The sequence below is a fragment of the Podarcis pityusensis genome, assembly GCF_964106645.2.
Source record: "Podarcis pityusensis genome assembly, chromosome: 1".
Classification (NCBI taxonomy): Eukaryota; Metazoa; Chordata; class Lepidosauria; order Squamata; family Lacertidae; genus Podarcis; species Podarcis pityusensis.
The window spans coordinates 30,001,393-30,073,481 of NC_138028.1; the positions used below are offsets into that span (position 1 = coordinate 30,001,393).

General features: G+C 45.3%; 1 protein-coding gene and 1 long non-coding RNA gene across 9 annotated transcripts; one reads left to right on the top strand and one right to left on the bottom strand.

Annotated features, from left to right (window-relative positions):
• The first annotated feature begins 539 nt into the window (after positions 1-539).
• Positions 540-15,337, top strand: ZDHHC22 (zDHHC palmitoyltransferase 22). 8 transcript variants are annotated; one of them, XM_081001208.1, is made up of 4 exons: positions 591-1,388; positions 2,427-3,008; positions 13,353-13,635; positions 14,088-15,337. In XM_081001208.1, exons 2-3 carry the CDS (start codon positions 2,441-2,443, stop codon positions 13,616-13,618), a joined length of 834 nt encoding a protein of 277 aa, XP_080857334.1. In that variant the 5' UTR covers positions 591-1,388; positions 2,427-2,440; the 3' UTR covers positions 13,619-13,635; positions 14,088-15,337. The 8 variants fall into 8 exon arrangements, with proteins under 8 accessions (XP_080857338.1, XP_080857334.1, XP_080857331.1 ...); XM_081001212.1 differs by lacking the exon at positions 591-1,388 and adding an exon at positions 540-583 and having other exon boundaries at positions 13,353-15,337; XM_081001205.1 differs by having other exon boundaries at positions 13,353-15,337.
• Positions 15,338-48,259: 32,922 nt separating this feature from the next.
• Positions 48,260-49,432, bottom strand: LOC308475603. Its single transcript, XR_013985315.1, has 2 exons — positions 49,302-49,432; positions 48,260-48,333 (listed from the first exon to the last, which is right to left on the bottom strand). It is a non-coding gene; the product is annotated as an uncharacterized lncRNA (long non-coding RNA).
• Positions 49,433-72,089: the final 22,657 nt, after the last annotated feature.

Genomic DNA, 72,089 nt, shown 5'->3' on the forward strand with positions numbered 1-72,089 from the left:
GATTGCTCCAGTGAAAGACTCTCAATTGATACTGAAGATCACTATGAGACATTCTGGATGAACGAGCCTTCCACCTATGTATTGTTTCCAGAAGCCCATGTCCAATGCACACCAAACACCTTTGGGAGGTGCTGGCTTTTACCCTAAATTATATGATAATGCCGTCTCAAACTTTCTCGTATTTCTTTTGCACCAGCAGAGGTTACCTATCCCTTGGGTTGCTAAAGAGAGGCAGCACTGGGAAGGTATTTCCGCATCTCACACCTGCAGGGAAACACAGCCTTTAGCCAGAATAGCCAACTGAAAGCTCTTGATTCAGGGGCAATAAGCCCCTGGATACCACATGCTGTGGGCAACTGTTGCCCTTATGCCTTGCTCTTAAGCATCCCACAGGCTTCTGGTTCGACACTGTGGGAAGCTCTGAACTAGCCGGACCTTTGGTGTGACCCAGCAGGGCTCCTCTTCTTAAGGCACGCCAGGAGGGAGCAGTGAGCACAACTTCCTTCTCCTTCCTTACCTTCTTTAGTTTTCAGGATCAGAGAACCGGGTCATCCGCAGGAGAGACTCTCCGGAGGGACTCCAGGTGGGAGCGCACCTCTTTCGGATTTCCTGAGAGTTCTCTTCCCGCCCCCGCCGCTCCATAGGCGGCTTGCTTGGCTGGTGGTGCTGAAGGGACAGCTCCCCGCCGAGCTCCCGAAGCGCTTCCCCGACAGGGTTGCGGAAGGGGCGGACAGCTCCCCTAGGAAAGCCGGGGAAAGGAGGGCTCCCCACGGAGCCCGGGCGGGAGGGTGGGCTGCCGGTAGTAGCGGCTGTGCTGCTAACGGGGACTCTCCGAGCGCCTTTGCTGTTCACACCGCGGCGGCTGGAGGGGGTGGAGAGAGGGAGATCAGGCGGGGAGGGGGGGAGCAGCAGCTGGCCCGGGGGCTTCGCGGCGCACAGGGCTGGCTGGTGCTGAAGGAACAGCAGCTTCCGCTCCGCTCCAGGCTTCCAGGTAAATATGGGGACGGCGGGGAAGACCTATCCAGGCAGCGAGCAAGGGGACTTCAAGGTGAATTCAACGCTCCTTGCCAGACAGATAGCCAGACGGAGCTGACTGGGGAAGTGGAGACTCCTGGCAGGTCCCTCGCCAAGTCACCCGCCCGCAGGGCTGGAGCACAGAAAAGTTCCCAGCGGCGACCATCAGATCCGGGGAGCGGACAGAGTTCCTCGCCTCTCCGCAACGAAGGCAGCGCCTAAGTTCGCCTTCACCATGGACAGAGGCAAGGGGCGGCCCCTCGAGAACAGGCTGGGGCGCCGGGGCGCCTTGTTAGCAATGTTCTCCCACATTTGAAGTACGTGTGTCGTACATGGATTTGTTTTGGAAGAGAAAGCCGTGCGTGGAGAGCTGGGTGAGGAAGGCGGGGTGGAGAGGGAAAGTGAAGGGGTGTGTGTGTGTGTGGCGAGGGGGAGGTAGACTTGTAGCAACACCTCCCTGTTTGGGTGTCTGAGCCCCCGCGTTCCTTAAGGTGGGTGGCTGCGTGGGGAGTGGATGTCGGCTTGCTTCGTTCTGCGATGCGCCTTGACGGAGCAGCGATGCCAGACAGGCTGAAAGCCACAGACAGAGTTCCTTGCTGGCGCACCGCTGGCGGCTGGTGCCCGGCAGCACTTAAGCAGCTGTTTGGAGCATTTCCTGATGATGCCCATGTCACGGCAACAGCCGCCGCGGTAATCTGCGGATTTGTGTCTTTCCAGGCGAAATTAGAGCATCGTTTTTGATCCGTATTGCAGCGGATTAGGACCGCCACCCGGATCCTCGCCTCCCCGCTATCTAATTAATAGCGCATAATAAAATAATAACGGCGCCCTGCATGGAAGAAGAGGAACTCCTGTAGGGCGAGCCTCGGCAGGTCTGCTCAGCACACACGCAAATCCTCCTCGGAGTTGAAGGGGACTCGCTCCCCGGCGAGGGTGTCTTGCAGCCTTCCAGAACAGGGGGCCACGAGGAGCAGAGAGAGCTGGGTGGCGGTGCAACCGGCAGGCAGGCAGATAGGCAGGCAGGCAAGAGGCAGGCAACCTGAGAGAGACACTCCAGGGACTGCGGCCCCTGGCATCTCAGTGGCAATGCTGCCCGCCAGGGGCAGGGCCCGGGAGCCAGACCTGAGGCTCAGCGATGGAGAGCGAACCTTTGAGTTTGTCCTCCTGTGCACCGCTGAGCAGAGCTAGGAGGCGAAATGTGTGCGGTGTGTTTGTGAGAGATTCCACTGGGGAAGGGAGCAGGTTGGGAGGGATAAAGAGCCAAGGAGACCTGTGAGGAGGTGCTTCTTTTTCTCCAGCAGCGGGGGGGGGGGGGAGAGGGGCGAATGGGGAATCCTTGTGTGCCTGGGAAACTGCAAGTCCACAGGCTAGGCTGGTGACCACTTGCTCTCTCCTCTTGCTCCCCGTTGCAGGAATGTAATCCACAATGCTAGTCCTCAGGTTCCTCAATGTGGTCGCTCCTGCCTACTTCCTGTGCATCTCCTGTGTGACCTTCGTCCTCCAGCTCTTCCTCTTCATCCCCAGCATGTTCAAAGACCCTTCCGCCACCCCGCTCTTCTGCTCCTCCGCTTTGCTGCACGGCGCCCTCTTCCTCTTCCTCTCGGCCAACGCGCTGGGCAACTACATCCTGGTGATCCAGAACACCCCCGAGGACCTGAGCAAGGGCCTGAACTGGGTCGGAGGAGCCGATGGGGTGGCCCCCGACTGGCCCGATGGGAGCTGCCCCCCTGGCTCGGCCTTACCCAACACTCACTTCTGTAGACTGTGTGCCCGGGTCACCCAAAGGCATGACCACCACTGTTTCTTCACAGGGAACTGCATTGGGAGCAGGAACATGAGGAACTTCGTCATGTTCTGCCTGTATACTGCTTTGGCTTGCCTGGATTCCTTGGTGGCAGGGCTGGCTTACATTTCCACTGTGCTCTCCACCTCCTTTGCCAACCCACTGGCATTCCTCACTCTCCTGCCTCAGTCCATCAGCCAGTTCTTCTCAGGTCAGTGTCTTCTCCTCTAGCAGAAGGGGTGATCTGTGGCTCCCTTCCCTCTCCCCCTCTCCCTGCCAACCCTTCTTTACAAGACTTCCTTTCCCACAACAGCTGTCCCTCCAGCATTGCCAGGATCCTGGGGGAGGGGGCTGTCTGTGCCTATGTGGGTTTCCTATGTTTCTTCACCCATCTTTTGCTTTAATTGCCGGGGCTCCTTATTGGAATAGCCAGCAAATAAAAAAGCCAGGGTGCTGTGCAAAGGCCACCTTGACACACAAAGGTTGGGGCCTGCTCCAGGCTACCGTCCAATGCTGTCTATGTATAATTGAATTGATTCCAAGAAAAGCACCCTGCAATGTCCTATGGGTGACTCAGTGTGGACCAGCCCAAGGCCATTGTCTGAAAGGTTTTGTACATGTTGGAAGACGGTGGAAGGAGCATTTCATTCTTGTATTATGTGACCGAGGGAAGTTAGTGTAGAGGCTTGCAAGAAAGGTTCCTTTTCCAGAGTCCTATTTTATCAGAAACTCATTGGTTATCACCTGGACTTTGGTTCCTCCTGCTCTGAACATCATGTCCGTTCCTGTGAAAAGGACAGGAACTCGTTATGGAGAAAATTAATACAGTTAATAATTTAATACTTCATTTAGGCAGCAACCCTAATTAAGCCAGTTCTTTTGAACCTTCAGATCAACATCACACATTAAAAACATATCCAGCTTGCATTGAAAGCAAATGACGTTCCCCCAAACACCCTAAGAACTGGGTGAAGGGTATTAAGAACTGTAGCTCTGTTAGCAGTAAACCACAGTTCTTGTGATTCTCTGTGGGAAGTCCTGTGCTTTAAATGGGCATTGGATGTGCTTTAAATGTGTGGTGTGGATCTGCCCTTATTAACATGCATAGGATTGCACCGCTAAGCTGCTACTCTAAACACACTTGCTAGGTGTAAGTCCCATTGCTGAATAAGCATGCATAGGATTGCACTGTCATTGTCTCCTAGTGGAGGGAGACAAAAAGCAGAATTGATGCGAGGCACCCTGCTACATCCCACTTGCAAGTGCTCTGCTGACTGAATTTGAAATGTGATTCAGATTCTGACCTTTCTGGCCAAGATCAAACAGGCCTCATCATCATGCTGTTTTTCTTTTTCTCCACACCTCCATTTGTGCCCAGTTTCTGGTTTTCCCTCCTTGTATTTGTCAATTCCCACCCCTACTGCTCTCGCTTCTGAAATTCAAGAACCACACAAAAGATCATTAAAATGAGAAGCACACACACTAAAGCCAGCCCAATACATTTTGCTGCCTGAGGCATAATAGTAAATGCCACCTCTCAAGTTATGCTGAATAGTACCCAAGGCCAGTCAAGTTATGGTGATTCCTGAAGCAGAAAATCTCACAAGTAACTTTTCTCTATCCTGGTAGAAAAAATACACTTTAAATAACAAGTTGCAGCCTTTCTTTGACACCCAAGATCTGCTGCCTGAGGTAGCTGCCTCACTTTGCCTAATGGTAGGGCTAGGGTCATGGGCACACACACACAGATGGAGTCAGTTCCGAAAGTGATTTTTCCCACCCAACAGGCTTGCTGTCTGAATGCATTGTGTTTCCAGAGTCGTTCCAGACTGAACGACTTACAAGGAAGCGTTAATATCCCTTCCTGCTGCTAACATTGTACAACCAGGGAAGGATTGGGAAAAGGTCAGGGGTGTATATATTGGCTTTGAGATTATCCACGGGCTTGTTGGCTCTAGTCTGTTCTTTATTGTTTATAATGACTGAGGCTAAATGAACCCAGTTTGTTCCTTAGATAAAAGGATAAATTTGTATGGCTGATAAGCACACAAACGCCAGTTTACTCAGATGGTAGTGTGAAAGTAGACCTTCATTGCAATATTATTTTAAGGTGGTGTCTGAGAAGAGTGGGGTTGTTGTTGTTTTTTTTAAAAAATGTTGGATCAATTTCTTAAGCTGACAGCTTGCCAAGTTCATTCTGATGTTTGGACTCTGCCCAGCTTTTATAAACTGGAAAGGGAGAAGAAGAGGAAAGGCCACTGCAGTCAGGTGCTTTGTTGCGATTCCTTGATCCCATCGCCTATTCCCTAGCAGTCCTCCCATGAGCTAAGGCATGAGTTCCAATGTGAGCTGCAAAATGGAAGAAAGGTGGGAATATATATGTAACAAATAAAATAAAACTAAATGGTGATAAAGAGTATCTCTCCTTGTTGTAGAAGTGCTGCCCCACGATAGTCCTGTTACAGGATGCCCCACCATGCATTCTCAATCTGAACAACCTACTTGCATGATTTATGGGGTTGTTTTATTTTAAGGCATTGATGTATCACCACCAAGGGCTTAATAACATGAAGGGTGAATGAAGAGAGAAAAATTATGCCATGGGCTACCATCTTCCCTTTCCCCTGTGGCGCTGTGCCCCAAATAAATATAATAATAATTAATAATAATAATAATAATAATAATAATAATATTCTTTTTACCCCACCCATCTGGCTGGGTTGCCCCATCTTCAGATAGGAAACAGCCTGAAGTGGGAAAAGATGGAATCGGTTCATGCTATATAGGTGCTTCCATCACAAAATAACCTTCCTGAAATGAGCAACTATGGCCAGAGGTGTTACACCTTAGGTGGCCTGGAATGGATTTCAAAATTGGATTGGTATGCAAAATCATCATCGTGCTTCAGCATTCATTAATTCATTCAGGCAGCCTTCCCATTTCTAGACCTCCCATTCAACTGTCCTCCGGGCAGTTTACAAAAATCAATAGAATACACAAATGCAATGCAATCAATAAAACAATCTCAATACAAATGACATAAAAACTCAGAACCCAACATAAAACAGATTCAAGATAGCATAGAAATGGAGCAGCACAGAATCATTATAAACACCAGCCTAAAAAGCCAGCAAAGGGAAAACATTTGGTTCCTAGATGCTCTAAAACCCACAACTGAATTTAAATGCTATTTCTGACATGATTAGGTTACAGCAATAGTGTTGTCATCATATCACCTCATGTCCATCTGGAAGAAAATAAAGACATTCAGGTGGTGAAATGTGGGGGAGCTGAGTTAGCCTGCCTGCTTCAAAGCTTTTGCAAACTTTGCTCAGAATGAATAATCAAAACAACAACTTCAGCTGTTTTACTGTATCTGCTTGCTTCAAGAAGGAGATTAAGAAACCATATGTGTTTTTAAGCAAGTGGCTTCCGGGAGAATTTCAATTAGAAGCGGGAACAAAGAAATTGACAATTTTCCCTCTGCAAATGTTAGAAACGCGACCCCTAAAATGAAGCTTGAAGCCTTTTCTGGGAGAAAATGTCTCAGCACATCTCCTGCTACAGCCTGAGCATTGAAAGGAGATAGCACAGGCGTTCAATTAATGTCTGCCTCCAGACCCCCTTCCCACTGTTTCAAATCCATCTCACAGAAGAGAAATTACACATGTCTGGGTTTTTTTTGTTTTTTTTTTCTTTCCAAAGGAGCCTGGTCTCTCTTTCACTATTTAGTGCTCATGATGCCTTCCTGCAACTAATGGGACCTGACAAGGATGGAAGGATGACACTGCATTTAGAAAGCAATGTTGAACAGATCCCCTTAACGTCTCTTTCAAGTTTACAGAAGACTCTTGGAATAACCAGCTGCCACCGTCTCCTTATACTGTAACAAGCTGTCATGGGGATTCACTACAATGTGGTGGCAGAGAATCTCTCTCTTTCTCCCTTGCCGCCATATTGGAGAGTTAACTGATGAAATGGATGAGCAGCAAATTCAGGGCAGATAACAGAAAGTGATGATGGCCATTAGCCTAAGTGGCTTTTAAAGTAAAGATTAGACTATATCCTAAAAGCAGGAGTGAGGAACCTGTTGCTGGGCTACAACTCCCATCATCCTTGACCATTGGTCATGGTGGCTGGGCTGATGGGCGCTGGAGTTCAACAACATCTGGAGGACTGTAGTTTCCCCACCCTTGTCACCATGGAGAATAAGTCTATCAATGGCTATTCATCATGCATTTGTGAATGGGCAGTGAGAGTCATGCAATAACCCCAACAGGAGGTCTAAATGCTGATTGCAAATGTGTTTGGCTGAACACACTTAGGATGGTATGCAACTAACTTATTCAGAGTTGTTGACATCCCTCTGCCTTGGGAGACAATGCAGGAGTGTGTCTTTGGGGGTGGTCAAGCTGCTGGAAGGTTGCACTGCCTGCTGTGGCTGTAGAGACTGATACTGGAGAGACATGTTTTGCTGCAGGTGGGGCAGATGAAGGTGTCTGGTTGTGCTGCTGCAGATGCTTCTTCTCTCTGCACTCCTCCTAGCAAGCCATTTCTCCTCCAGTCACTGCTATAGATACATGACCTGACTGTCTGTCTCCAGGCACTGTGGTTGTCTGCAAGGGATTTCCACATGGCAAGGCTGGTTGTTGCCAGCCTTCCTGTCACTGTTTGCAGCACTGGTCTGCCAATGGGCCTGGTGCCTGAAGCCGACTCCCCATAGAGCACTTAGAGTAGACCCACTGAAATTAACAAGGTTAGGTTAGGTCCATTAATTTAAATGGCCTGTTCTCAGTAAAGGTTAATTGGATTCCACTCTTACAGTTCTCCCCATGAGCATGGAGCCACTGCCTGTCCATGGATCCAGTTTAAGAACTTCTGAATAGCGGTCATGTTCAGAAGCAATATAGCCCTTAATATGAGATGTAGAAGAGAGTCAGCAGTGGAGAGCTATTGCCATCATACTCTGATTGCAAGGTTCCCATTGTTCATGTTGAGCTGGCTCCTGTTGGAAATAGGTTGATGGATTAGATGTTGCCCCTTTCTGGTGAGGTGGAGGAGAAGGAAGAAGAATGAGGGTGTGGGATGCAATTTGCTGCAGCTTCTCTGGGGTTTCTCTGAGCCCTGGCATAGCCAGCCACATGCACAGCTTAAATTCCTGGCTGCGCTACCTAGCCTGTCGTTTGTCCCTTCCTGCTTGAATTTCTCTCCCCCCACTTTTCATTTTACTGCACTTTAATAATGATTGGGGGGATTATTGGCTTGTTTTTGCTCTTATTTTTATTATGCATTTTGTGTTTTTGTGTTCTGAGATCTACAGATGAAGGGTGGTATACAAATTTTAATAATAATAATAATAATAATAATAATAATAATAATAATAATAATAATGGTCTGAGCCATCAAAGCACTAAAGGAGTTGGAGAAAAGGTGGGAATTATTATTATTATTATTATTATTATTATTATTATTATTATTATTATTTCTTATGTCAAGCTAATGTTCCATTTGACCCATCTAGGAACTCATAAGAATCTGTGGTTTATTTTGAAAGAACTGCTATGCCCATTGCTTTGATAAGGGGCCAATGGGAACTGGAGGACCCACTGAGTATCTTATACAGTGGTACCTCAGTTTACGAACTTAATCCGTTCTGGAAGTCCGTTCTTAAACCAAATCCATTCTTAAACTGAGGCACACTTTCCCTAATGAGGCCTCCTGCCGCCGGTGCCCTTCCACTGTTTGGTTTCCATTTGTAGACCGAGGTAAAGTTCGCAAACCAGAACACTACTTCTGGTTTTGTGGAGTTCATAAATTGAATCGTTCATAAACAGGACTGTTCTTAAACTGAGGTACCACTGTACCTAGAACACTAGAACAACCAAGCCATAACCCTTCTGGTCTCACCAGGAAATTACCTGTAGCTTTCCTAATGAGATCAGAAGAATTGTGACTTGGCTATGCTTTGCTTAGTATGGTTCTCCCTGTTGCTGAGATGAGAATAATTCTGATCTTTCCTACTGACCTCTTGACAATATCTCCTTCAAGCTGAGACAGTAACATTACAAATGTCTTTAACAGAACCCTGAAGGAATTACTTGCTGAGGTTTGATCATTATATAAATACCTTGATAAATGTTATAGAAAACTCTTTAAACAGCATCAAGGATTGCATAGTAGAACCCTTGGTCATGTCCGTCCATTTTATTCAATTCTCCTGATATATTTGAGTTTTGTACATGTTTTCCGAGTATCCCTGAAGCAATTTAAGTACAGGTAAATGCATTCCTGTTTAACCCACTGCCTAATTATCCAGCTGTTTGGGATGCTTCTTAGGCTATTTGGAGAAATGAGTTTGTTACATAGTTCTATGAGTCACTGAAGCTATTAAAACTAGCTAATAGTCTGGGTCCAATTTTCTTCTCCATAGACGTTATATAATATTTTAAAACAAACCATTATTTTCCTCCAATTTTCATACAATTAAAGTAAGGGGGAATACCTAGCGGTAGCACCATTATTGGTAACACACAATATGAAACTCATTAACTATCAATAATTTAATAATGATCATCCATGGCGTAAATCAAAAGAATGGGTTTTTATCCTATTACAGGCATTCAATGCCAGGATGTCTGTGTTATCACCCTGCTTTGTTACATACATTTAAGCTGCTCCACTGGCCCTTCTTTACAAGATTGTTTATTTCATTGAAATCGTTTAAATATATTTTAAACGCCTTACAATTTAACTTAAAGCATCAAATAAAGAATGACAGAGTATCAAAACATTACAGACAAAGGTCAAATAAAACACACTTTTAAAGCAGCAAGGAAAACAAAATATTGAACATAAATGTTCAAATAACATGTAGTTAAACGCCAAGTCTGGTGTTTCAGCTGGCTAAAGATCTTTTCTTAAAGTTCAGTCTGTCGCAATGTTACAATGTTCTCTGATCCTCACCATGCAAACCTTGGAAGATAAAGAGATATACTAGAGGGCCTCATTAGTGGATCTCTTAGAGCAGGCAGATTTATTGCAGGGGTGGGTTGTTGTTTTTAGGTTTGTAGTCCTAAGCCATTTTAAAGCAGGCATGGAGAATTTGTGGCCTTCCATATGTTGTTCAACTCTTAGCAACCCCAACCAGCATGGCCAATGATTGGGGTTGATGGAAGTTGCAGTTCAACCACAGCCAGAGCCAGAAGTTCCTCAGTCCTGCTTTAAAGATAAGAACTAGGATCTGGAATTATGACAAGGGGCCAATGCCCTTGCGGGTACAATGAGCGAAGGTTTCTGGTCTTGCACCAAGAGACTTCCTGTCGTACTTTTGGTTTCCTGTGGCTGTGGTCAATTTGAGAAATGTGTGTCAGCACCCTAATATAGCCCATTAAGTTCAACAGGATTGAGATGTGACTAGCTTTCTGGGGCTTCTGAATGAATTCACATGATAAATGACAAATGAAAAGATTAAACCAGCTTTTCTTTTGAGGATGGTGAATATATTTCTTGATCAAAGTAAATATATTCAAGGGTTTGGGGCGGGGGGAAAGAGAGTGACACAAATTGGCACTGTCCTGATTCTATCTATTCTAGTGAGGTATCTGTTAGTTTGTAGCTCAAAAAGAGAACATAATAAAAGCTCATGGCACCTTAAAAGACTAACAGATTTCTTGTGGCATAAATGTTTGTGGAGCCAGCCCATTTCATCCTTATAAGATATAAGGTATTAGGTACAGGGAAGGGGGGAATTGTATGTAAACTGTGAATTCAAATGATTGTGACAGGTAAAAAGTACAGTCTGAGTTAAAGCTTAGATGCATGCAGAATAAACACAGTGACTATTCATAGCCACAGTAATTGTTGACAACATAATCAACCTAGAATTGCTAAGTCAATAAACATCTCCAGCAGTGGTTTTCAGCTTGTGTGCCGTGGCACCCTGGGGTGCTTTGAATGATGGTCAGGGGTGCTGCAGGCAACATTGGCCTTTGTCTCTCTTTCTTTCCCTCCCTCCTCTGATGTGCCCTCTCGTCTCTGCCTCCCAAAGGCTTGCACTACTGTTTATTGCAGCAGCCTTGGATATAAGCTCTGAAGGTGAATGGCGCCTCTGGAAGGCACCTCTCTTTGGGGTGGGGGGCAGCTCAGAGACCAGGGATGGCAGAAGCAGCTGCCCGGAGGGAACACTCCACAAGGAAGGGTGTTCAAAAAAGGGTGAGGCAAGGGGTTACATAACTGGGCTCCTGAGTCCCACAGGGGTGCCACAGTAAGAAAGTAGTTGGTTAAGGGAGCTGCAGACTCAAAAAGACTCTACAAAAAGACAAAAAACCATAGAGCTGGAAGGGACCCTGAGAGTCACCTAGCCCAACCCTCTGCAATGTAGGAATCTCAACACATGGTCTCCCATCCAATTTGAAACCTTACTGGATCCTGCTTAGCTTTGCAAATGTGCTAGCCGATTTATTGCTGCACCACTTTCACCCCTATTCAGGTATTCCCAGACAGAATCAAAATTCTCAGTAAGTTCCAATTCAGTATTCTCCCTAGTGGGAGAATCACAACTTTCAGGACAGCAGCAGAGTGCCCCTGGAGAACTGAAAGAAGAGTTGTGTTATTAAGTGAGAAGGAAGCCTGTGTAGGCAATAAAGAAAGGTCAAGAATAAGGTTGCCTGGGTTCAGTGCAAAGTGTTAGGTTTATAATGAAGCTGTTCTGGTGAGGCTGGTTAGGAATGCAGAGAATATAAGCAGATGGGAAAGATCAGTTAACTGCTGACTTCTAGAGCCAGAGCAGGCAGCAAAGGTCCATTTCTTTTGGCTAACGTCCCAATGGTCCAATATTACATGTGCCAAATGTCTCTAGATCCAATCCTGGCAGAAGCCTCTGGTCTAGCCTACATACATAGGAGGGGTAGGATTAATATATCAACCTCAAACTGTCAATGTTTGGCACATCTGACAACATGGTTGATTCCCAAAGAGAGGAATTAAGCACAATAACTTTGAAAGCCTCCTGCTTTCTTACAGCTTCATATGGGATGAAGCTCCTGCTCTCCAAGTCATAAGACAACACATTTCCTATTCAAATTCTTCCTAGAAGGCTCATTTTGGTGCATTGTTTTATCTTATCTCCTGACATTTAGACTAATGACTGGGATGTTGTTTATATTCTGCAGAATTTTCCATTTTGACCCTGTCACTAAAAATTAGCCGCAATGTAAACTACTCTAAAGAAATGTTGGATTTTAACTCAACTCCCCCCCCCCCGCCTTGATACTGCAATTAAGGAGCTGCTGAAAAAAGACAACTGAAATATTTATTTAACCGTGCAATATTATGTATGCCAATCTACTTGGAAGTTGGTCCTACTTTGTTCAGTGAGGCTTATTCCCTAGAAAGTATGATTCCAGCCTTAGTCCTGCATCTTCCTCCCCTTGATTCTGTTTAATTGTAAAGCAAACCTTCTACGTTTGCCACATTTCACCTCTACTTGCTGTACTGTGAAAGAACTGAAATCAGAAAAACCTACCTCATACTGAGGGAAACCAATGGCCTACCTGGCTCAGTTCTGTCAGCACTGACTGGCAGCAGCCCTTCAGAGGTCCAGACCAGGGACATTCCCAGACCAGTATCCCAGGAGATGCTGAGGATTCTACCTGGGACCTGAAAATGCTATTGAGCTTCTTCTAGCTCTTGGCAGCTGAAAATCTGCTTCTAAGCACTAGCTACAGATTAAGCCACTAACTGCAAACAAGCCATGTTGGCTTCAGGTTTTGGAGGGGGTAGGGAGCTCTGGCAAGATGCCCCCAGGGACACCCTGCTCCTTGTCACTGCCATCACGTCTTCTGGGCCCCATGGACAGAGTGAAGCTAGTGCAGATTGCAGTTCCATCTCCTTGCTTGCAGGCTTGGAGAGAGCAGTTAGCAAGAGTGATGGAAGGGTGAGAGGGGCAGCAGAAGCAGGGGGAGATTTGGGGTGCAGCCATGAATTCTCTGCTAGGGTCTAGGCCCTGGCACATGTCACAACAAACTTTCACAGCAAACTTCCTTTGGGCACTGTGCCAACTGCCTCCAGTATAGAAGTATTATTATTAATAATATTACTTATTGAATTTTTATACCATCCTATGATATGTGTAGACAAACCATTTTCTCTGTTCCAGGATGGACAGATAACATCACACTATGAGTGAATGTCCACATTAGAACATAAGGAAAGCCTGCTGGATCAGGCCCATGGCCCATGTGATCCAGCGTCCTGTTCTCACAGTGGCCAACTGGTAAACCAATCTACCTCCCTGTAGTTTCTTGCAGTTGGTATTCAGAAATATCACTGCCTCTGACCATGCAGCTGGAGCATAGCCGTGATGGCTAGTAGCCCTTGATACCCTCAAGGAATTTATCCAATCCCATTTCAAACCCATCCAAGATGGCGGCCATCCCTGCCTCCTCCCATGGCAGTGAGTTCCATAGCTAAACGATGCAACGTGTGAAGATGTACTTTCTTTTATCTGTCCCAAATCTCCCAACATTTTCTCTTCCCTTCCCCTTTGGGTCTGCAGGAGCTCTGCTAAGCTCGGAGATGTTTGTCATCCTCATGCTATACCTCTGGCTGGGGATCGGACTCGCCTGCGCCGGCTTCTGCTGCCACCAAATGCTGCTGATCCTGCGAGGGCAGACGCGGTACCAGGCGCGGAAGGGGGTGGCAGCCCGGGCCCGTCCTTGGAAGAAGAACCTGGAAGAGGTCTTTGGGAAGAGGTGGCTGCTCGGACTGCTCATCCCCGTGCTCAACGTAGGAAGCGACTATCACCGGCAGAAGGAGCAGTGACACTGTCCGGCACACAGGTGCGCACGCGCACACGTACATGCACATGCGTGGGCCATAATGGAGTTGCAGCACTTTGAGGCACTTCTCTTTCCCTCCCCACATCTCAGCCTTGCCACCTACAGGAAGGGAGGCAACTATCAAGCTAGCTGGGCTGATTCTGTATTTTAGAAGGGGAAATTGTGGCCCGTGTTATATATGAAGCTACAGCAGTAATCTCTGGGTTGCTAAAAGCGTTCATCAGACCAACCCTTGGGACTCTGAATCATTTTCTCACTGTGCCCCTTCTCACAATCTTCTCCCTTCCCACCTTGCCTTTCATGCTTAACTTGCCGTAGGAGTAGCAACAACAACATCCCCCAGCATCTCAAGGTAGTCTGCGTTGCTCTGAGTAGGCTGTAAGCACAGCAGATACTCCTGTGGGATTTGCCCAATCTGTTACTTGAAAGCTTCTTCTTCTTCTTTTTTGCAGTTTTTCAACTGACCCCAATATAGCAAGGAGCCGGTTTCACAAGAACAGCAGAATGTGGTTGGTGAAGCACTTTAAGGTGCAAGGAATGACAACTGCTGGGGAGGCAGATGGTATATGCCTGCACACTTCAGAGATGACAAGCATTTCCCTGCCCATTTCTAGTTGCTCCCCTCCCCTCCAACATCCAGGAACGATAGTTAACAGCCTGAGCATGTGGCCTGCCCAGGGTAGCAGGTCTGCTGGCTGATTTTTATTTTTATATTTTTTAGAGAATGAGGTTCGTTCTCAACCCACTTGCCCTGATCCCTGACACATAGAGCTGTTCAAAGCCCATCTTGCCAATAGGATGAGGAAACAAGCTTATTTGCGGTGAGCACAATGATGGCAGCAGGGACAGCAGGCAAGCGTATGTGAATGGAGCGATTGAATGTATGAAGACATTAAAGTTCTGGACTGTCTTATACTGAGGCAGAGCACTGGTCCACTGAGCCCACGATTGTCTGACTTACAGGGGCTCTACATCAGGAGTAGGCAACCTCAGGCCCGTGGGCCGGATGCTGCCCAGTCGCCTTCTCAATCCAGCCTGCGGATGGTCTGGGAATCAGCGTGTTTTTACATGAGTAGAATGTGTCCTTTTATTTAAAATGCATCTCTAGGTGATTTGTGGGGCATAGGAATTCGTTCATCCCCCCCCCCCCAAATATAGTCCAGCCCACCACATGGTCTGAGGGATGGTGGACCGACCCACGGCTGAAAAAGGTTGCTGACCCCTGCTCTACATGATTGTAAGAAGAAGTATTTTCTAAGCTCAATCCGTTAACTCACAAGTTGGCAACCCACAGCTTGGTGCCGACAAATGGCCCTCCACCTCCTCTTTAAGAGGAAAAGATGGTGAGAGGGAAGCTGTGTGCACATTACTGTGGCTCCTGTGCACTCTCACTGCTGGTGTTTGAAGCTGAGTGCACACGACCATTAGCCACAGTCCATATGCATCCTGTAGTTTCTGCCGTTTAATGCCTTTCCCCTCAGACCAGCTTCCTTCCAATTTGAAAACGTAAGTCGCAGTTAAGCAGAGATGCGTTGCACTTCAGCCATCCGTTGCACATGCGCAGAGGACAGCACATGCACAGAGCTTGGCTTCCTTGAATAGGAGTTTGGAAGGTTTGCAGGTGAGGGAAAACAAGCCAGGAAATGGCGATGTAAGCATGTGGCTTGAAATGCAGCAGGTGGAAACGACCCCATTGTGTACATGCTCAGAAAATGAGGGGATGAGTGTTACTGGATGATGGACAGATGTGTGAGTGCAAATGGAGGGATGGATGAAAGGAAGAGAGAAGCAATGTCCCCCCGCTCCACCTTTTGCTTTGGCCCGACCTCTCACCACCGGTAAGTGTCCCCGTCACTTTCTTCTGATGGAACACAGCCTTTGACACCCCCGCCCCAAAGCTTACCCATTTAATTGGAGATGGCAGGGGCTGAACTTAGGACCTTCAGCACCAAAGCTGTGTGCTTTGTCACTGGGCTATGGGCTCCTGCCTTCTCAAGGGACCTCTCACATGGAGGTGTACCCAAAGAATGCATTGTTGCGAATGTGAGAGAGGGGAGTGAATGAGCAGAGGCTGGAGAAGAATGGGATGGTGTAGGTGGAGGGACTTATTTGAAAAGTGAGTTGTGTATGAGAATTAACAGGGGTTTCTTTTCCATCATGCTTAGGTTGGAATGAAGGAAGCATAGTTTATGTACTTCTATGTGTAGCCAGCCCTCCCCCATTGCATGTACAAAAGCCAACTAGAATGGCAATGGAATTTTACTTCAACATTAGGAATGGAGGAGAAAGTTGGTTCAGTATGTATTTAAAACTGGATCTCTCAAATCTACACTTTCCAAAACAATATGTGAACTGAAACACAAGCTATCCTTTGAAATTTGCACTTATCCGAATTTTGGTTCTTCAACCAATGTTTACAAAAATGCATATTTTAGGAGACGCGTGCATAAAAATGAAGACATTGGTGAAAATAATATTCACAAATGCATTATGTTGGGGGAAAGTGCTTGTCAAAATGTGTACATTAATCAAAGTTGCTTATAAAAATGTGTTAAGAGAGTTTGCACTAAAATGCTGATGATTTTGCAAATTGCTTCCAAATGTGGAGAAGTCAGTTTAAGATGGGTAAAATGAGAAATGAAGAGAGCCAAAACTGACAGTTCCCTATTCAACACTGGTGATGGAACAGAGTCACCCAGGGCGCCACGGGGCAGTAAGCTAACCCTGAGGACACACAGCACCGGCTGCCTGGGGCAACTTCCTAAGTCTGTCTAATGGCAGGGCTGGCTCTTTCAAGAAGTTGCTTCCATAAGGAAATATCTGCTACCCATTCTGGCCGACTAATGTACAATCTGCCTGACGAAAGGAAGAGCAGGAATGGTTGGCTAGCAGCTATAGCAGTACTCTTCCTTTTTCACCTTTGGTTAACCCATTTTGCAGCTTTTTAGTGGTGTTGCGAAAAAAACAAAAACGAAAAATTCACTGTGGTCAATGACATGTGTATGTACACCCAGGGCAACAATGCCCGTCTTGCACCACTTTCAGCTTTCTTCAAAACTCCCATCAGTCTCCAACTTAAGAGGGCTTGAGATGTAATTTTGCATGTGTCAGGGAGCAACCAAGTGAGATAGTGAACTGAATTATTGAAGGGAAGACTCTAAGTAGCAGCCCTTGAAGGCAGGCCCTCAAATTAGCACTTTGTAATAAATAATTCTTTCATGATTAATAGGGTGAAGAGTTCATACCATACATGGACGATAAGAGACATTTCAAGGAAGAAAACCATTCAATCTCATTTTTTTATTTCTATTTTTATCATCCTTCCGCAGCCAAGCTCTGTTCCATATTCTTATCCTAATCATGACTGCCTCTTGGGCCACACCAACCTGTTCTGTCTTAAAACAGCCTCCCCCAATCTGGCACCCATAATGTTTTGGGCTACAACTCCCATCAGACACAGCCAGCCACATAGTCCAAAACATCTGGAGGGCACCAAGTTGGGGAAGGATGTCTTAGAATGATGCTTCTAGCAACATATTCATTCAACTCCATGGGGGCAATTAACTTAGTTTAGTCTAAACTGCAGGGATTAATCAGATCAGTGGAGAAGCTGATATACAATTTGGACACACACCCATTGCCCTGTACCAGAACCCTATAGTGGAAGGTGCCTTATTTTTTTAAAAAAGGTAACAAAATCTGTCAGCCTCTTTCAGCTAAGCACATTTTATGCTGGTGCCCATATTGGATTTTGCAGACATTGAAAATCCATCACTTTTTCCACAATCTATTTCCACAGAAATAGATATTTGTGTTTCATTTATTTTTTAATTAGGAACTTACATCTTGAAAATGGAAATCTAAGCACATGCGCTAATGCTGAAATCTGCCCACAGAACAACCCCACAAACAAAACACATTTTACCTTTTTTCCATATGCAAATTACCTATTTATTTTTTACAACTTGACCCCACCCTTTTGGTACCTGTGCTTTAAAACGACAAAATCAACAACCGAAACAATTAAAGCAGAATAAACACAGAAAATAAATGAGCAGCATTTAAAACCTAGCAGGAGCTCCGAAGTTAAAATTAGCACAGACTATTTATAAGGCTAGTTGGGGGGGGGGGCGGAGAGCTATTCAGCTGGTGCCAAAACAACACAAAGAGGAGTACCAGGAAAGTTTGCCTGGGAAGAGTGTTCAACAAAGAGGGCACCACCATTGAGAAGGCTTTCTCCCCAGTCATCATCCAGCTCACCTCAGAGGGCAGAGGCACCCGGAAGAGTCAACATTTCCTCAACATTCAAGTTAGGGCAAGTGTCATATTTGTATTAGTAACATAAGGAAACCTTAATGCTGCTCTTGAGTTGGCTGGAAGAATCACAGTTACCAATTGGTGCTGGATCTTTTCTTTCACAACATGGTTGGTTCACATTTGGTGGAGAGATGTGGTCCAAGGAACTGTCCAAGTCATATTTCTCACATTTCCATTGACAATAAGCTTTGGCCATGTCCTTGTCACATAGCTTTGTAGTGCCAATATGCACACACAAGAAACAAATTAAATAAGCATATTCTGAAGAGGTGTTTTGATGTTGAGAACATCTCAAAAGAAGAAATTGCTAACAGGTTAGATAGATGGTAGCACACATAGAGAAGTGGCTTACTAAATAAGACATGTGCTTGCATGAAAACGCCTTTATTTACCTAGCTATCTCCTCTGCTGCATTTTCACACATAACAATAAAATGTATTGATTTAAAAAAAAAAAAAAAAAAATGTCTCTTCCGTGCTGTGATCTTTAACTTCTCTTTTGGGAAATGGGGAGGAAGGATGAGGATGCTAGATTCTTAAATAGCATAAACAAAAGAATTAGTTTTATTATTACATAAAATATTTCAAGTTAGCCTAGCAATTAGATATCAGGTCAGTGTAAAAATAAGGCCAAAAAGGGTCATGCCAGCATCATAAAATTTTAAACCATAAAATGATGTAGCTTATTGATTTTCTCTTTCTCTCTGGTTCTACAACGTGTGTCTCTTGTGTAACTACTCTTGGCTTTTCATTTTGGACTCCTTAAATCTTTAATGCTAAATCTCTTATATAAGAAACAAAGATTCATGAACTACTGCATGCTACGTTTTCAACATCAGAGAGTTCAGTCCTGGAAAGTTGAGGAACCTTAGGCTCCCCAGGTGTTTTTGGATTACAACTCCATCAGCTTCTCCAAGTTGGCCAATGGTCAGGAATGATGAAAACTGGAGTCCAATAGCATCTGAAGCACACCAGTTCCTCCACCCCTGCTTGCTCATAAAGATCCTCTGGAGAGACTCTCCTCCAGAATTTCTCCCATCAGCATGTGAATTGAGTTAGGCTGGGTAGCAGGAAAGGACTGTCCCCATGACCATATGCAGACTATAGAACTCCCGGTTAAGGGAGACCTTTGCTTGCTCCTTGATGGTCTTCTGTCACCTTGTGATGACCGTTTTATTTTACCAGGCTTTTGGCCTGCCACGTGATTATTTTTATGTTCTCTTTTAAGAATTTTTCTTTACAGAGTTTTGTGTGCTATCCTAGTCTCTTTTCGTATTGTTTATTTAGGGGTGTGTGTGTGTGTGAATGCTTGTTTACAAAACTATTGTACTACCAACCTTACTGTATGCTTGTGAAACAATGACTTATAAACGCCATTGCCAGCTCCTTGATAGATTCCATCAACGGTGTCTCCGAAAATTTTTATACCTCACTTGGGAAGACAGGCAAACTAATGCCAGTGTACTGGAAGAAGCAAATGTCACCAGTGTCGAAGCAATGATTCCTCAACATCAACTTCCTTGGACTGGTCATGTTGTTTGCATGCCTGATTATAGTCTTCCAAAGCAACTAGTCTATTCCAAACTTAAAAATGGAAATGTAATGGTGGTGGTCAACAAAAGAGGTTTAAAGACTCTCTCAAGGCAAATCTTAAAAAATGTAGTATAAATACCGACAATTGGGAAACACTGGCCTGCGAGCGCTTCACTTGGAGAACAGCCTTTACCAAAGGTGTACTGTAATGGACTTTGAAGATGCTCGAAGCCAGGATGAAAGGGAGAAGCGAGCTAAGAGGAAGACACGTTTAGCAAACCTTCACCATGATCAACTGCCACCCGGAAACCTATGTTCCCACTGTGGAAGGAAGAACTGGCCTCCATTGTCACTTGCGGACTCACTCTTAAGACCGTGTTCATGAAAGATAATCTTACTCGGCTGTGAGTGATCACCAAAGGGGTGTGTGTGTGTGTGTGTGTTTGATGTGTTTTTTACAATTTGATCTTTTAAGCCATCTTGGGTGCTGTTGCTTAAATAAGTGCTTATTTCCCTCACCACCAAATAATCACAGTCAGCTCCCTGACAGACAGCCAGGTCTTGCAGCAGTAACCAGAGGAGGAATGACCGCTGTAGAAGCACGGAGAGAAGAAACGCCATGGTGCATCTGCAGCAACACAACCAGGCACCTTAATCTGTCCCAGTTACAAGAAGACATGTCTCTCCTGTACTGGTCTATACAGCCACAGCAAGTGCTGTAACCTTCCAAGAGTTTGACTTCACCCCTAAAGGTACACTCTTCCATTGTTTCGAGACAGACAGATGCCAACAACAACTCCCATATATCTGCGGGGGGGGGGGAGGAATTAAATACCACTGCCTTGCTACCCTTACCAAAAAACTCACTGTTAATGTCCTGGCAAATACGGTACCTTCTTTTAACCAACCCCACCCACCCCAACAAAGGCTTCCCCCGAGCTTTGTCTTCAGTGAGTTCTCATATTCTCATGGAAATCTTGCTGGAGGAGATGATAATGTGATTATGTTTCACATCTAATCATCCTAGTGGAATGCAATGCCCCTTCTGGGATAGTTTGCCATGACATTGTCTCCTTTTATATTCAGAAACCCAGAGCTTGAGATTGTTGTTCTACCCTTGTGGAAGAGTGAATAAGCTTCCCCCTCAATGTACCTGTCCTTGGATATGGTCCAAATGCTCTGTTTTGTATCACTGCTGCCTTTTTTGTTTTCTTGTTGATTTCTAAAAGGGACAGGCTCCCAGATACCTTGCCAGTAGCTTTCTTGTATCAACACAACTTATTAAGCTACGAGATTCTTGCCCGTTGCCCTTCATATTGATTGAACCAGTAGTTGCAGGCAAGGATATTTTGCAGGTTGCCAATTGTCATTTGTGGGATTCTTATGCCATTATATGCCAACAATGGAAGTCAGAGCAGCTCCATATTTTGGTGGGACAGTGTGTGTGGGAGGGGGGTGCACATATTGCAAATATTAACCCCCGACCTCATCGTTTTGTGATACTGCAGTGAAGCAGAAAAGAATATGAAGCACTTTGCAAATGAAAAGCACCACATCGAAAGATAAATCACAGCTATGTTGCTGTGTGACTGCCTCAAGGTCAGTCAATATAGATTTCCTTTTGAGAAGTTTTGCATTTGAGATCCTTTCTGACATGCATACGAAGCCACACAGTGACAGATCATTGTTCTCTAGCTAGGTATTCTACTCTTGACTGGGGGGAGCCACCCAATATAGCTTCTCTGTACAGACATGTTCAGCCTGGAGAAAAAACAATTAATAGGCAATATCCACCCATCATCAAATACCTGAAGGACTGTCACATAGATGACGGGGCAAATTTGTCTTCTCTTGCCCAGAGCGTATTATCTGAACTAACAGATTCATATTACAAGGCATCAGTTAAAAATTAGGAACGACTTCCCAATAGTATCAGCTGCTTGACAGTCCATCATTAGAAGTTCTTTATCTGAGGCTGAACAAGGGGTGCTGTAACAGTGGGTGTTCAGCATCGACCAAGAATTGGACTATATGACCTTTGAGGCATGTTCCAACTCTATGATTCAGTGTGAAATCTTTGTAATGTTCAGGTTAGTTTATTTCTCTGTCGCTTTGTCAGCTCTCTAGAGAATAACATCCAAGGCCTCAGAGTTGTAGACGCCACAGGAGCCGTAGCTGTCAGAATGCCTCATTTGCTCAAACTCCCTAGTTTCATCAAGCTCTCAGCTATGACAAGAAGTGCAGGGGTTGGGGGTGTGCATCTAGGGGTCTATTCACAGAAATTCCTGAGATGAAGAAAAGTCACTATCTATTAACTCAAGACACAACTTTCTCTCAATTAAACTGTTCTGCTCTGGGGTCATGGAGAAGCACAGGAAATGTATGTCTTTAAATGAAGAGCCTACGAAGCTCCAAATACCCTTACCGTCAAAAACTCACATAAAAGAAACAGGGTCTTTTCAATGGTGGCACCCATGCTGTGGAATCCCCTCCCTAGAGAGGTCTACCAGCAATGTAGTTGTGAAGGGAAGCATTCCCGTAGGTCCCCCCCAGCAGCAATGTTATATTTGCCCATCACTCTCACATGATTTGGCATCTTTAAGAGACAATCTCTTGAAGTCTTCACATATCCTACACACTGTCTGCTTTCTGCTCTGCTCCACACAGTGCAAAACTGCATAGGAAAAGTGCATTTGCTTAGCTCGAGGAAGTATATATTTCTCCATATGCAGGACATTCTACCACCATAGTGCTACCACTATTACACTGTTTAGAGCAGGCACAGTCCTTTTTTTTACATAGTATGAGAAGACAAGCCAGGGTTATGTTTGCTGCGCAGCATAAAAAGAGATCTCTCTCAAAACCACAGGGTTCCATCTGATTTTTTGAATTGGGCCTTTGGGTGCTGTTTGCCATGCTAGTCTCCAGGCTTTGGGGAAAACACAGATGGAAGAAAACAGAGCAACAAGGAAATCTGACAAGAAACAACAATTCTGCAAGGCTCAGGGAAGACTTATGAGAAAAGACAAAGGGAGCTCATTCTGTAATCTGAAAGGGGGAAAGACTTGGGGAGATGCAGTCATTGTGCATGCCAAAGGATGCACAAGTGAATGGAAGGAAGACTAGAGGGGAAAACACTGAAAGCTAAGGAGCTAAAGGCTTAGAAAAGGGAAGTCAAGGCATGGCTGTCCCCTATCAGAGAATGTTGGGGTCAGAGGAGGTCATGGAGGCCAGAATTATGCCTCCCCCAGTTTAGACTGTTGTTATATACCATTTCATCTGCACAACACAGAACTAAATCTGAAATGCAATATATGTAAACCATCTTGTATGCACATCCTTTAGATCTCTTAAGCATTTTATTTAGTTGCAGCACGAGAGTGGCTTTACAGCTGGGAAAGACAGAGGTCTGTGGTTCATACGTGTAATTTTCAGTTCAAATGGAGGCCAATGACCTCAGTATCCCAGTATAGCCAGCAATGTGTGTGTGTGTGTATCTACCCACACACTCTCTCTGTTATTGCTTTTTCCATTAGGCAGAAAAAGCAAACTTCCCCAAAGTTTTGCAAATAACGGGGAAACCTTTGCCAGCCGAGGTCCACATTCCCTTGGGAAGTGGGGCAGAGATGTTGGGAGCTGTATGGCCATGTGGTGGGTGGGACTTAAGGCAAAATGGGCCGCTATTCCTTCATCTGCCTTTTGGTCAACATCTTTTTCCCCCTCTCTCTCCCCCTTCACCAAGTGGACTTCTGTGAGACAGACAACATCTCACAGAAGAATTTAGGATTAGAAGCAAGGCTGTTGCTCTCACAGATTTGCTTGGGAAGGGATTGTCCAAAGTATTTCCGTGTGCCCCTTCCCTGGGCTCCTGCAATATTGCAACCATTGATAGGGCAGATTATTGCATTACAAGCAGGTCCATGCTCACCAGTGAGGGTGCACTGTGCGGTGTGGGCACAGCTATACTACTGGATGTTTTTCCACCCTTAAAATCAGGTTTTCCATCAAGAAGCCAGCCTCTGCTTCCATTTCACAATCAATGTGCCAGCATGTTACAAATGCACCCCCATGTGGTGAAACCAAGATTCATTCACATTATAGGCAACATTAGTTTTGAAGCACAGCATTTCACAGAGGCAGATCTCAATTTCGTCACATCAAGGCACATTTATGGAAGACTCTGATGACAAGGAAATGATCCTTGCAGATACACTTCCTCATGAAAACCGAAAATATAAACTCAGCCTTCCCTGCAAAATGTAATGCCCCGAATGCAGAAAGACAAAGTCAATGGTACTCACAATTCCACCCATTGAGCAAGTTGCTCCACCAACTTACAGGGGAGGTGACTAGCAGGCAAATAAAGGGGAAGAGATCTGGTAAAAACAGGAAAAGTTTCGACACATCTTGCAGCCCTTTTCCATATCAGCAATTCATGTGCAACAGCAAGAGTCTATTAAACAGCTGATTTCCAGCGAGGCAGACATATTAGCCTGTTGCGGCAAAACAACAAGGTATTGTACCACCTCAAGCCAAGAATCCCTTTGGGGCCTGGAGGCAGATTCAGAAATGTAAGAGACTGCCACACACACCAGACATTAACAATGAAACATCTGAACTAGCCCTTTGCCCTCTAAAGCAGATAGAAAAACACCTTTTATGTATGATGGTCCATTTCATCATTACATGAATTGCTACCCTGAGTACTTGGAGTGTGTGTGCTTGTGCATGTATACATACAGAAACACTGTTAATAACCTAATTACCGTATTTTTTGCTCTATAAGACTCACCTTTTCCCTCCTAAAAAGTAAGGGGAAATGTGTGTGCGTCTTATGGAGCGAATGCAGGCTGCGCAGATATCCCAGAAGCCAGAACAGCAAGAGGGATTGCTGCTTTCACTGCGCAGTGATCCCTCTTGCTGTTCTGGCTTCTGAGATTCAGAATATTTTTTTTCTTGTTTTCCTCCTCCAAAAACTAGGTGCGTCTTGTGGTTTGGTGCGTCTTATAGAGCGAAAAATATCCCAGTCTTTATTTTCTCTGTTTCATTTTCTTCTGACCTCAGTGTTTGTAATTCCCCTTCCCCAACATTGTGTGCATGCGAGATACTCACTCACACTTATAATACACTCATATATTGCACACACTCAGTGCAACACTTCATGCATCTGATGAAAGCTTATGCCTTAATTGACAGACAAATCAGTTCTGGACGATCTGCAATGCAGAAAGATGATACCAAAGACATTTCATATTCACAAGTTCTCTTAGAAGAGATGATTCCTCTGTTCCTCACTATCCTTCCCTTTGGAAAAAGGAGCAGAATACAGCATCCACTGTGCACTATACCGTTTTGAGGAACTGTTTGCTTCCTTAATAGGAGTAAATTATCTTTTTCTTTTTACTTAAAAAAAGAGTTACTTGCTTCTTAGCAACCCTCCCAGGTGAGGAAGACTCTGACCCCACTAGGTCCTTGGCTCCTATTTCTATTCAGCTCCTACCTCTGTTTATTTCTTCTCTCCATTTACCAACAGCTGCCACCCACTCACAATATTAACTTCATAGTGTTTTTTGCTTGATTTCCCCTCTCACTTCCATCTTCTCAAATTGCTGAGATTTTAAACACGAGCCATGTGGCTACTGGGTTCTCCTACCCAAAAATGCTCTCATTTCTCACTTGATGCAATTCTTTAGAAGACGGCGGAAAGATGGAAAATTACCGGTACACTGAAAACAACGTAGTGGGGGAGGCAGAAGCTGGCAGTGGCGGGGGGGGGGGGAGGAAGATAATGTTATTTACCACAAGGATAAGATGTTCATGAGAAAGAAAAGGTGGAAATGAGATTACAAGGATGCTTGCTGCATGATAAGAGCTGCAGATCCAGGCCATAGACAGAAAAGGAGGGCAAGAAGTTCACATTTCAGAAAATAAACTGAAAAATAATAAAGAAATTATGGCCCTCACACAGACAGTATATGGTAAATATTAGGATGCTGAAAGAGATAACTTAAAGCAAGATTCAAGTCCCCTGAGACTGCAGAAGCAAGAGGGAAAAGATACTGGTCTCTGCCATTAGCCAAAGGTCAATGGGTGCTTTTCCTGCTGCATCCTAGGAAGAACATTACAGTGGTACCTCGGGATGCGAACGGGATAGATTCTGGAGCCCCATTTGCATCCTGATCACAATGTAAGATACGATGGCGCATCTGTGCGTGTGCGGGTTGCGTTTTGCTGCTTCCGCGCATGTGCGTGACGTCATTTTGAGCATCTGCGCAAGCAGCGAAACCCGGAAGTAATGCGCTCCATTACTTCCGGGTTGCTGCGGAGTGCAACTCGAACACGCTCAACCCGAAGCACATTCAACCCGAAGTATGACTGTATAGCAATGGAGAGACCAACCTACCGGTAGTCCCAGTACAGTCGTACCTTGGATCTCAAAAGGCTTGGCTCCCGAACAAATTGGCTCCCGGTTGATCGAAACCCAGAAGTGAGCCAGTTTTTGAACAATTTTTAGAAGCTGAACGTCTGATGCGGTTCCCGAATGGCTGCAGGACGCTCCTGCAGCCGTTCGGAAGCCGTGCCCTGGTTTTTGAATGGTTTCAGGAGTCAAATGGACTCCCGGAATGCATTCTGTTTGAGAACCAAGGTACAGCTGTATTGATCAGAGAAAGGTCAGCTGAAGGGAGCTTGTGTCTCTCCTCTTCCTACCAGAAAGAAGTAGTTCATGCTCTGACTGCTGTCCTGAGACTATAGATGCAAAGGGAAAAGAAGACAGTGGCCTCTTTCACCAGTCAAACAATAAAGAGCCACCGGCTGCTATTCAGGCAAAAACACCAGAAAGGGAGGACGAGCCTGACCTGAACTGGATATAAAATAGTCACTTAGGGCTTGTCCGTACTTCTGCTTGCTCTGTGCCTAGAAAGCACATGTGGAAGTGGTTTTCAACTTGACCCACACTTTCTAGACACACGTCCAAGCAGTTTCCCCCTTGCCCTACTCCTTTCCCAGAGAAAACCTGCTTTTTAAAGCTAAATTTGAGCCAGCATCAATCCAGAGAAAACCTGAATTGCTGTTGGCTCCAACTGAGCCCTAAAGAGTGGTTTTCCATGGGTTGGGAGGATCACCCATTCTCAGCCGAATTTGCCCTAGAAATGCCCTGAAACTAGATGACCAAAGGTAATTCTGAATTTCAAAAGACAGCCAAAAGAAATACAAGGTGCAAATACAATGCACAATTTCCTCAAGTGTAGAGGCCTCGGCTATCAAAGATGGAACTGTAGCGTTTCAGATTTGTGATGATTTTGGTTGCAGTTACTTTGAGATGTGGACACGTGCAAGAGAGTGTTCTTGTGCTCAGATTTTGCTTGCAAGCTTCCCACAGGTACCTGGTGGGTCACAGTGAGGACAGGACGTTGGGCCAGATAGGCCACTGGCCTAAACTAGCTGGGCTCTTCTTATGTTCTGCATCTGAACCTGCATCTCACATTCTGAAAAGCCACAAGGCAAAAACATCTTCAAGAGAAGCAGCTAAAGAGACCGAATTTTTTAAAAGAAGGAAACTGAAGGAGGACTCTGTATCCTGGGAGAAACTATTGAGTTATTTCACGACTACATTTTATTTTATTTTTAAAGCAACATTTGTAACAATTATTTTCTGTTTTCCAGTTGTTCAAATCAAGATGGATTTTAAGTGCACATTACATGTTTCAGTTGCTACCCACCTTTCAAAGAATAGATCTGGCATGAAACTGATCTGCAGAAAATGCAGCTTGAAAAAAGAGACATTGCACATACTTTTGTAAACTAAGAAATCTTTAATAAAAACATTTTTTTTTTTAAAGAATAGATCCGGCCATTCCTCTCCTAACTGCACACTATTTGCAGTATTACCCATCGCTCCAGTTTTGACTTAGGTACCAGGGGATCACCTGAGGTGAGCAAACAGTTTGGGGAGTCTGTACCTGATTTCAATAGCAGCAGAGCTGTGCAAATTTCCAGAGGGGCTGCCCTTTAGACAATGTTCTTTTTTCACAAAGAGAAAACCCGCCCTCAATGATTTGCAGCAGTCCATATTCAGAAAAGTAATTAGTCCAACAACAGTTATCACACCACTCAAACTGTGGCAATAATTTATATTTAAGCTCTCCCAAGCTGAAGCATTTTGGAGAACAAAGGGCCTTTTTGCTTGCCTTGATATTGACGTCAGTTCCCTGCAGTAGCTGATTATTTTTTTTACAAAGAAGACAAACAATGCCAAATCCTTGCAGAGCTTCTGGGTGCTCACTTTGATGCTGCACCAGCCGTCCAGCTGTTAGCACAGGAAGGCTGGCAATCACTCCAATACACAGCGCAGGGGATCCTGAGCCACTGATGAAGAGCCCTCGAAGCTGGGAGGAGCAGGAAGGCAAGACCATTCAATCTGCCAGCTTCAACTTTTTTGAATCTCTCTCTCGTATATGTATATGTATATGTATATGTACAGTCATACCTCATGTTACGTCCGCTTCATGTTACATTCTGAGAGCCAGTGTGGTGTAGTGGTTAAGAGCGGTAGTCTCGTAATCTGGGGAACCAGTTTGAGTCTCCGCTCCTCCACATGCAGCTGCTGGGTGACCTTGGGCTAGTCACACTTCTCTGAAGTCTCTCAGCCCCACTCACCTCACAGAGTGTTTGTTGTGGGGGAGGAAGGGAAAGGAGAATGTTAGCCGCTTTGAGACTCCTTAAAGGGAGTGAAAGGCGGGATATCAAATCCAAACTCTTCTTCTTCTTCTTCTTCTTTCAGGTTGCGTCCTGTGGTGACCCGGAAGTACCGGAAAGGGTTACTTTCAGGTTTTGCCGCTCGCAAATGCGCAGACACGCAAAATGACATCACGCACATGCACAGAAGTGGCGAATCGCAACCAGCGCATGAGCAGATGCACCACTGTGGGTTGTGCTCTTTTCATGTTGTGAACAGGCCTCCAGAACGGATCCCGTTCGCAACCAGAGGGACCACTGTATATGTATATAAGCTGCCATGTTATATATTAATTAAATGAAACATACATACGCACACTCAAAATTTGCTCAGGCTGCTGACAAAACACCAAGAGAGGACCCTGTGGAGGGAAAAGAATAAAGAGAAGCAACACTAAGTCAGAACATATGGTAAAAAGGTAAAGGTAAAGGACCCCTGGATGCTTAAGTCCAGTCAAAGGTGACTATGGGGTGCGACACTCATCTTGCTTCAGGCTGAGGGAGCCGGCTTTTGTCCGCAGACTGCTTTCTGGTTCATGTGACCAGCAGGACTAAACCGCTTCTGGCACAAGGGGACACCATGGCAGAAGCCAGAGCACAAGGAGAAACCGTTTACCTTCCCGCTGCAGTGGTACCTATTTATCTACTTGCACTTTGACATGCTTTCCAACTGCTAGGTTGGCAGGAGCTGCAACAGAACAATGGGAACTCACTCCACCGTGCGGATTCGAACCGCCGACCTTCTGATCAGCAAGCCCAAGAGGCTCAGTGGTTTAGACCACAGAGCCACCCACGTCCCATTTGTAAGAACATAAATGCTTACCAGCTCCGTGTTTTGCTACACATTTATGGAAATCAGTGCAAATTACTTTTTAAAAAATAACTGCTCATCCTCTACCAGAGACCAAGACACCTTTAAAGCTGTTGCTTATGGATGCTCAGGAGAAGGAAATTAGCAAGTAAAAGAGAAGCAATTCTAAAAAGTGACCCATTCAAATATGTTGCGTGATACTCACCTAACTGTTAGGATATTTCCGTTCCACCTTAAAAGGGAGCAGGCTTTGTGAGTCACAGAGTCTGCGCATTTCCTGTTCACAGGATGTTTGTGTTTTCTATTGCTTTCGTTTTCTCTCTCTGTGTCATAGACACTGAAGCAGGCAGTCATGTTTTTCTTTGTTCTGATCAACGCTGAATAAAACTTGTAAATAATGCTCTCCTGAGTGCGACTTTGGCTGTGCATTATCTGCTGATAGAGAGTGTGCATCGGCTCTAGAATGTGGCAGGCTATTTTCTGGAGCTCATGTCGCTAATTGCTGATACTGCGTGACTACGGGAGATCGATGGATCATCCGGCAGCCAGCTTAGGGGCCATGATGGACTTTGTCTCCCTGGCAGTATCCCAACCAGCCCCATATACAAGGACTTCTGCTTGGGCAATGGGGCTTTCCCCACTCCTGCCCCTGTGCACCCCCCAAAATTGACTCTGGGGAGTCGATAGGACCCTCAGAACAGGACACAGGGGGAGAAGATGGGGGAACATGCCATCTGGCAAGCTGAAATGTTTTGCACAGACAGAATGATTGGGAAAGTGTGGTGTTGAATTCCACCCACAATGATTACATTATCTATTTGCTCCAATATTAATAGACTCTGGGCCAAGCTGCACATTTTATTAGATTCTTCATTTGTCTATGTCTGTCTTTGTTTGAAAAGATGCATGGTTTGGAGAAACTGGATTCCTCCCTCTCTCATAATACTCAAACTCAAGGTCATCCAATGTTGTTGCTTCAGTTTTTAGTACACCGTTCAGAGATATTTTTAATATATTAAGTGGTACAGAAATTGAATAATCTAATATAAACCATGATTGAAGAGTGAGGATAGACAAAAGAAAGTACTTCTTCAGGCCACACATACAATCTCCTATCACAAGATGTAATGATGGCCCCAACTTGCACAGCTTCAAAAGGAGATGAGCCTTCTCCTCCATGAATTCGTCCAGCAAATGATGGCCACATAGAACCTCCAAGATCAGAGGCAAATATGGCTTGAAATGCCAGTCACTGGGAATGGTGGAAGATGGCTATTGCATTCATGTGGTGTTTGTGGGTTTGCTAGAGGAATCTGGTTGGCTACTGCAGGAACAGAATGCAGGAAGAGACAGGCCTTTGATCTGATCCTGCTGGGCTCTTTTAAGTCTGCTTTCCCCTTTTAAAGTAGCAGCTGCTGTGTTGGTGGTGGGAAGATCAGGAGACAGGGATTAACCTTTCCCCCTCTGTGCTGTGAGCCAGAGGAAAAATAGCTGCCCCCACAAAGCTGCTGGTACATTGGTCTTTTTAAAAAACATCATTAAGTGGGGCACCATAGTGATGCTTGTGTTTTGCTTGCTCTTCATTTGGCTCATGTTGAACAATTAAACAGAGCAAAATTGGAGAGCTATATACAGGTACCCTCCCCACACTGCTAGCTTTGGATGCTTGGGGTGGTGGTGACAGATTTTTGTTGGGAATGTAGCATGGAAGAAAGTTTACCCTCCATGCTCTGCAGTCCCAAGACCAATCTCTCCCACAGACATGCAACGACACGTTATACATTTAATTTGGTCCTGAGGATGATAGCTCAAGAGGTTTACCAATCCAAAGGACCCCCACTCAGCAAGGCAGGCCAATAAGTCTGCAAAATTCACAAGCCTTTGTGTAATGGATTTAGGGGTTGCTCGTGCGTAAGTTGCCGCCACAGCTGGCGAGGTTACCTGGTTAAACCCTTTCTGACTGAACAGCCTCCAGCATCGTGACTGTCTCAGTCGCTGGCAGAATCCGTCAGTGGGCGTTTCTTGAATTTCTTCCAGCACAAAAATTCTTTGACGCCAAGTCTCCTCCTACTCTCCCTGCGCGGAAGTCTTCTGCGCAGGGAGGGTGTGGGCAGCGGAGTACCCGTACTCTCTCCGCTGGTCTTGGAGCCTCCTCTCTGATTCCCCCATCTGCCCCCCTTCTCTACTGGTGTTACGCTGATTTCCTTCCCCAGCGGACGGGCTGCCTCTCTCCCTACTGGGACCCTCTCCGCCATCCCTCTGGAGCCTTCCCTCCGCCTCTGGCTCCGATGGCAGTTCCCTGACATCCATCTCCTCCCCCAGGACCCCCCCACCCTCGGCCCGACCTTCTGATCCAACCTCGTCCCTTTCCTCGGCCGATGATGCGGGGAATCCCCTGAAGGAGCTGTCGCCGTCCTCTGAGGATTCAAAACCTGCTTCCCACCCGCTCCAAACTCTTGCCGTGGGGTGGGCCTCCCAGTCTGATTCTTCTCCCTCTGACACCTCCCCTCCCTCCTCTTCGGAGGCAGGAAAACCCACAAATTCCTCTTCGTCGTCTGTGGTTCCAAATTCTTCCTCCCAGAATCTCGCTAGTGGTTTTGGTTTGTCTGGGAACAGGCTGTGGAATTCTTCTACTAGATACCCATCATTGACCGCCTCAGCGGGGACCCATGTGTTTTCTGACCCGGGTTCTCCTTCCCACGCCACTAAGTATTCCACCTGGCGCCCTTGCCACCTTGAATCGAGTATTTCCATGGCTTAGTTGTGGAGTTCCCTCTCCTCTACCCGCGGGTGGGTGGTGACTCCTCCCTCCCGCCCCGGGAATTCCCGCCCCTCCCTGTACGGTGAGAGTAGGGACCTATGGAACACCGGATGTATCTTCATGCTGTCAGGCAACTTGAGCTTGAATGCCACAGGGTTCACCTGCTGTGTTACCTCAAAGGGTCCCAGCCGCCTCGGCTGCAACTTCTTGCACCCTCCCTTTAGGGGTAACCCTTCGGTTGACAACCACACTCGGTCTCCCACCCGTATGGCCTCCCCCTCCCAACGGTGCTTGTCTGCCTGCCTCTTGTAAACTTCCTTGGCCCGCTCCAAGTTCATCTTGAGTTGCTGGTGCAAGGCCTCCATTTCTTCCACAAACTGCTCTGCCGCAGGTACACTCCACCCTTCCTCCCCCCTCCCCGGGAAGGCCCTGGGGTGACACCCATAATTGGCCATGAACGGGCTCATCCCCGTGGACACATGTTCAGCGTTATTGTACGCAAATTCAGCCAGTGCTAGTTTCTCTACCCAATCGTTCTGTCTCTCACTGACGTAGCAGCGTAGGTATTGCTGGAGTACACTGTTCGCTCTTTCTGCTTGCCCATTGGTTTCTGGGTGTCGTGCCGTCAAGAAGCCCACCTCTACCTGCAGCAAGCTCATGAGTTTCCTCCAGAACCGGGAAGTAAATTGTTTCCCGCGATCTGAGATGACCCTCGAGGGCGCCCCATGCAACCTGAAGATGTGATCCACAAACAACTTGGCTGTCTCCTCTGCCGTCACCGCATGTGAGCAAGCTATGAAATGGCACATCTTCATCAGTAGATCGACTACTACCATGACTGCTGTCTTCCCCCTTGACTTGGGCAAATCTGTCATAAAATCAATGGACACCACCTCCCAGGGTCTTCCTGGTGCGGGTAAGGGTTCCAGTAACCCTGCGGGGGCAGCCCTCTCCCCCTTTGCCCTTTGGCAGCGGTCGCACCCCCGTACATATTCCCGTACATCCTCCCTCACCCTTGGCCACCAGAACTGCCTGGTGATGAGCAGCAAGGTTTTGTGCTGTCCAAAGTGCCCAGCTGTAGGGTTGTCATGGAGTTGTTTGAGTACCTTCCCCCCTCAAGGTCTCCCCCGGTACATACAGCGCCCCCTTATAGTACAGCACCCCTTCCTTTTCCTCAAACCCTCCATGGTTTTCCCTTCCGCCTTGGAGTTCCCTGATTTTAGTTTGAGCGAACACGTCGTTTCTAGTAAGCCCGGCCAGTTCTCGTTTCCCAACCAACGCTCCCCCACACACCCATCGGTCCTCGGGGATCACGTGTCGGATCTCCGGCGGTCCCTCTCCTTCCATGTACTCCGGTTTCCGGGAGAGAGCATCTGCTCTTACGTTTTCCTCTCCCGGCACGTATCGGATCTCGAAGGAAAACTTGGAGAACTCCTGTGCCCATCGAATCTGTCTCTGGTTGAGTACTCGTGCGGTCCTCCAGTATTCCAAGTTCTTGTGATCAGTACAAACCTGGATCTTGTGCTGCGCCCCTATTAACAGATGTCTCCATCGGCGAAACGCTGCATAGATCGCCAGCAGTTCGCGGTCATACACCGTATAGTTTTGCTTCGACTTGCTCAGCTTCCTCGAGAAAAAGGCACACGGCTTCCAGTCCTGCTTGCCCCCCCCCGGCTGCAAAAGTACCGCCCCAATGGCTCGGTCGGACGCGTCGGTCTCTAGCCTCATGGGCTTCTCCAGATTAACGTGCAGGAGCTGCTCTTCTGAAGCGAACGCCTTCTTCAGTCTTTCAAAGGATTGCTGGGCACTTTCTGTCTAGGCGAACTTCCTTTTGCTACTGAGACAATCTGTGATGGGCGCCGTCAAGTGGGCGAAGTTCTTGATGAACTTCCTGTAGAAGTTGCTGAACCCTAGGAACCTCTGCACATCCTTCCGGTTTTTGGGAGCCTTCCATTCCAGCACTGCCTGCACCTTGCTTGGGTCCATAGCTAGTCCCTTGTCTGACAACTTGTACCCCAGAAACTCGACCTCTCTGGTGTGAAATTGGCATTTTTCCAGCTTGACCCACAACTGGTGCTTCTGCAGCCTCTTTAGCACTTCCCTGACGTCTCTGACATGTTGCTTCTCATTGTCTGAATAGATTAAGACGTCGTCCAAGAAGGCTACGCAGTTCTTGTACAGCAGGGGCCCCAACACGTGGTGCATGAATGCTTGAAATCAGGTGGAGCCCGATTGTAATCCAAATGGCATGACTAAGTACTCAAAAGCCCCCAGGGGTGTGAACATTGTGGTTTTCCATTCGTCCCCCTCCCTTACCCTGATCAAATTGTACGCTCCCCTGAGGTCCAGCTTGGTAAAAATTTTCCCCTGCCTCACCCGTGTTAAAATGTCGTCAATCCTGGGCATTGGGAAGGTCACGGGTTCTGATACCAAGTTTAACGCCCTATAATCTACGACTAATCTGGGCCGATTAGTCCCTTTTTTGTCCACAAAGAACACCGGACTGCCCCCCACCGCCTTTGATTCCCTTATGAACCTCCTCTTCAGGTTCTTGTCAATAAACTGCTGTAACTCCTGCATCTCCCGGTCCGACATGGCATACAGCTTACCCACCGGCAGCTGAGCCCCTGGGATTAAGTTGATTTGGCAGTCAAAGGGCCTATGGGGGGGTAGTCTATCCGCCTCCTTCTCGCTGAAGACTTCCTTTAGGTCAGCGTATGGTGGTGGCACCTCTCCCTTCGTTTCCACCGCCAGCCCAGCCACCCTGGCCACTGTCATTCTTGGGGTTTCCCCCCCCCCAGACAGTGTTCCAAACAGTAAGCTGACCCAAAGGTGACTGACCGTTGATGCCATGACACTACTGGATCATGCAGTGCCAGCCAGCTCATTCCCAGTATTATTGGGGGTTCTGCCAGTGTGGCCACGTGAAAGGCAATGGTCTCCGTGTGCCTGGAAACCCTCATTCGCATTGGCGGGGTCTGGTGTGTCACTTCCCCTCCCAGAAGTTCCCTGCCATCGATGGTGGTCACTTGCAAGGGAAAATCCAGGGGTAGCAAGTGTATTTGGTGCTCCAAAGCGAAGTCCCTGCTGAAGAATTTGCAGGAGCTGCCCGAATCCAGCAGCCCCTCAACCTTGACTGGGTGCCCATTCGGGAGTTCTAGCACCACTGCTATGGCTATCGCTGCCCTGGGGGGGTCAGGCTGGGGCACTTCTATTGGTTGCTGGCCTGGCTGCTGGCCCCTCTGGTTGGCAGCCAGGCGTTGTCGTTTCCCTGCGCCTGCCCTTCCTCCCCCTTCTCCTCACAGCCAGCAGCCCCCACAATCCCTTGCCAGGCCTTTCTTTGAGGGCAGACCCTTGCAAAATGTCCCGGCCGTTGGCAGAGGAAACACTTCTTGGTGGTTTTCCAATCCTTCCCCTCCCTCTTGCAACCCTCACTGGAGTTTGAAACCTCGCGTGCGCGTGCCATCTATTTCCATTGGCTCAGCCGCCTGGGAAAGCTGTCTCGGTATTTCAGGAATGCGGTAGTCATGGCAACGTTCCCCTCTCACTTCGCGTTTCTCCTGAGCCCGCTCCTCCTGCTGCACTCCAATCGCAAGCACAGCCTTGTTCAGCTGATCCATCGACTGTGGGCGGGGCGCGCGGGACAGCTCGTCCTTCACCGTTGGGGACAACCCCTCCTCAAACAACATTTGAATAGGTTCAGAGTCCAGATCCCACCCGAGCCGGTGGATCAACATTGCAAAGCGCGACCAGTAGTCTCTAACTGACTGGCTCCCCTGCTTGCACCCCATCAGTTCTCGCCGAGTCACACTTTGCTGGACTTCACTGGAATACATCGCATCCATCGCCTGAAAGAATTTCTTAAGGTCCTTCAAGGCATGATTTTGCGTCGCCATAAGTGGCCTGATCCATTCCCTTGCCCCATCCTGCAGATGCCCCACAATGTAGGCTACCCTTTGCTCATTGTTAGCAAAGTCATCATGCTGCAGTTCCAAAGCGTACTCTATTTCCGTTCGGAACGCATTGTAGTCCTGGGGTTTCCCCCCAAACTTGTGTACCAGCCCCGGTACCTTCCTTGCGATGGGGGTGGGTCTGACCTGAGCATCCTGAGCTCGTCTTTCGTCCAGCCGCGCCGTCAGGAGAGCTACATGCTGTTCCAAGTCTCGGTTTCTCTCTACCAGACCTTGCACTGCAGCTGCTTGCTCTGTCTCTCCGGCTCCTCTGGTCTGGCTCATGGTGCTGCCTCTCTGGAGCTGCGCACAAGCAACGTCGGGGACTGACGGATTGCTGTAATGGATTTAGGGGTTGCTCGTGCGTAAGTTGCCACCACAGCTGGCGAGGTTACCTGGTTAAACCCTTTCTGACTGAACAGCCTCCAGCATCGTGACTGTCTCAGTCACTGGCAGAATCCGTCAGTGGGCGTTTCTTGAATTTCTTCCAGCACAAAAATTCTTTGACGCCAAGTCTCTTCCTACTCTCCCTACGCGGAAGTCTTCTGCGCAGGGAGGGTGTGGGCAGCGGAGTACCCGTACTCTCTCCGCTGGTCTCCGGCGAGGAGTCTTGGAGCCTCCTCTCCAATTCCCCCATCTGCCCCCCTTCTCTACTGGTGTTACACTGATTTCCTTCCCCAGCGGACGGGCTGCCTCTTTCCCTACTGGGACCCTCTCCGCCACCCCTCTGGAGCCTTCTCTCCGCCTCTAGCTCCGATGGCAGTTCCCTGACACTTTGGGTGTGTTGCAATACATTCTCCTTGAGGAACAGTGAGGGGCAAACTTTTTTTAAAAAAAGCATTGAGGAAATGGAAATTTCAATGGAATTCTTAGCTAAGCCACAGGTGTCCTATTGCTGCAATTTTTTGAAATTAAGTGTTCTGTCCCAACTCTGAAAAGCTTTTCCAGATGTTCTCATTCTTCAGGAATTGGAATGCTGCTGTGTGTAGAAGCATGCTGAAAGCCAGACCTTGAACTAATTGCTGCTAGGATGTTTTGGGCTAACTGCTTATCAGCAGCATTCCAAGCACCACCTTACATCAGATAGTATTTTTAAACCTCTTACACGATCTTCTTTGACACCAGCAATCTATTGGATTCCAACAGACCCCTTTAACTTGCTAGCTGGAAGTAAAGACAGAATTAGTTGCAAAATTTCTCAAGTTTAACATAAAACTTAATTTTTTATTGCTATTGCACTCCAAAAACACAGTATAACATGAACACTGTTTGAGTACATTGTATTCCACAATGTTAACTTAATGGGTTCTATCTAATTTTCTATTGATTTCAATGGGTCTACTCTGAGATGACTTAATGATGGATATAAACTATTTTTAAAAAACAAACAAAACAGTGTTGTGCTCTCATATTCCAGCTCTTAAACAGCAATACAGAGAGCACTCTGTGCTAAGCAACCAAGAGTCTCTAACAACAAAGCTGAATACAGTGGTACCTCGGGTTAAGAACTTAATTCGTTCTGGAGGTCTGTTCTTAACCTGAAACTGTTCCTAACCTGAGGTACCACTTTAGCTAATAGGGCCTCCCGCTGCCATGGCGTGATTCCTGTCCTCATCCTGAAGCAAAGTTCTTAACCCAAGGTACTATTTCTGGGTTAGCGGAGTCTGTAACCTGAAGTGTCTGTAACCCAAGGTACCACTGTATTGATTTGTTCTGTTAGGGGCAAAGAAACCTATGACATGTGACTGAGGAAAAGATACAACCTTCCAATTGGGCCATCATCATCGGGCTGTCAGGAAGCCCTGGAGGAGAAAACAGAGGAGCAAGCAAAACAAAACAAAATTAAATCTCCAATGGAAGAGATTCAATATGCCCCCGCAAATAGTCTAATAAGTGAAAAACTACGTAAAGTGAAATCTCTTTCACTAATGCACGTGGTGCCCTAGAACATAAGCCCCAAGTAAGTGGGGAGTTTTCTGTACAGGCATTTTTGTACACTAGGCAGAGACTGGGGGGTAGTGCACAACCTTTGTAAAAGTGTTGTTGTTGTTGTTTAGTCGTTTAGTCGTGTCTGACTCTTCGTGACCCACATGGGCCAGAGCACGCCAGGCACTTCTGTCTTCCACTGCCTCCCACAGTTTGGTCAAACTCATGCTGGTAGCTTCGAGAACACTGTCCAACCATCTCGTTCTCTGTCCTCCCCTTCTCCTTGTGCCCTCCATCTTTCCCAACATCAGGGTCTTGTCCAGGGAGTCTTCTCTTCTCATAAGGTGGCCAAAGTACTGGAGCCTCAGGTATACCTTTACATGCAAACTGAGTCAACTTTCATCCCCATCCCTAATTGTTTCTTTCCCTCCCTTTCAACAGGTCTTAAGCTAGGGAAGCAAGGTTTGAACAGTAGGCAGAAAGATTTTCTGCAGCAGTAGCACTATGAATCAAACTATATTTAAGTATATTTAAAACCTTGTTCTTGATGCAAAATAGTAACATGCAGCTAACAAAACACACAGGTTTTCTTACCCAAACCCCAAGGCACTGCAGATCAGAAGACAATAGATGCAGGGCCTTAGCAAGAGGTTCTGTTGAAGTTTAAATTTCTCAGGCTGTTAACGCTGGAATATAGTGAGCATCCTATATTTAAAGCAATTTTAAAAAATCACTTTGCATTTCTGACAAGGGAACATTCCTGCTGTTTTGAAATTGAGATACGTCGAATTCAGCACTGCTCAGTTTTGCTCAAAGAGCTGTCCTACAAAGCTTCTTCCCAAATGCTTTGCTGACCAGCTACCAGTTTGCCACAGCAAACCCAGAACAGCTTGTTTTCTTTGTGCCATTTCATTTTCTCTCCTACAGGCTGCAGCTAAGCTCAAGGGAGAGAGGGGTCAACATGAAAAGTGAAGAACTGGCGAAGTCAAAGATAGCATCTCCTCCATCAAATAGAAAGGACTGCTGTACCTTTTCAGAATCAAGGCCCTGTCTTCTTCTTCAGTGTCAGTGTGCACAAAACTCAAGTGGGTAGTGTGGCTAGGCATTTTAAGGTTAGGCCACATCTACAAAAAAGGATTTACCAAGCCAGCAGGATCTGTTCAGAAAGCATAGGCTTCCCCACAGTTCTCTTTTACTGAATAGACAAGAACACAGTGTGTTCTACAGATCCCAAAATTCTCTGAAGGTAGCATACCAACGTCATACCCTGGCCAGAAAACTGTCTCAACCTTACAAAGTGGCTGGTTCTCTATCTTAGTTGTGTCTGGATTATAAGGCACATGCTTAATGCTATACAATATTTACACAGTCTCTTATTTTTACTTTTTTTTTTTTAAAAATGATAACCTTTTCCTCAGGTACCAAATAAACACAAACCAAACCCGATGAAGACTTTCACTTTTTAGAATTAACATTGGGTGTAGTTATCACAAACTTGGTTAAGGGATATAAAGGTTTGCTGGAGACTCTTTGACAGTTCATCCAATTCCTAGATTCAAGGGTGTGTGTGGAAATATAATACAATAAATATAATAATGCCAATTCTAGCAAGAAATATTATTTTGGTTCAAAAAAGCACACCCAGTGCTTAAATGCAGCAATGCAACATTTTTAGCGTGCAACCTTCATTTCCACTGGTCTAATGAGCTTGTGATTCACATAGAGACCACTTATTTCAGATCGGTAACACATCAAACTCTTTTGTTTTGTTATCAATTTCCAAAAAGCTCATCTGAATGGCTAGAGCCAGTCCTTTCCAGCTGTGAACAAAGTCCTAAAAACTAAAAAGCTAAAAAGGAATGATGTTCAAATAAACTTTCTCACGCTATCAAATCATTGCTTACCTCCAAAAGGTCCAACGTGAACACACTATAAGAGATCCAGATTGCATGCAGGTGATTTGATAAATATGTTATTTGTTTACATACTGCAATTTTAGAAAATGTCAGGGTGGTATACAGCAACATAAAAACATTTTTTTAAATGTTACAGTGCAATGCACTGTAGTAGTCAATCCCATATGTTATCAGAGCATGGATAATTGTGCCCAAACTATCTCTGTTCAAGATAAAGGCTGCTGTGTCCTCTGGGCATAAACTGATGAGAAGCCCTCCTTACCATACAAACTTACCTAGCCCTCCAAGTGGCAGATCCAGGAGTGTCCCCAGGCTATGAAATTATTCCTTCGGGGAGCGCAGTTCCACTCAGAAGAGACTGAACTTTCTCAACAGGTGAGCCACCTACCTATAGATCCTCCACGCTGTCAGGATTTTCAATTTATTCACCCTCATCTAGACTATAATTGTTTCTGAGCACCAGCGCAGGATTTCCACTGCCTCAGCTGAATCCAATAGAGACACACACAGAGCTGGGTGTTGTGAACATACTGATGGCACCTTGCTCCAAATCCTCAAATGATGTCTCCAAAGTATAACAGAAAAATTAGCATAATAAATTTGGGAAAATATCTCATAGAATCATAGAATCATAGAGTTGGAAGAGACCACAAGGGCCATCGAGTCCAACGCCCTGCCAAGCAGGAAACACCATCAGAGCACTCCTGACATATGGTTGTCAAGCCTCTGCTTAAAGACCTCCAAAGAAGGAGACTCCACCACACTCCTTGGCAGCAAATTCCACTGTCGAACAGCTCTTACTGTCAGGAAGTTCTTCCTAATGTTTAGGTGGAATCTTCTTTCTTGTGGTTTGGATCCATTGCTCCGCGTCCGCTTCTCTGGAGCAACATATGTTTCATTATTAGTGATCAATGTATAAGTTCTTGGTTCATGAATTTGTTTAAACAATTAGGAAGAAGAAGAAAAATAAAAATAAAGAAAAGGAAGGAAAAAGGGGAAGTGGAGAATGGTGAGTGGGGTGAGGTCAGGTGAGTTGTGTTTCTATTATTCTAAGTGTGTGTGGGGGGGGTTGTGTCAGCGTTACTTGTATGGGTTGTCTTGCTATTCACTTGTTGTATTTCCTTGGTGGTGAAAGAGGTTCGGGATGGCTTAGGGTGTAGTTGGTTTTTGGTTGGCTGTAGTGAGAATTCTTTTTGTGTGTGAGTGAGCTTGTGGGTGTGTATTTTTGAATCAGGTTAGCCAGATTGATTCGTATGCTGTTGGCAGACTCTTGTCTTGTTGGGCTGTGTATGTGATAAAGGGTAACCATACCCGGGTGAAGGTGTCTTCTTCCATTTGTTCCCATGTCAGTTTCAGTTTATTGGTTAGTTTTTCTAATAAGGCTGTTTCCCATATGATTTGATACCACTGGTGTTTCATGTAAATGTTTAAAATCACGGGGGTTAAGAAAACAGCAACAACACCCTGCAGGACCCCACTGCATAAATGCTATGGGGCCAAGCAGAAGTCCCCCACATCTACTTTCTGGAATTGGATGTCCAGATAGGAATGGAGTTGCCATATAACTACGCTACTATTCCCAACACATAGAGCCTATCCAGAAGAGCACAAGCAAAGATGCACTTCTTCCAACAGGCTTTTAGATGAGGGTGTCTGTAACTGAAATGAAAGAGCATTAAATACATTTGTGAAATAAATAAACAAACGACCCAGTGCTCATCGCTTCTGGGTAACCCTGTAACAATTTCCCTACATGGAATATGGAAAATCCGAGATCCTTGAAAAATTACTTAGTACTAAAGTTGGTTAGCAATTTGATCATATATGTTTGGCAGCGTGGAGTGTTTGTTTCTTGATCTGGCATCTCAATTCCATTCCTCCCACTGTCAGTCAGTGCCTACTTGGCATTGAACTGGGATGGTGGGGTATTTTTGTGGGGGGAGATTACCTCTTGTACTTGTTGATCTTTCTACATTTGTTGTTAATACTATGGTCTTTTGTTGCATGAGATACGTTACCATTTCCCCATCTTTTTTGGTTATCCTCCCCCAAACCCTGCGGCATGTCTTGATGAGATAGAGATTGCTCATTTCTGCTTTGTTCCGTTTCTCTTCTCTGAGAAGAATAGTAAAATGAAATACATTCACAATTAAAACTAGCTAGGGAAAGAAACAGAGATATCAGAACGGCTTAGCAGGTAAGCTTTCAAAAAGAAGTTTGACAGCTTTTCCTTGTTTTTAATAGGGACAATAGGAGAAAGTAAGATTTACCAGGGTGGGGGAGCTGCCAAAGGCAAACGGAAATAATAAAATGGACTGCCAACATGATTTTAGCACCAAATGACCTGATGTTTGGAGCTGATTGCTTTATATTAGATTTCCTGAATTCATTCCGACTGTAGCAAATCTGAAATTTGTTATGGCACCTAAGATTCCACGGTCTGAACTTCCAAATAATAAACTTGCATTGGGGTTCTGAGTTACAGCCATGAATTTTGATTCCTGTGAGCAATTAATCTTAGGTGGGAAATTGCAAGTGATCAGATGACTTCACTGATGGAAAGTATTAAAATACCATAAATAAACAAATGCAGGCTTGAAGAACCGGGCCTGTCCCAATGTACTAACAAGACGTGGCGGGATTGCAGCCTAGGGATGTCCATAGTTTATGTGCTGAGCGAAGAAGTACTTTCTTTATTTGTCCTTAAGTTCTAACGTTATGAGAGAGCACAGGAACCCCTATGAGACTTGCTTCTCCCCGTCCAAACTCGGGCTTGCTACCCAGGACCACTGTTTCTACAGCCATCCCTGACTTATTTACCCAAATGCCTGCACCCATCACTTCCCATCTCACTGACCCGCCACGCCAGTCTCTCTCTGTGAGCTGGACGTGATGTTTGCTCACTTCGCCTCGTGATCAGCAGCCAGCACTTTCCCCTCACCATGGAGTAGAAACCGCTGAGCCACCTTAAAAAGCCATTTCGGCAACAGGAACTACGCGCCTCGCGTTCCTCCTCCTTTCTCCGCTGAATCTCACCATAGAGGAAAGTAGGGGTAATAATTATGCTCCACTTCCGGATTTCTAGCTGAATGTCACCATTTGCGGGGCAGAAGGCAAAGCCGCTTTAGCCCTACCTCTGCGGCGCCCTGTCACATCCCGCACGTTCAGTAGACAACCGGAAGTGTTGTTTGCTAGCTGATGGTAACGCAAGCCTCAGGCGAAGCGGGCTCTGCTTCAGGGAAATTTAAAGCCCAATGTATTTGTTAATCTTTAAGGTGGCTTGGGATTCTTGGTTGTGAAATCACCGGCACTGCGACCCTTTCGGGTTAAAATCAATTGGACACTAAATTGCTTCTCTTTCACAGGAATGGTACGCAGAGTGACTTTCCCACAGTCACAGGTTCGGTGTTCAGAGCCCAGCAGTGATTTGGATTCTTGCCTCTTACACCAAAATCCAAAACTCACCCAGTCCAATGGCTCACTATAACATGAATTTTATCAGTTATCCAACTCAGTACAAAACCAAAGTATAGAAAGAGTTTTAAATGTGTTTTTATAAATAATTGTAGTGCAGGAATTGAGGGCTGTGGCTGACATTGCATAAGCTGCACCAGCCCTGAAAAGTAATCAAGTGTTCCTATATCCATTTTGTTGGAATGGGGAGATAGAATAGTATATGCCAGGGTAATTTCCTGGTGTTTGCCCCCCTCCAAGGTTAATACAGGGTGTGTGTAACGTGTGTGTGTGTGTGTGTGTGTGTGATTGTAGCAACCGTGCAGTTAATTAAGGATTGGAGGAAGCCAGGAGAAGAACTGATGGTTTGAGCTCTTGAGTGGAAGGATTTTGTCTGATTGCTAGGTTTATCTGTGGATAAACAGCTGATCTACCCATTGGGAAACAATGAAGGGTAGACCTAGAACTCTAGCTTTTTAAAGGCCCTGCCTACCCAGGCCTGGCCACTAGTCATCACACGTACCAGAAATGATAGACCAATTCTCTCATGCTAGTCATGTTTGTTTGGTGTACAGTGGTACCTAAGGTTACAGACGCTTCAGGTTACAGACTCTGCTAACCCAGAAATAGTACCTTGGGTTAAGAACTTTGCTTCAGGATGAGAACAGAAATCACGTAGCGGTGATGCGGCGGCAGCGGGAGGCCCCATTAGCTAAAGTGGTGCTTCAGGTTAAGAACAGTTTCAGGTTAAGAATGGACCTCCAGAACGAATTAAGTTCTTAACCTGAGGTACCACTGTATTTATTTCACTCTTGCCTGGAAATATTTCTGCAGCTACCCATGATTGTAAGGGTGCTTGAAGCATATTATAAGTCACTCTGGGAATCAAAACACTTTGTTGTTGTTGTTGTTTAGTCGTTTAGTCGTGTCTGACTCTTTGTGACCCCATGGACCAGAGCATGCCAGGTACTCCTTTGCTCCAATTCAGCACTAAAGAGTGGGTTTTCCCAGGGAAAGAAGCAAGGCAAATGGGGAGAAGTGGAAGTGTGGATAATCCCTAAGCAAAGGAAAATGACACTTGTTGTTGTTTAGTCGTTTAGTCGCGTCCGACTCTTTGTGACCCCATGGACCAGAGCACGCCAGGCACACCTGTCTTCCACTGCCTCCCGCAGTTTGGTCAAACTCATGCTGGTAGCTTCGAGAACACTGTTCCACCATCTCGTCCTCTGTTGTCCTCTTCTCCTTGTGCCCTCAATCTTCCCCAACTTCAGGGTCTTTTCCAGGGAGTCTTCTCTTCTCATGAGGTGGCCAAAGTATTGGAGCCTCAGCTTCACGATCTGTCCTTCCAGTGAGGAGTCGGGGCTGATTTCCTTAAGAATGGAGAGGTTTGATCAAAACGCTAGATAGTATTAACTTTTGGTCTGATGGACTGAAACTCCATAAGTATACAGCATCTGTCTTGCATGCAGAAGGTTTCTGGTTCAGTCTCTGGCATCTCCAGGTCAGGCTGGGAGGGACTCCCTGTCCAAAATCCTGGCGAGCCACTTCCAGTCCGTGTAGACAGTACTATGCTAACTAGACCTGTGATCTGACTCAGAGAAAGACAGCTTTCTGTGTTACTGAATTCTTAGGAATTTATTGCTGTGACAGTGACTTTGAGTGACCCACAGGTGGCTTATTTTATTTAGAATTTATTGTTGTGTTTAGTGACCACTAGGTGTCATCTATACTGTAATTACAGATCCATTTACATTATGCTGCTGGCTTAATAGGATGTCTGCTGAGTTTCACTCTAAATCAGAAGATAGCTGGGAATTTTAAAAAAAAGAGATGCTGGTGACTGTGGTTTCTTCTGTTCCCCATCATCATCTGGGCCTTAGGAAGCCCTGCCACAAATTAAACCCAGTTTGTATCCACATCAGACAAAAAAGTACTTATTCCAGCAATGTGTAATTTATATGCAGAATTTGCAGCCATGGTATGTGGTGATGGCTTCTTATATACTTGGCTTTAAACAGGGTTTAGTCAAATTCATGGAAATAGGTTTGTCAACGGCTACTCACCAAGCCAAACCGCCATGATGAGAGGAAATATGCCTGATATTACTTTTAAAAATTGAAAAATTGTCCAGTAGCACCTTAGAGACCAACTAAGTTTGTTATGGGTATAAGCTTTCGTGTGCATGCACACTTCTTCAGATACACAGTGTGCATGCACATGAAAGCTTATAGCCAGAACAAACTTAGTTGGTCGTTAAGGTGCTACTGGACAATTTCTCAGTTTTTTTTATTTTTCAATTTTTATTTTCAATCTTTTTATTTATTTCGACTGCTTCAGACCAACACGGCTACCTACCTGAATCTGATATTACTTGTTAGGGAACAAGCGTGGGAAAGGGTTGTGGCTTTCATGTTTTACATCTGTGGGAAATAGAGTGCTTGATTAGTTGGGTATTTGGTCTGATCCATGAGGCATCATATGTTCTTATAAGCTTTTCCTAAGCTCTGAGTAACTACAGGGAGTCACTTAATCACAGGGTCATGGGTTTGAGCCCCATATTGGGCAAAAAAGTCCTGTATTGCAGGAGGTTGGACTAGATGACCCTCATGGTCCCTTCCAACTCTACAATTCTATGATCAAGGATTGGGATTATGCACATTTTGCCCTGGTATATGCAATTTTGTACACGTCTAGAGAATTACATTGCAAAACTGGAACAGTGTGAATTTAGGATGGCTGTGTTTTGGTTCAGGTATCTTTTGGAAATGGCAGATTATGTAGGTTCACCTTCAAATTTCTTCCCTGTCCCTACTTGTAAATGCATCCTGTTTGCCAAACATTTTCCCAGCTACACTCTTCCAGGAAATCTAGAATTCCTTTCAGGAAGCCCTGTGGCAACTGCAAGTGAAATAATTTAATGAAGTAATTTGCCATGTGAATGGCTTTGGTTGATGTGAGGGGGTACTTTATTTGTCTTGAGGGAAGGGAATCCCATATAAGACATACAAACATACATAATGCATGAATGCATCTATGACATACATTCTGTGTGGAAGAGATGGGGAAATTTACCCCCAAGAAAATTTGCATTGTGGGCCTTTCCCACACGATGGCAGCAAAAATCCTTGGAAGACCAGAAATTACCTTCCTAAAAAAAAAAGGAAGAAGCCGAAAGACGAAAAACAATCAGGATGATCACACACTCAAGTGTTTCTGGCTGAAGATCTGGATTTCTCAGGTTTCTCCCAGTAAATCTCAGAGTCTGTAGCTTGCATTCCAGGCAGCCAAAAAACACCCAGGCCAGTACAGGCTAAAGTACTGATCACTCCATACAGCTGCACACTTATACAAAAGCATAATGGTGCCCATTGGCACTACTGCAAGAAGCAGCAGTGATTTCCCGTGTTTTGTATGTTTGTGTATATATGTGGGAATGTATAGATGTGAGAGGCTGGGATGCACTGCCCAGTAAGGAAGGCATGCTGACTTATCACTTGAAACCAGTCTGGCTGGAGGCGTCTGCCAGGGGAATCGGTTTGCCCCTGCTAAGGCATCTGACCCATCCCGTTTAGTTCCTTTGACAAGGCCAAACAGAGATTAGTATTGGAAAGGGACTTCAGTCTGCCTGCAGCACTTCAGATAGCCTTGCACATGAAAGCATTTAAAGAGGAGCATATTTAAAGAACTCGGAGGCAGCTGTGCATCTAAAATTAAAACGTGTCTTGCTTCTTGTATTGTTCGGCTGGGCTTCCTCTTGCACACTCTGAACCTGTCTGAGGGCTCTGAGCAAGAGGAGAGGGAGACATTCCTCCTTTGTTTTCTACAACCTGGATCCGCCATCTGTGTGGAGGGGAAGGGGACTGGGGTGAAGAGAAATGCTTGGGTTCTCTCTCTCCCACCCCCTTGCTACTTGGGGCAATTCCATTCCATTCCCAATTTATCCTGAAGAATTCTCTTCGACACAAGGGGATTACCAGGATAACACAAGCAACCATAACAACTGGCATTCCTGTCCTGCTCCCTCGCTGGAAATAGAAAGGTTCACACTGTCATTGTTTTGCACCTTGGGTAATGATTCCCACCTTTGCAATGTAGGTGTAAAACTGTTACAGCGAAATGATAGTATTTGCATATAAGTTCAGTATCGTTCAAGGAGCTAATGGGCTGGTTGTGTGGTGGGGAGAAAGGCCATAGCTCAGTGGTAGAACACATGCTTCAATGTAGAAGGTCCCACTAGGAGAGACCATGTCTAGTGTAGCTGCATGGACCAATGCGCTGATTCTGTAAAAGGCAGTAGCCTCTGTTCCTGTGTAGGATGAAAGATGGGGAGGTAGAGGAGGTGCTTCATAACATCTGCAAATCCCAATCTTGACTTCCTCTAATTTTTCCTATATTTTGTTCCACCACTGCAACCTTTCCATAGTAAAAGTCTTCAGCACAGCATTTAAGGTGGCTGCTCCCTCCATAACTGCATTGGATCTTGAAGTGGGATCTCTTGCAAAAGAGAGAGAGAGATCCCAAATTGATTAGGTAGATCATGGGTAGGCAAACTAAGGCCCAGGGCCCGGATCCGGTCCAATCGCCTTCTAAATTCGGCCCATGGACGGTCCGGGAATCAGTGCGTTTTTACACGAGTGGAACGTGTCCTTTTATTTAAAATGCATCTCTATGTTATTTGTGGGGCATAGGAATTCGTTCTTTTTTTTCTTTCAAAATATAGTCCGGCCCACCACAAGGTCTGAGGGACAGTGGACTGGCCCCCTGCTGAAAAAGTTTGCTGACCCCTGATGTAGATTTTAAACTGCATTTGGTCATGCTTATATAAACTGGACCTTTGGACAGAAAAGAAGAGTTAAAATCAATCAAATAAATATAGTGTCAGGCTGAGAGTGGGGGGTTGCATGGCATCCCCCCCGCAATGTTACATTGTGCATTCATGTCATACTACATGGGTAGAGTTTAAGCAGAGTGTTTCACCAGATACCACCCGCTTTCACCAGATAATCCTTTGCAGCCACAGAAAAAGAGGTAAAGGAAAATAATTAAGCAAAAACAAGAAGCAAATGTGTAGGTATAGGATGGGGAATACCTGGCTTGCAAGCAGTACATGTGAAATTCACTTTGGGGTTGTAGTCAATCTCAGTCTGAACCAGCATGTCAGCAGTAGGACGTGGCTTAAAAAATAGCTAATGCAATTTTAATACATACATTAAGAGAACAGATTTTTCAAGTTGCAAGAAGTCACAGTTCCACTTTATTCTATATTTTTCAGGCTTCATCTAGGGTACCAAGAGATCTTAAATGTAAAAAACAACAACATAGTAAATTGATTAGCTACATGATAGATGCTAGAGTAGTACACACAAAACACTGGGAATTCATCTGAAAGCCCAAGTTTAAAAGAATCAATAGTAAAAACCTTCAACCTTGCAACTATGGCACAATTGTCGTCTTTCATAGGAATGAAGGAAAATCACTTATATTGGGATGATATAAAAGTAGACATATAAATGAGGTATATTCCTAAGTATGTGGGTTTAGGACTGCAGTTTTAATTTATTACTGAAACCGCTATGTTGTGTTAAGACAAATGAGCAAATAAATCAAATATAGAAATAATTTAAATTGTGTGTACTTTCTGGGTGTTTATTGTGTATTAAAAAGAAAAAACAGAGGGAAAACCCATCAGATTAATAGTGCAGTCCTATGCATGCTTACACAGAAGTTGGTCCTAAATAAGGATATGTAAGGATTGTAAGGATTGAAGCCCTATCACACTTACCTGGGAGTAAGTCCTTTTGAATACATTGGTACTACGTTTTGATGAAATGTTGACAGTAGTGAGCTAGATGGACCAATGGCCTGAGAGCTTGCTATGTTCCTATAAAATGTAAGGCAGCTTCCCATGTTCCTATAAAAGATTGGGAAGCAAGCAAATGCTTTTTGGGGACATGCAAGTTCTGAGTTCACTGTAAGCATGCATAGGATCAGGCACTTATTTATTTATTTATTTATTTATTTATTTCCTTATTAATTTAAAACATTTTTATCCTGCTCTTCAACGCAAGCCATTTCAGAGCGGGTTACAAATTAGAAATGCTGTAACAGGTGCAGATTGATTGACTGCTGTGGTTTTTGTTCAGTTATTGTTATGTACTGAAGTTCTCACTCTGGGCCAGCAGAGGGATACTGTAGATAGTTTCCACTAAGGTCCACATATGCAAATAAGGAATTGAAAGTGACGTTCAGTGATTGGATAGTTACAGAAAGTTGTTACTGTTGCGTTGTAGTGGAGCTCTATATAAGCAGGCTGGCTGAACCCTTCAGTTCCGTTCAGTTCTGGCCTGTGAATAAACAAGAGCTGTTTGAAGAATCGCTGTGTTGTCTGATATGTTCACCCACAACTTAACAGTTGTAATCTAACAAGGGGTGTATAGGAAAGGGTAGTGCCTCTGGTGTGGGACACGTTGTGCTCCTTCTGGGGTAGTTTGCCCACCTTTAGTCCTCACCCGCCCCTCAGCTCTCACCTTTGGCTCCAATGCGTTCTGCAGCCAAGCTGGTGCCAAAACATATTGCTCTGCTTTTCTTTGGACCACATTAGTGAGGCCGAGAGCAGGGTCTTGTCTGGGCAGCCTAAGTCCTCCATACACACTGCCCAGGCTTGCTCCCCAGGGAAGTCACTTTGGTGCTGCTAACGCAACAGTTTGACTTCACCCCTGAAGGCGCACTCCTTTGTTTCTCGAGACAGACGGATGCCAACCCATCTAACAAATTGTAAGTCCAACGTGTTATGGGTGCCTCCTAAAGCAAGGGGTAGTGGACACAGGGCCCTGCACATGCTGTGAGCTGCAAGGGCAACAGCCCCAGCTGTTATGGCCAATGGGCAGGAATGATGGGAGTTGTAGTCTACAACATCTGGCGGGCACCACATTCGCTGTCTCTGTCCTAGAGGGCAAGTGTCATGGAACTTATACAAACACAGGGTTGAATATGTAGGGAGGAATTTGTAAGTACATCCTACACAGAGTGCCTGTGGAAATATGGCTTTTATGGACTGTTACGTTTCTACAAAAAACACAAAAAAATGTTGCCCCAGGTTCCAGAAAGTGTCCTTCAGAAATGAAGAAGAAAAGCAGGCAAAATAGAACTTTTTCACATTATGAAAATATGATTTAACGTTGAGATGAGATAATATTTTGGGTTCAATCGGTTTAGACTTCAGAATGCCACCTAAACTACATAGGGAAAGAACGCAACATCTAAACAAAGACGAAAGGCTCCTTGCAGAACTTGAAAAATCCTCCTGCAAGTATTAGTCTCGTGGGTGGTAGATTAAAGAAAAGGAACGGACGCCTCATCTTCAAAATATGGAACACCCAGGATCAGAGCTGTCTCATTTCTCATTTCTGTTTATACAGAGTGCTGCTCAGGTAACACACATAACACTCTTTTATCTGTATATAAGGGCTGTTGTCTAACCGTTGTCTATTCATGCTAATAAAAACCAGGCGTGTTGCATTTGTTTTTCAATTGGTGCTCATCTATTGTAATGCAATTGGGATTGATTCCCAAGGAAGTTTTGGTGGAAATACATTACAGCATTGTGTATTACGTACTGAGACACTGACTAGCTCTATCCAGGTCTGTTTCTAATGTTATAACAATGGTGCTGCCAAGCTCCACCCCTTCTGATGCTTCTCTGCCACTGCCCCACTCTCCATGAGGAGAGGGCAAAGTTCTGCTTTCTGTTCCTGAGGATCACAGGAAGCTGCCTTAGCTTATACCAGGTCAGAATGTCTGTCTGTCTGCTCTGACAGTGGCTCTCCTGGTTCCTTCCCATCACCTGGTTGCATTAACCGGAGACAGCAGGGACTGAACCTGAGACCATCTGCATTCAAGGCATATTCTAAATCCTGGAACTATTAATTGTTGGAACATTGGTTTTCCTTGAGGGTTCAGACCTATGGCTGGATCATTCAGAGCTATGTAAATGACATTTAATGCCAAAGTACTATGAGGCAAGGGGCATTCTCAGTGCTGATTCCAAGGGCAAAGTGGGGGCATAATACTGGTCTGCTGTGGTTAATAACATAGCACTGATGTCACAATGGAAGACACACAATATGAATTAGAAAAGGCCGTTGTTCCCGTTTTGTGGTTTTCATAAATTCAAGTTAGATGTTAAATGCAAACCTCCTTTCTGAGGTTTCCCTCCCAGCTTCCAGCTCAGGGGTTCAATTCCTATGCGACCTGGAAGCATCCTGTGGAGGCACATAAGAACATGAGATCATAAGAGCAGCCAGACAGGATCAAAGGCATGTCTAGCTCAGCATCCTAATTTCACAGTTGCCAAAAAGTGCAATAGTACTCTGCCCACTTTGGGTTCCATTTCCCAGCAACTGGAATTCAGGCCCACTGTTTCTGACAGTGGAAGAAGAGCATCACCAACATGGCTGCTCACCACTGAGAGCCATGGCTTTATCCTCCATTAATTAGTCTAAGCCCATTTTAAAGCTGTCCTATTTGATGGCCGTCACTATATCCTGTGGCACCAAATCCCACTGTTTGTATTTTGTTTCTCCTGAATCTCCCTGTCTTCTGCTTCACTGGATGACCCTAGATCTAGTATTATAAAAGGTGGATTCTCTCTACTTTCTCCACACTGCGCACATTTTATACACCTCTATCATTTTCTCCTACTTCCACAGTATAAGTACATTAAAAAATAATTAAAAGCCTCAAATGCTGTAAACTTTCCTCATGGGGGAGTTTCACCAGCTCCCGTAATCATTTTCTGATTTCTGATTTTTATTTTTTTGCAGCGCAGCAGTATCTCCCCCCCCCCCCCTGAAGTGCAGAGACCAGAACTGAACAAAGCATTCTAAAAAAAAATTTAAAAAGTTATACTTGAAGTGGCTGTCCATAATTTCAGTGGGGTGAATCGAATGTGACTCATGAGATTTGTCCTGGAAAATATTATGTGGATAACCTGCTCCAGCATACATATTCCTTAATCACAAGATAATTACAAGAAAAAAAAAATCAATGCATAGAAGCACCAAATGATATTGACACAAATGATTCCTTTTTATGCACACCTCATTAACAGGCCTGGCATATTTTAACCTCATCTCCGTCATTTCTTCCAGATGGCTCTCTTCGTGGCTTTTGCTCCACACATTATGATCGCTGCACTGAATGTTACCCTGGTGTGTACCCTGCAGCAAGCACACAAAGAGCCAATCAAAAATGGCCTTCCAAAATTCTCCACTCTGTCTGCAGGCAGCAAAACAGGGGGAACCATTTTGCTGAATATAGAAGGAGAAGAAATCCCCCCGTAGTTGATAGGCTGCCCATCTGCTGTAGCAGCAGCACAGCTTATCCCTGCCGCCCACCTAGAACCATGTATTTTTATGCTGTAGCAACTCAGTTGGCAGACTTGGCAACGTTTTGTGTTCCTCCCAATGCCTGAGACCTGCCATTGTTCCAGGACTTTGTGAGTGGGGAAATGGTAACAAACAAACAAAAGAGTGGGGGGCGGGGAGGAGGCATAGAATATTCCAAGAATTCTTTTTTAGGAGAAGGGACAAAAGTATATTTTAAATTATCAGAAAATTTCTGAGAAATTTTGGCTCAGGATACCCACTTCGTTGAAGGTGATGCCCATGCGTGATATCTGTAGCTCAGTGACAGAGCATCTGTACAGCATACAGGAGGAAACTTCCTGTCTGAAAACTCCAGAGTCTGGATGAACCAATGGTCTGATTCAGTATAAGGCAGCTTCCCATGTTCCTATGGGCAGAGCTACAGTGTACATTTAAACCATGGGTAGGCAAACTAAGGCCCAGGGGCTGGATCCGGCCCAATCGCCTTCTAAATCCGGCCCGCAGATGGTCTGGGAATCAGCGTGTTTTTACATGAGTAGAATGTGTGCTTTTATTGAAAATGCATCTCTGGGTTATTTGTGGGGCCTGCCTGGTGTTTTTACATGAGTAGAATGTGTGCTTTTATTGAAAATGCATCTCTGGGTTATTTGTGGGGCATAGGAATTCGTTCATTTTTTTCTTTCAAAATATAGTCCGGCCCACCACAAGGTCTGAGGGACAGTGGACCGGCCCCCTGCTGAAAAAGTTTGCTGACCCCTGATTAAAGCATAGCGAACACCCATTTGAAGCACATGACTTTCCCCAAAGACTCCTGGGAGCTGTAGTTTCCCCCCCTCACAGAATTACTGTTTCCCAGCATCCTTACTCAACTACAGTCCCCAGGACTCTCTGGGGGAAGTCACATGATTTAAATGTGTGTTGGATGTGCTTTAAATGTATGGTGCTGACCTGCCTGGTGTTGCTATTCACTGTAGGAAATTCTGACGCGGGCTTTGCCACAAGTTTTAATATGTGGGGCTGTGCTGAATCTTTTCACACTTTTCTGGCTCGATAGCAGGTTGCTTCCCTTCCCCCTCTCAACACATATCGGAGCATTACTCCCTCGCTGGAGCTGTGCCTGGACTAAGAGGCTATATCTGGCTTCATGGAAGCTGGCTTCTCTCAGGCTTCAACACAACAAGGCTTGAGAAGATGCATTTATCTCTAACACCTTCGGGATGGGCAGGCTAGTGCTCCAACTCCCATCAGCCCCTGCCAGCATGGGCCAACGGTCAGAGGATTATGGGAGATGGAGTTCAGCAACATCTGGAGGGCAATAGGTCCGGCCTCATCCTGCCCTAAAGGATGAGTCTCAGTCTGTTTGGCCTCCCTCCCTCCCTCCCCCACAAAATGAAATAATTTGAGGTTGATGGCAATGCTGTTTCTCAGCCACATTGATGCTCTCCTGTTCTGCTGAGTGAGATTTGTTGCTTTAACTTCTCAGCTTTGAGCTGACATTAAAAAGGCTTTCCACGTCTCCCTCTGCAGGGTGGGAGCATCCCATTAGTATGCAGCCCAGGTACGGCGAGGACGCTGTCTCCATGCGACAGCTCTCGATCTACTTCTCTGATTAATATGGCTCAGGGAAGGATGAGAAATTCAAAAGATTCCTTTGCATTATTTTTTTTTTTAATGTTCAGCAGTTCTGGAAATATTATCCAAGATCTAATGTTGAGATTTATATTACCATTCGCTGCAGTGAGAATCTCCTTAAAGGGCATTTTTCAAAAAGCAAAGGGTCAGCAAAGAAAAATAAAATGCAAGGCACTAATTACTGGGCGAATTTATTACTGTATTTCCAATAAAACATAGCGCATGCACACACCAATAATAATAGTACCAACAACAACAGCCAGCTTCTGACCTTTATCTGAAAAGATTTTGGCAAAGCCCAGCATCAAAGAACAACCTTCCATTGTTCTCTTGCTTTTGTCTTTGAGCAAAAGGCTTCTTGGCAAGGTCAGAGAAGTCTAAACGTATTGTGTGTCCTCCTTTAGGGAGAGAAGGGGAGAATACAAGCCATTGTTTTCTCTTGATCTTGCAAAGAAACCAACAACCTATATGGCATATTGCAATAGCCCTTTATCTTGCAGGACACCAAAAATATAGGGTCGTGCGTGTTTGTGTCTATCATCCTAAAAAATAAAAACCAACCCATTTTTTCTTACAAAGTGGGTTTTGATTCACCTCTGAAATAGGATCCCTTGAGGTAGGAAATATAGCCACAGTTTAAGGGCACAATATTATACTTGCACCTGCTGAGGGCTGGGAAGCCAAAATGTCCTTTGTGCATCTGATTGCTGTCTGTGGATGCAGTCACATCCACACAGTACATTTAAAGCACCCTCATACTGATTTTACAGCCATTGTTCCCCCCAAAGAATCACGGGAACAATAGTTTGTTAAGGGCGCTGTGGGTTGTTCGGAGACCCAACCACAGAACTATAATTCCCAGCACGTTTGGCCAACGAGAGTACCCAGAATTCCATGGGGGACCTTATTCAATTGCGCTTTAAATTTATGCTGTGAATGTGACCTATGTGGTTGGAGGACCGCTCCGTTGCGCTCACAGGCTCAGTTTCATTTTGGGGCACTCCCTCTCTTTTGCCCCAGTGTGGATTCCCCCCCCCCCCCCGGCACACAAAAACGAACAGAAGAACAGCCCACTAGATCAATCCAATGACCCATCGAGTCCAGCATCCTGGTCCCACAGTGGCCAACCAGATGCAGGGCATGAACGCTGCCCACCTGCAATTTCCCATAACTGGCATTCAGAAGGATGCTGCTCCTGACTGTGGAGGCAGAGCTTTGCCATCATGGAAAATGTCTAATCCTATTTTAAAGCCTTCCAAGTTGGTGGTCCTTGCTGCCTCCTGCGGTTCCATAGTTTAACTTTGCGCTGCATGAAGAAGCACTTCCTTTTATATTTCCCAAATCTTCCAACATCCAGCATATTGCCTCTTTCCTCTTAGGTAAGGTAAAGAGACCCCTGACCGTTAGGTCCAGTCGTGGCCAACTCTGGGGTTGCGACGCTCATCTCGCTTTATTTGTTGAGGGAGCCAGCGTGCAGCTTCCGGATCATGTGGCCAGCATGACTAAGCCGCTTCTGGCGAACCAGAGCAGCGCACAGAAACGCCATTTACCTTCCCGCCGGAGTGGTACCTGTTTATCTACTTGCACTTTGACGTGCTTTCGAACTGCTAGGTGGGCAGGAGCAGGGACCAAGCAATGGGAGCTCACCCCGTCGTGGGGATTCAAACCGCCGACCTTCTGACCGGCAAGTCCTAGGCTCTGTGGTTTAACCTACAGTGCCACCCGCATCCCTTCTTTCCTCTTAATGAGGCTCAAACTCCCACCTTCTGCTTCCAACCCCCTGCCCCTATTCAGTGAGCCACTGGAGATCTGCTAGGGTCAGAGCACATCTCTGGGGTGCATCAATAGCTGTCCATGTTGCATGTCCTGGCCCCGTTTTCTGACTGCTTTGGTCTGCCCAGGAGAAACCTTAAACCCTTGTCCCTGGAGGGATGTGTGTGCTCTTTTGCGGGCATCCTCCCCAGTAACCTATGCGGGTGCTATAATATTGTGCGTCTTCCCCTGCTTCCCCTTTGTATGTGCTGTGCTCCGAAATATGGACTGTGGGTTTGAATCTCTGCCTAGGTAGATGCCTGCAGTGCTGCATAGCTGTCAAGTGTCCCTTATTTGAAGGGACAGTCCCTTATTCCAGCGCCATGTCCCACTGCTGTCCCTTATTGATGGATGTCCCTTAAATGTCCCTTAAATGATGTCCCTTAAATTTCAAAGGAAGCAGCTCCTCTCCCTCCCTCCCTGCCGGCCAGGGAGAAGGGAGGCTCCTACTGTGTTGCTTGGCTGTGTTGCTCACCGAATAAGAAGTCTAAGAATGACTGGGGGGTGAAGCTTGCATGCCTTGTGTGTGGCTAGTTAATGCAAGCTGAGGAGGGTTTTGAATGCTGGACGCCATTTTGTTGCACGTGCTGCTGCAAACTTTGCAGTGCAAAGCCAGGCCGGGGAGCCATCTTAAGTTGAGGCTTCATAGGCCTTGTGGTGCATGTGATTCAGATTCTATTCAGTTGAACCTCTGGTTACAAAGTTGGTTGGACAGTGTTCTCGAATCTACCCAGCATGAGTTTGACCAGACTGCAGGAGGACAGGAAGACTGGAGTACCTGGAACAGGTGAGGCTGCAGGTCCCTTATTTTGGCTGATGGTCCCTTATTTTCAAGGCTGCTGGTCCCTTATTTTCAAATCTGTAAGTTGACAGCTATGGTGCTGTGGGTCACTGTGCCACGGGGGCTGATGGAGAATGGACACTGCTGTGGCATCATCTTGTACATGTGTGGTGATGTAGGGATGTGTGCGTGCTGGGACAAATCCTCATCATGGCGAATTCATTGGTTTCCTCTTTGTGTGGACAGAGATACTATCACTGGTACAGCCCCTGGGTTTCCCAGAATGCTGGGGCATGTTGGCTGTGTTCCTCCCATTTTTGTATTTTCCAAGAGTGTATTTACCAGGCTGTGCACACATCGGATACGGTGGCCATTCTGCTGATGTAGAGACAGCATATCTCCTCCAGTCCTGGCATGATATGAGCATAGGATTGATGTGCCCAGTGCTCCACGACTCTGCATTGTAGTTTAGAACAAGAACAAGGAGATAATTTTAAAACTGCCCAGTGAATCATAAGGGTATGAACAGCAGGAATGGGTTTAGCTAGGCTGTCGAGACACATGCGGCTCCTCTTAAAATATGAAACAGCACAGGGGGGTCATTCACATACTCTGGGACAGGCTTCTCCTTTGTGTCACTGGGAATTTTAAAATAAATGTCAAATACAGAATTGGATTTAGAATATTTGATCATAACAGGTAGCGGTGAGTTCAAATACTTTTGGAACCAGGAGATTTCAACAGCTATATATTTTATGTTATAAATTGTCAAGCTAGTTTTGTCACCCGGTATTCTTTCCCCACTTTCAGTCCACAAAGAAAGGGGGAAAACATTTAACAGCTGTATTTAATTTATAAGCAGCTATGTGAAAGCATTCCTGAGCTAAGGATGAAGAGGTCATCATCAAATGGGCCAATCAAAGATCAGATGTGACAAAAGAGCAGATCAGCCTTCCAAGACGCAGGAGGTACCAGGTTTCCTTGTCCATTAATCAATGATAATCCAGAATTACAATCCTTAATTATTTCCAAAGTCTCTTATATACAGACAGTTGATAATTATCCATGTAATGTAAGGCAGTAATTCTATCAAGGGATTCTGGTGACACTATAAACCACCAAATATATGGAGACTGAGAAATCAGAGCTGAGATTTGTTGGGATTAAGCTATTGACTAGTTATAAAACAGATTTTGTATTTTCTGTCTTTCCCCCCTAAATATTAGCTTTGTCAATATTATTCCCATTGTTGAATAAAATGGGAGAAATGTACTACAAATGGAGAAATGTCCTGCCACTACTTTCAGGTTTTTAAAAAAATATACACATATAATGCATGTGAATCTTATTGTATTGCAAAATTGATTTGTGGTGCTTCATAAAGAAGATAATAACATGATAGTTTTGATTACTATTAAGTTCATTCTCTAATTTGCTAACAACAACTGAGATTATGTAGGTGTGTCAATTTTATATCCTGATGAGTTGCTGTATAATGGTCAGTGCAAATTGAGTGGGGCTGAAATAAGTCCATATTTTCTGATTATATAAAGCATGAACACCATGAGTGTAATTCATCCTTCACCAACCTGGTGCTCTCCAGATGTACTGAACTACAACTCCCATCAGCCCCAGTCAGCACAGCTTATACATAACTATGTTCTCTAGAGGTGTTAGGCAGCCTATTCTTTCTGACTAATTTACACTACATTGTTTGTTTCATGCAGATCTACTTCCCCAACTTGCTTCCTCCCGATCCTGTATCTTATTTCCTTCCTCCTCCTATGGCATTCTGGTCACGCCCCTTTCAAATACACTGGACTCAGCTACACAACTGCAAATAAAACATTTTAAGAGTGTTTTAAGTGCAATATACAATGTGACACTAGATGGTGATAGTGAGCCTTATGGAAAACTCAATGTATTTTTAAAAACACAACAACAACAAAGTATTTTCAGAATGTTTTTTGTATGTGTGTAGATTCCACCACTGTCTGTTAAACTTATATGAAGAGGAGCTGATCAAACAGCCATGTCAAAAATATTCAACAGAGGTTTTCACGGTTGAGGGAAATTTAAGAGTTAACAGTTACACAATGTTGAAGCAGCTGACTTAATCTCAACTGCAGTATACAAGGTTATTAACCCCTGATATCACACAGCTATTCCACCCTCCCATTAAAAAAAAAGCCATAAGATGCTACTGTATATAGAAAGCAGGAGGTATCGTAATTTGGCAATCCAGGAAGGGAACTGAGGAAGGATTGGGGTATATTGGGCTATGGAAGATGACAAGGAGCTGCTACCACCTGGGCAACTTAAAACACTGGTGCATATAATGTTCTCTCGTTTCCCAAGTCTGAGGACAGCATAGTCAGAAACTAGGGGGATGTGAGATCAGAGGAGCTCTCTTTGACTGACTGCTGTTGCAGACACTGGCCTGGGCTGAGTCCCAGGGGAGGAGGTTTCTCCTCCAGGCAGGCCAGTCATTGCTCCACAACAAGACAGAAACTGACAAGCGATGGAACATCTGTGCCTTACATTTGACAAGCATGGACAGCAAAGGGTGCCTTTGTTCATACAGGGTACTAGTGAGAAGGATGGGGACTGATCACTCCAATGTGCTGCTTGTCAGCCTCTATAAAAATTGCTACCTCTTGGCTGGTATAATTTTTTGCCAGTTCTACTCTGTGTGAATGGACCGACAAGGACCTGTGATCACTCTGAACTGGGATTGGCCCTCCTTGCCCATTTATTTATTAATTTATTGGCAAGGTGGAGAAATAATGCAATGATTTGTGTAGCAATATTATTTTATTTGTTTTATTTACTCAATTTATATACCGCCCTATACTCGGAGGTCTTGGGGCGGTTCACAGAAAAGATCACAATATATAAAATAAAAATAAAAACAAGAACCCAATAACACACCCACCCACCCCTGAAAAGAGCCACATTTTAAAAGGGTATAGGATGTTGATCAGGTCAACCAAAGGCCTGTTTAAAAAGGAACATTTTTGCCTGGTGCCTAAAGGTGTATAATGAAGGTGCCAGGTGAACTTCCCTGGAGAGAGCATTCCACAGATGGGGAGCCACTGCAGAGAAGGCCCGTTCTTGTGTTGCTACCCTCCGACCTCTTGAGGAGGAGGCACACGAAGGAGGGCCTCAGAAGATGATCTCAGGGTCCAGGTAGGTTCATATGGAAAGAGGCGGTCCTTGAGCTTTTGCGGTCCTGAGCCATTAAGTAAGGTCCTGAACCCATAGGTAAGGTTTATGAGAATAGTGTATCATTTAGGCAGCCATAGTTCCTGCTGTTATTAAAATGCTATTGGGGCACAGATAGGAAAAAAGGACAGTGGCACTTCTGCTGTAGAAACCTTAGGTTAGTAGTTCAAGGTTAGTGCAACATCTCACAGGTTGTAGTTTTACATGCTGGGCTGTGTGAATTTTGCTCCAAGGAACCATGATGCATGCTTCCGTCATGCCCCCTTTGATGTTTTCTTGTCCATATAGTTAAACTATGAAATTAGTTGCTAGAAGACGTGGTGATGGAGGAGTGAAAGCCACCAACTTAGATGGCTTTAGATTAGAGAAATTCATGGAGGATAAAGCTGTCAATAGCTACTAGTTGCGATAGCTCTGTACCGCTACCAGGATCAAAAGATAGCACACCTTTGAACACCAGTTACTGGGGAACATAGTAAGTGGGAGAGGGCCCATGTGTCCTGCTTGTGAGCATCTTATACACACCTGGTTGGCCATTGTGGAAAATAGGATGCTTCCTAGATAGTCCTTTGGCCTGATCTAGCAAGGTTCTGATCTCTGAGAGTCCATTGTTGACTGCTTGCTATTGTTCTCTAGTCCCACTATACAGTATTGCAAACATTAGTCTCTTACACACTCATAGTCTTCAGCCTGCCACCAACATGGGCATCAACTTAACCCATCATTTTCCTTCTGGGGTGACCAGATGCTCTACCTTTAATCATAGCAGGCATCAGTATTCAGCATATTTGGACAGTGGCTAGCGCCCACTGGTGCTTCCTTGGCCCCCCCACCAGAGTGGAACTTTGGCTGCTTGCATATCTGATGGTAGCAACTGAGAAGCTGCCCTCTGTTCTGAATGTTGCTGACAGTTGTGATTATGATTGAATGCTGTCAACATTATGCACCTAACACTGTAATGCTGAAAGAATGAGGCAGATACAGCTGCACACAATATGAACATGAAATACTTCTTTCATAACAGGCTTGAAGAGGCATTGTCATTTTTCATTTAACTTAGGCTGCAGATGTCCTGTTCAGTGAAACAGCTCTAAACACCGGTTTTGTCTGGTGACTGTCATCTGATGATGTATCCAAATTGGATTCCTGGCTGTCTTTATTTCTCCGATCTCCTGATAAAAGATCAAAAGTAATATTTAAGAATTTGTATAACCACATCCGACTACAAAGTGATTCATGGCGAGCTCTTGTAAATCTATTGCCACTGAAACGGAATTGCATAACATTTTTTGGTCATCTCTTTTGAGGTGGGAATGAAAGAACAGATTGTTACCAATCTGGAACAAGACGGATCTCTAACAATGCAGCTGTTGGCCAGCCCCAGATTAAGGAAACCAAACCGAGGGCTGCCCCAAAGCAAAGGACAAGACGGTGCCCTCCCCTTCTTGCATGCCCCACAAAATCTGCTCCTGAGAGTCTCCCACCCCTCCAGTGCTGATAGTTAGGGTGTTGGGGTGGAGTGGCTTGAAGAGATAGGAGGAGAAAAGGAAGCTCCGTCACATACAGTACACTGAAATCTTCTGGTCCCTGCAGAGCTACAGTGTTGGCCACTGGGAGCAGGTGGCACTGTGGTCTAAACCACTGAGCCTCTTGGGTTTGCCAATTGGAAGGTTGGCGGTTCAAATCCGCATGATGGGGTGAACTCCCATTGCTCTGCCCAGCTTCTGCCAACCTAGCAGTTTGAAAGCATATTAGTGCAATTAGATAAATACATAGGTACCGCTGCGGCGGGAAGGTAAACAGCATTTCTGTACACTCTGGATTTCGTCACAAGGTTCCGTTGCACCTGAAGCAGTTTAGTCATGCTGGCCACATGACTCAGAAAGCTGTCTGTGGACAAACGCCAGCTCCCTCAGCCTGAAAAGCTAAATGAGCGCAGCACCCCATAGTTGCCTTTGACTGGACTTAACCGTCCAGGGGTCCTTTACCTGCCTTTACCTTTACCATGAAGTTGGCCCTTTGTTTCCTGTGAACAAACTAGTTGATGTTGCAGGAAGGTGAGTTTTCTATCTGCATTGACCAAGGCTCACAAAACTGGATCATCCGCTCTTTTCATCTTTAAGCCATAAAAGGATATGAAGCGCACTCATTATTCTGGAACGGCTGACACCTCCCCTGACATTAAGCACAAAGGTTCTTCCTACTCCCAACAAATCAAAGACATCAGGGATTTCACCCCCTCTTCCCTGCAGCAGCTTTTCTTCTCACATCTGCTTTGTCTGCTAAGTTTCTCACTCTTTTCTCCACGCACACACGACACATGTGTCATTCCTTTGCCTCCTGCACCAGGGTTATTTTTGCTACTACAACAACTCAGGAATAAGGCAGGACAGAATGAGCAATAGGACTTGATTTAATTGGGGTGGGCAAAGGGTGACCGACCCTTTAAATTTTGTGTTGCAGCTCTGTATCCCACAGTACCTTGGAGCAGCCTTTCTCAACCTGTGGAGCCCCAGATTTTGTTGAACTACAACTCCCACCACCCATAGCTAGCAAGGCCAGAGCTCAGGGATGATGGGAGTTGTAGTCCAACAACATCTGGACACCCACAGGTTGAGAACTGCTGCCTTGGAGGGATACCACATCAGCGGCATTGTGGGAAATTGTGCTTGCTGCATAATTGTTGTCATCCTTGTTTTAGCTGATTGGTTTATCTATTATCTTATTATTGTTTCCATGTGAATATGGCAAATCATCCTGTGATCCTGATGGAGGAAGAGCGATGTACTGATATAGTAAATAAATGACTACATTTGGGGGACTTTTGCTTTACTTCTCTGGGAGGGTAAGGGATAAAGAATGGTCACAACTCAAATGCAGGTGTCTCTCCCCCATTTATGCAGGGGTTACATTCCAGCGCCCCCAACATATAAAGTGGGGAGCACCATCTAAAAAGCCTCTAAAACACCCATTTCCCCCTTGCTCTCTACCTGCTGCTGCGTTACCCTACACACCAGCTGTTAGTCAGGGAGGCTGAGCAGCCTAAACAAAGCCCTGCTGCGCTTCTGATCTCTTTGGGGCTTCCTCTGCCCATACTGACATCCTCTTCATGCTCTGGGGAGGGTCTCCTCATGAGCCGCAAGGACTCTCCATCTCTTTCTCTCCATTTCCTAGTATGATTCTATTTATTTTCTGGTGCTGCAAGTATACACAGTTGTGCATGAGTCAATCGAACACGCAGAGGGAGGGGGATTGGCCTCTACCGCAAATCTAGGAAGGAGGATCCATATGTAGAAGGAAGCTTGTACATGCACAGATGATGCAGATATGCAACTGAATCAGCCGGACGATGCATCTTCAGATGCCAGTGAAAATAAGCATCACAATCCAGGGCTACTGGTTGCTTTATGAGACTAATTGCATGTGACTAAGGCTGGATTGGGGTCAGAGACTTTAACATGCAAAAGACATCAATTCAGTAGCATAGCTAGGTAATTTTAGACCCTAGATTTAAGGGTCTTATTGGGGGGGGGAGGGGAATGCTGTAGGCAGCCATGTGTATTATTTCATTTGCAAAGCATACAAAATATATCTCTTCCCCACCTCCCACTGTGATTCCATGCTTTATACTACTGCTTCTGTATTCTCGATACGTTAGAGCAACAAACAAGCAAGCAAACAAACAAACAACAACAACAAGCAGTTTGCCAGCCTTGATTTCGATAAAAGGAATGAGCGTGTGCAGTTTTGCATGTTAAACTCACTTCAATCATAGCCCCACCAGGACTGCAAGGATAAGATGGCGTTTACTTCTGCTGCCCTGATGCTGAACACATTTACGTGGGGATAAGCAGTGCTTGGTTGTAGAAAAGGAAAATCTATCCTTAGAGTGAAAATAATTAAAAAATGAGCATCTTTAGCCAAGTACATGTGTGGACAGCTGCCCCCTGGCTATATAACATGTCTTTAAAAATAAGAAGAGGAAAGAAAGCATGCTGTTGCATCCCAGTAAAATACCTGGAATGCCTGTTTGACACTGTAGTCCGTCACCTGTTGCTCTCTGGGTGATCATAGGGTGGGTGAGGGGCTGTAGGACCCTGGTCATTGCCTCCCAAGGTCCATCTCTAGTTGCAACACCGTGTTCCTTTTAAAAACATGTGTGGAGCTCGAGGTGGGGGGGGGACGGGGCTTCCCTTTCTACTTGGTCATTATGGTGATTCTGCTGATGACATATTTTACTGCTGAAGCCTTTTTTGGCTGCCATTTTACGGAGTCTGTTCTACAGATTTTTGCACATATTTATTATTGTTATAGATTTGGGGAGACCCCTCCCACAAACCGTTGAAATTAATAAATAGTAGGATGTGGATGATTTGGAATGTGAAGGGAGAAATAAAAGCTGCAGAGGAATTCCTGAGCTCGCCTATGCAAAACAACCTGGCCAAGCTAGGGCCATTAAGAAAAAATACAGGGCCATTGAGAGCCATTGACAATGCAAGAGAATTGTCCTTCCTCCTTTGAACAGAAGACAGGGGAGTTGGAAGGTTGGGTGTAAGGCGACAGGGAAACAGAGTTTTGGCAGTGTTTTGGGAAGAAGAAGGAAGAATAAAGACTGGGATCCATCTTGGGCAGGCTGGCTGAAGGTTGGCTGAGAGAGATGCCTTGGACTGCAGGGCTGCACTGCTGTGGGGGACAAGCCCCTCTTGAAACAACCATGCTGTAAGATCTGGACACCCTCCATGCAGACTGAAGGTGTAAATAGATGAATAAACCGAATTTCTTAAAGCTATGGTAGTCTCCGCCATGTCTCAGTTCTCCAAAGGAACATAGACCTTGGGTGAGTGACTGGAAGCCTCTGGGATCTTGCTATTGCTTGGCAGAGAGTGGGGGTAGCACCCAACTTTTGTAACATTATAGTGTAATAATAATAATAATAATAATTTATTGATACCCCGCCCATCTGGGAGGCTTCCAACAAAATATTAAAATACAATAATTAATCAAATATTAAAAGCTTCCCTAAACAGGCTGCCTTCAGATGTCTTCTAAAAGTCAGATAGTTGTTAATTTCTTTGGCATTTATGGTTTTATGTTATGTGTTATGTTTTTAAGGTTTACAAGTCACTTAGATTCCTTAAATATCAAGTGATTAACAAATTATTATTATCATAAAGATAATGATAATTGTTGTTGCCACTGTTGTTATTACATTATTGAAGATGTTTCCTCTCGCTTGTTTCTTTGCCGATCTTCCAATGGTTTTTTTTGTTATTGTTTTGCTTCTTTTGGCCTGGAATTTTAGAAGAACAGACAGCAAAATGAACTAGACGAGGTTATGTGCAAGGTCTTATTCAAGGATATGTTGGCACAAAGCCCAGCCATCTTCCATGGCTTGGCAACCGTCTCTGCTTTCACCGCATTGTTAAAAAGAGGCATTTGCCGGATAGGTAGGGAACGAAGGTTTGTGCACTTCAGCTGCACAACTACATTTGCCTTGACCCAAATAATAAATTGCTTCCAAACAGGTCAGAACTAATCAAAGGAAGGCTGCCGTGACATGTTAACATGCTCATTTAGTAGAGAGAAACTGTCAGCTGTTTAATGGTTTTATGCTTCTAACAGAGATCAGGAAATAGAATTTGTTACACTCCTAATTTTATCCATTTTCATTAGCCAGGTAGCGATTTTTCTCCCCTTCTCCCCTCGTACATTTCTCCCACCCAGTGTTTTTAAGTGGACCAGCATGCGATTCACCCCCTTGCTGTGTTTCCCCAGCATTATCTCTGTGTAAGCCTAGAAATATGTTTCGGATTAAAACATAAGCAATAGGCACACAAGCTCAGCTCTGGAAAGGGAACTGTATTTTTATGTGGGGCTTGGTTGCCCTTCTTTCTGTAGCTGTAGTGCTTCACCATAGCAGTAACTGGGAGAAGGAATTCATGTCTTGTGGAAATAATAATGGTGTTGCATAGGAGAGGGCCTCTTACCACGGCATTCTTCTCTGAGGCAGAAACCCCTCACTTGCCGGTTGGGACACCACAGCCACATGGATGCCATGCGGATTCCTTGGAGCCAGTTGCTGCTGCTATTAGCACGTTCTTGAAAGGTTTCTTTGTTTTATCAATGCACCGACTATCCCTTGTCGCTCCTCCCCATCCTGTCTGTTTACCTCCCCTCTTCCCACTCTCCATTTACATATACATAGGAGCACATGTGCATAATTTTTTTTTAAGGGAGGGGAGGAAAGAAAAGAGAGCAAACAATGCATATAAATGAATTGTGTGTCATATGGCAGGCTTCTGAAATGCACACCATTTGCTTCCTCCTCTGACATGGTAATTGTGGAGAGATCCAAGAGCCCACCTATTAAAATATTCCAAATCTGAGCTTTTGTGATATGGACACCCCACCTGAAAATATGCTTCCAGGTGGGGGTTTTATATCACAAACAGCCATACTGTTTTATCAGTCCTGGATGTTGTCATTTCGCCATTTGCTGCTCATCATCAGCGGGCCTAGCTTGAAGGAACCCAGGCTGTGTTTTATTTTGTTCCTCCCCTTCATCACCGCCCCCCCCCCCGCCCTCCAGTACATTTTACCATTCTGGGCATACATGCAAGTATTTAAAACATGCTCGCGCATTTTCAAAAACATACGCATGCACCAGAAATACACAATAAGGCAGAACCAACCATTACCAGTACTTAGGTATTACATTTCACAATATGCAAAAAATAAATAAATGGGGGTTTGTGCTGGGGGTGGGTGGGAGCAAGATATGTTTTCATTTTATTTTTTTTAATACTGGGGTTTTGCACAAAAGGGACATTGAGCTATGTAGACACACTGTTTAATTTTACGTGGGTGGGACTGGGAGGAGAGTGGCAATATAAAATAAATTCTTAAGGGTACCCCCTAGCACCCCCATACCCATTAGCTGCACCCATTAGATGCATTCTTTCCCCTGCCCCAAAAGCTGCTGCAATGACATGCGAACATGAGGCTAAAAAGGTGCAACTCCGTTCTACATAATTGTTGTTGCGTCACCTGTGGTGCCATCGCCCTATGTAGCCGAACTAGTCATGCCACCCTAAAACTGCCTCCACTGGCTGGATGCATGGAGAAAGCAGCTTCCTTTCCATGCTGGATGCCCCTTCGCTCAAAGCAGAAAGCCAAATGTGTACAGGCAAAGCTGATCACATAATGATCTTTGTTAACTATGTGAACTGGCAAGGAGCAATATAGGCTTGTATGTTCTGTAGATATCTGAAGACAGCCCTGTACAGTGGTACCTCGGGTTACATACGCTTCAGGTTACATACGCTTCAGGTTACAGACTCTGCTAACCCAGAAATATTACCTCAGGTTAAGAACTTTGCTTCAGGATGAGAATTGAAATCGTGCTCCGGCAGCGCGGCAGCAGCAGAAGGCCCCATTAGCTAAAGTGGTGCTTCAGGTTAAGAACAGTTTCAGGTTAAGTATGGACCTCCGGAACAAATTAAGTACTTAACCTGAGGTACCACTGTATTGGGAAGCTTTTAATGTCTGATGTTTTGTTGTGTTCTTTTATATTCTCTTGGAAACTGTCCAAAGTGGCTGTGGCAACCCAGTCAGATGGGCAGGGTACAAGTAAGTACAGTGGTACCTCGGGTTACAGACGCTTCAGGTTACAGACTCCGCTAATCCAGAAATAGTACCTCGGGTTAAGAACTTTGCTTCAGAATGAGAACAGAAATCGTGTGGTGGCAGCAGCGGGAGGCCCCATTAGCTAAAGTGGTACCTCAGATTAAGAACAGTTTCAGGTTAAGAACGGACCTCCAGAACGAATTAAGTTCTTAACCCGAGGTACCACTGAGGTAGTAGTAGTTGTTTTTCTTGTATACACTCCAGCCCAGCCTCTTCACTGGTGGAGGAAGAGGAGTGCGAGGGGAGTGCACCACCCCCAGCAGCGCAATCCCAGTAGGGTGCCATCGTGGTGGCCCCTCCGCCTGCGCTGGGTGCCACACCCCAGCAGGCAGTGTGCCCCACCCCCAGGACAAGCGCCAAGCCTCTGTGGGTGGTGTGCCCCGCCCCAGGACGCGCACCAGCCCCACCCCCGCCTGCTCTCCCCCCCTCCCCCCCAGTGCCGGAGCATGAAGCTTCGCCACTGCCTCTCTGCACTCTGGGACTAGATGCTCTGAAAAAGCCCATCCTATTTCCTACATTAGAGCCATGTTGCCGTTCTCTAAGGCCATTCTTATGAGTGAATTGCCACAGGGCAATTTCTTCCCTATTATTAAATCCAGGGTTTTGTGTTGTTGGTTTTTTTGCAATAAGTGTGCATTTGTTATTACTCATTCGTTCAACACAGTCCACAGGTTGCACTTCTCTTGGGTGGATATAACATTTCCCAAAAGCTAAATGGTTTATGCTGAGGAAAATATTACCTCTTCCTTGCATACATATTGTACCTGCTGTGTGAAATGGGGTTGTAGGAATGCCACGGGTGCTGACTGGCTAGTTCCTCTGTTTTTAGTTTAATTGTAATTTTCTTCCTTAACCACTGAAGCAGCAAATAAAGAAATACTTGGAGGTCATGAACTCTTTGCTTCTTTTGCTAGAGCACATATGAAGCTATGTTTTAAAGAACTGGGCGTGTGCGTGTTTAATTATTGTGTATTTTAATAATGTTGTGTAATTGGCTTTTATATTTCATAAACAACTTAGAAGCCTATTTTGGCATTTGACGGTATATAAATTTAACAGCAACAATAATTCCCTTGATCCCTTGACCTGATTTAATCACTGTGTTTTAATGGGATTGTTTTACTGCATATTTTAACTATGGACATTTATGTTTTAATGTTTCAAGTTGATTATTTTATTGTGTATTTTTAATTATGATGTATTTAAATAATGTTGTGTAATTGGTTGTTATATTTTGTAAACTGCTTAGAAGTCTATTTGGGCATTTAATGGTCTATATACTAAACAACTACCGTACTTCTACTACTACTAATGTGAGGATTTCCCTCTGTTCCATCCAGTCTCTGAATCTTTTCAATGTAGCTGAGACATTGCACTAATATTGCTTGACTGGATTGAGGTTTGAAAGTGTTCCAGCGGGGGCCATTTTGTCTGATTGCACAGAAAGACCCCAAGAATAGGACTTGGATGGTTTCATTTTCTGAGATACATATGTTACAATGCTGTAACTTCACTGAGTGCCTAGCATTGCACTCAGTTACGTTTCTCTCTCTCCCCCCGCCTCTCTCTCTCTCTCTCTCTCTTTCTCTCTCTCTTCTTCCTGGGCATTTTAGGTCAGGAGACCAGAGGGAACAATTTGCTTGAGACTGCCTGCCAAATTGCTCGATATCAGTGCATTCACAGTGTCCTTAAAAACCTGCTGCAATTGCAGGAAGGGTAATTCAGCCTCGGGTATAACTAGTTCATGTCAACCTGATCTCAAAGCAATGACAAGAGCCAGACCTGGTGTCCAGTCTCAAAGGAGCTAAGCAGACTCACACCTTCCCTATAAGGCGACCATAAGCAAAACACAGAGGTGGCTTCAGAAGTTCAAAAGCATCAAATTCCTAATCCTTGGAGACAAAATAAGTGACTTCGTATAATATTATTGGCACTGTTTTTTTAAGGAACTGATCCAAACTAAAGAGCATCAAGGACTTTCTGTGCAATGGGGCATAGGAGCTCTAAAAAAGACAAGGGAAAGGGAGGAGTGGGCAGAATAACATGTGATGGGGAATATACACATTCAGATGTCAAACACTGTGTCCCCTGCCAGGGAAGCCCCAAGACTGAAGCTGGTGGAAAACACCATATTCGTTGCCAGGAAACAGTCATGTTTCTGATTACGAGGGAATTGGGGAAGAAATGGGAGGTAGGTGTTGTCTGGGAAGGAAGCAGGAATTTGGTTTGGATGAGAGGCAGTACTTGAGGGCTTGAGGCAGCAAGGACAAGGTGGATTCCCTAGGAGTTCAGTTGAGGTCCTGGAAGGTGAGTGGGGAGGAGGCGGAGGAAAGATGGGAGCTGTTTATTTTATTTATTTGGTCATTCACTCATGAAGGCTAGCAGCATCAACCCCGTCATGTGTGAATTCCTTGCAGACAACCACAGTGCCTAGAGGCAGATAGTCAGGTTGTGCATCCACAGCAGTGACCAGAGGAGGAATGACTGCTGGGAGGAGCACAGAGAGAAGAAGCGCCGTGGTGCATCTACAGCAGCACAACTGGACGCCTTCACCTGCCCCACCTGCAACAAAACATGTCTCTCCCATATTGGTCTCTACAGCCACAGCAGGCGCTGCAACCTTCCGACAGTTTGACGTCACTCCCAAAAGCACACTTCTGCATTGTCTCCCAAGACAGACAGGTGGCAACCAAACCAACCATTCACTCTCTGCTTTTTCTCAGTAAAAACTGAGCCCAAAGCAGCTCATGAAAAAACACGAACTTATTAAAATATAACATTTGTATGGGGGTCATTCTGTGTTGGCTTGGCCGGCCCTGCAGACTCTTTTTATCTGAGGCTCTGCCAACACATTTTTTTAGCATTCAGAGTAACCACTACCTTGTTGTTGTTTTTTAGTCGTTTAGTCGTGTCCGACTCTTCGTGACCCCATGGACCAGAGCACGCCAGGCACTTCTGTCTTCCACTGCCTCCCGCAGTTTGGTCAAACTCACGTTAGTAGCTTCGAGAATACTGTCCAACCATCTCGTCCTCTGTCGTCCCCTTCTCCTTGTGCTCTCAATCTTTCCCAACATCATCAAATCACATACTGTATTGAAAAGCCCCACAGAAGTCATGCTGCTCTTAAGCCATTCCTGTGACTGCAATGAAAAATAAAAATGGACCATTACCACCTCTTCTTGACCTAGAAAGCTCAGATTTTTAAAAAAATGACATACAGTAATGGAGAATAGAGTCTAGATAATGCCTTCCCTATGAAACCTGCTGCCAGGGCTGCTTTGTGGTAATGCCAGGCTTAAGAAGGTGCCACGTTCAGTGAGTCTTGTGTGCCAATCTCTTGTATAGACGATACAACCTGCAAAGGCTGGCATGTGTGATGGGCCCTGCTAGGATTAGATAAGTGTTCTCTAAATGTCTGAGTACACACCCCTGAGTTAAAATAAGAGGCATCCTGTCACTCTTACACAAAAATTGGTTTACTTATGAAATGCATAAGAATAGTTCACTTTCGGGGCCCATTAAAGTCAGAGTCTATGGCATGGTCCATACAGACTGTGGTTCAGCTCTGAAGCAGGCAGGAGATGATCAAGAGGTCTGGCATAAGACGAGCAGGAGCCAGGCAGGATAAGAGAAGTCTATTTAGCATGGGTGTAGGCCAAGGGAGGGGCAGTTGCCCCCCAAAAAATAAAAATAAATAAAAATACATAGCTATCTAAGGTTCTGCCTCCCTAACAAAGGGCCTGCTCCCCCCTAACAAAAATCCTGGCTACACCCTTGCTAGTATTTAGCACCTTTGCGCTCAAACAGAGGAAGCAAACTTTGGAGAGTTCTTGTATAAATGGCTAGGGAGGTTCTTATTGGCTCCCCAGTGTGGTGTAGTGGTTAAGAGCAGTAGACTCGTAATCTGGTGAACCAGGTTCGCGTCTCCACTCCTCCACATGCAGCTGCTGGGTGACCTTGGGCTAGTCACACTTCTCTGAAGTCTCTCAGCCCCACTCACCTCACAGAGTGTTTGTTGTGGGGGAGGAAGGGAAAGGAGAATGTTAGCCGCTTTGAGACTCCTTTGGGTGGTGATAAAGCGGGATATCAAATCCAAACTCTTCTTCTTCTTCCCCAGGTCAGCTGGCATCTTCTGAGCTAACTGACTGCCAAGCCTCAAAGAAGCCCACACCATGTCTCTGTACTGCTGTTATGAAGATGCTCATTGAAATGAAGGAGGCAAGCCCAGAGAAATAGCTCATGCAGAGATGTGATGGGCACTCTCGTCTGAGGACATGTAATAGTACTGCAACTCTACATTGAGAGTTATGGACAGATCTATTCACAGCTGATGCAGTTACCCCACAGAGGCTGACGCTGATTAGGATGCAAGGCCAGACCATCGCCTCTCAGAGAGACACAGCAGACATCCTTCTGGGCTTATATTGAATGAATTTATCTATCACAGTGCACAGTTTGGGAATGACTTGATTAGATGCACCTAAACCAGTGCACCAGAGACTCTTCTTCCCCCTTGCACCCTGTGCAAAA

Bases quoted from the DNA above. Each gene is read 5' to 3' on its own strand.
- ZDHHC22 (XM_081001212.1), top strand. From the start codon at position 2,441: ATGCTAGTCCTCAGGTTCCTCAATGTGGTCGCTCCTGCCTACTTCCTG. The intron at 3,009-13,352 runs GTCAGTGTCTTC...TTGGGTCTGCAG, and splicing joins CATCAGCCAGTTCTTCTCAG to GAGCTCTGCTAAGCTCGGAG.